Source organism: Humulus lupulus, chromosome 3 (assembly GCF_963169125.1).
Source record: "Humulus lupulus chromosome 3, drHumLupu1.1, whole genome shotgun sequence".
NCBI classification, from domain to species: domain Eukaryota; kingdom Viridiplantae; phylum Streptophyta; class Magnoliopsida; order Rosales; family Cannabaceae; genus Humulus; species Humulus lupulus.
Window position 1 is genome coordinate 102,165,507 of NC_084795.1, and position 72,089 is coordinate 102,237,595.

Genomic DNA, 72,089 nt, shown 5'->3' on the forward strand with positions numbered 1-72,089 from the left:
AATCAATAAATGGCCCATTCCAACAAATTAATACAGTGAAATTCCATATCTGCCCTTCCCTCTTTAACCTAGGGTAAGCCCTAACTTTCATCATTCATCTTGTCTCCTACCTACGCTCACGGTTGAATCTCTGCTCCAACCACCATCATCGCCGAAAACGAAGCTAGGCTCTCACGTAGCCATTGTCGGAGACTGAAGCTAAACCACTCACCTCCACCTTTGCTGAATTATCTAAGCTCTCTGTAAGTTCTCTCTCTCAATGTCTCTTTATCTCTTCATTTATCATTTTCTTCAGATTTTCTTCGTTGACCATTAGTTGAGCTATTTGGCATGTTCTTTATCTTTTCATTGGTATGTATGAGTCATTGGCATGGCCATGGCTGGGGCTAAGGGGTACCAAATCATGACTCTAACCCTTTTTACTATTTCTCTTATTCTTCAAAAACAATCAAAACTAAACTATACCACTCATAAATGACCTATATTGACTATAAATATGATGAAGTAAAATAAACTTGATCAGTGAAGCTCTTTACTGGTATGCATTGGCTTGTAATTCCCTTGCTTTATAAGGTGGTAAAATGTGTGACATCAAAGTGATATGAGAGATTAATTAAAACAAAGTTGATATGCTTAGAAAGTTATCTTCATGAAGTACGATTTAAAAGCTTAATAGTATGCCTAGACATACTATAATTTCAGATACCAGTAAAACTTGCCTGCAAAATAAATAGATGAATTATAATGGAGAAAGAGAACAAGGAAAAAGTGATTAGTTTTATCATATAGAATAATGGGATTGATTGAGGCTGATAGTCCATAAAATCACTTGTTAAATAATCAGTGATAAATAGCCCTGCATTGGCATAGCCCAATACTACCATGCATATGAAGAAACCCTAGTCATTGGCATGGCCATGGCTGGGGCTAAGGGGTACCAAATCATGACTCTAACCCTTTTTACTATTTCTCTTATTCTTCAAAAATAATCAAAACTAAACTATACCACTCATAATTTTGTCAGATATGGTTTAACTCAATACCCTTTCTATTCTTTTCTGTTATTAGTATAGACTTTTTATGTAAAGTCATAAACACACACCAATATGCATTTATTTCAGTCAAATCTTATTCACACAACAAAGTTGTGCAGTAATGAGTCTACACCAAATTGAAACTATGTGCCTATGGGGGTGTGACCAATTTGACACAAAGTCCAACATTTTATCAAAAAGAGGGATCTCTCTCTATAAAGCAAGACAAATTTATAATTATATATTTAAATGTATGGTTTAGGTACATTTTCCAAATGAGAAAAATAAGTTTAGAATTGAGTTGGCAGACAACATATAACACTGGTTGTCCTTCTGCCATTACCATTTCCCTCTGTTTTGGTATGTTTCCATAGCCAAATACTAGTGACCAATCTTCTTCACTAACTCAGATTCAAATTCATGTTCATCAAAAAGTAAAACCAAGAAAACAATAATTGGTTGTGAATTTAATATTTGTTTGTATAAAGTAAGATTATTATTATGGATGGATATGGTTGGTGAGTGAGGGTTGGATCACAGGGAAATGATAGCATAGTTTTTTGTGATAAGGAAAACATGAGAGAAAGAGGTCCCATTTGGTAAAACAAAAAGTCAACTAATATATGCTCATCCAACAGTTTTAAATTGAGTACATCTTAATTCTTAGATTATTAAATGAGTGCCCTATACTATACTATATTACTATTACTATTGCTACATCATTTTATTTTCATTTTCTCACCTTTTTGCCTTATCTTTTTTCCCACAACTAAGTCTACTACTACTACTACTAACTCTAATTGATTAAAACTTCTCATTGGCAAAAGAATTTGCCAATAAAAATCTACTATGACATTATCAAAGAGAAGAGAAGAGAAGAAAAGAAAGGACAAGAAAGAACAAAAATGTAGAAGGGCCTTAAAGGCATGATAATTTTTTTTATTATTATATTTGTTAAAAAAAGTTAGTGTAACATATCCACCCTTGACAAATATAAAATATATGGACAGTTAGGAAATGAATAAGGAGAAGATATTTTATTGATTGATATAGATTACTTCTGTGGTATACATAAAGTTTTGTAATGTCATGTTGATTTATAATTTGTTAGGTATTATGTTGTTTGGTATATTTAATTTGACATGTGGTATATATGAGTTTTCTCAATATTATCATTTTTTTTTTTAATGAATGAATGAATTTCAGATTTGTTAGAATGATAGGTGTGTATGAATTAATGAATCAATATCTTTTTTAAATTATGGTATATCACTTTTGTTTATACATGTATATGCATTGTGATTTGATATATGTCTTTTTTACAATTTGGTATATTACTTTTGTTCATGTGTATATATATTTTGTTGGTTGTTTGGTTTTTTTTAGTTTCACCTACTTGTTGTTGAAACTTGAATCTATTTTGTCACCAGACGCATAGCTGCTCTTAAGTATACCTATTTTCTACTCTTCTTGCTTTTTCTCTTTGGTTTGATTTACATGCCATTTCTTGTGTTTTACTGGTTTTTTTTATTTTATTAACTTACGGTATGACATATGTGTTTTATACAGGAGTACAAGAAAATGGAATATATTACATCTGTAAATCAATGGAACAAAAAGAAGCTTTAGTTTCTAGGAAAGTTGGGAGTTATAGAATCAATAAAAACAAAATTAGGTGCTAGGTTGATGAGTATTTTTAAGAAATGCTCTCTAGGACATTTATTAGACTTAAAGATTACACCCATGAATGCACTAGTACACCATATGGTGCTTAGGACTCTAGAGAGTGGAGATAATGAATTAAAATACATGGTGAATGACCATGTATATAGTTTTGGTTTGAAAGAGTTTAGTATTATCATGAGATTGAAAAAAAAAATAGATCCTTCTATAGAAAGCATGACATTTAAGTGGGGTTCTATTTGGACAAACTTATTTCCTGAAAATAAATCATTCACAAAAAAACAATTAGAAGATACTTTTATAAATTATGATGGATGTGATGAGGATTTGTTGTTGAAGCTTGCTAGGTTACATTTAGTAGAAAATTTTCTTCTTGGGAGCCAACCAACAAAAGTTATTGAAAAAAAACACATAGATATGGTGGATAGTTATTTTGTTTTTGATAATTATCATTGGGGGAGAGTATCATTTGATCTCACCTTTAAATGGCTCAAAAAGGCACCACATAGGACGAGTGATGGGGGGAATTATCCTGTTGATGGATGTGCAATTGCCTTACAAATTTTTGCATTTGAGATCATAGGAACTGCCCATATCTATACAAACAAAATAGGAGACCAAATCCCTAGATTAACAAATTGGTCTTCTACTGAGCAACCGACTTTTGAGAACATTTCCACCAAGGTGTTTCAGGCTCCCAATGTAAGTAATCCAAACTTAACATTCTTATGATGTTTCAAATAAATATGTGTATATTTAGTAGATTATGCTATTTCTATTTTGGTATATAAAACTTCAACTTTGGTATATAGTTCGGTTTACTATGTTGTGTGACTAATTGAAATATAATTTGTCATTTTCAGGTTTCTTTATTTCAAATGATACCAAGTGATGAAGAGATGAGGAAAAGCTACATGGTTGAATTCAGAGATGCTGAATTCAATGTGAAAATTCAAGAAGAAGCTGAACAATCTTGTAAACCTGAGTACAATTTCGACACCAGTGAACTTCTCAAGCAAAATGAGAAGCTTCTCAGACAAAATGAGAAGCTTCTCAAACAAAATGAGAAGATTTTGAGACAAAATGATCACTTGGAATCCGAAATAAATGACATGAAGAGGATCATTTATGCCATCCACAAGAAATTTTTTGAAGACAACTTGGAAAAAAACAAAGGCAATACAAATGTGTCATTAGCAAGGAGAACAATAGAGGCACAAACATATGATCAAGAAGAACCAATGGAGGTATATGAAGTATATATATATATATAACATGCAATATTGAATATTTAAAGATTTTTTTTTATCCTTGACAGATATTTATAATTGTGTTAGGTATATATGTTTTTACCTTAGGTATATCTAGTTTGGGTTAAGGTATATGTGTTTATATACTAATATAAATTTTCTTCTAAAATACTAAAAATGAAAATCATTTTGTAGGATGAATCACCAATAATGACCAGCCCATCACCACTGCAACAAGAACCTGCTGAAGTACAAATTGAAGTTGAAATTGAGGTAATTGATTCATAGTTTGCCTTTAATATATATATATATATATATAATTTGATGTTATACCTAGTTTTATAACAAACAAAAGTGTTTCAAGGGAAAATTTCAATTCAGGTATATTTGATATATACCTTTTTAATGGGGCATATTTATTTTCATTTAGTTTAATTATCTTTTTTGCTCTTATATTAATTGTAGCCTATGATATATATATTTATATACTTTCTTCTAAAATACTAAATTTTATCATTGTTTCTAGGAACAAGCAACAACTGTTGAAGGAAAAGAACAATAAAATATTGAACAACAAATTGAAATTGAGGTATATGTTATACAATTATTTGGTTATTTATCTATCGTTTCTCATTTGTTTTTGGTTATATATATATGCATAAATTTATATTTATATTTGTTGTGATATATCTGTTTTTCCTCTTGTATATCTATTATAGCTTGTGGTATATATATTTATATACATGCATTATTTTTTTAAAAATAATATTTAAACTTATCAATTGTTATTTAGGAACAATCAGCTGCAATTGTAGAACAAGAATATCAACAAGAGCAAGAAAATATAGAAACAAAATTTCAAATTCTAGTATATATCAGTATATATTATATAATTATTTGATTTTTGAAATATTTCAATGATATATTTAATTTTTCCTTTGCAATATTAATACATATCTCTCTATTATATTAGTGCAAAAATAAGTTTTTTTTTCTTTTTGTTAATTTTGCAGAAAAAAATTAAAAGAAGCAAGGAGTGTACACAAGAAAAAAGAAAGTAGAAGAAAAAAAGGCAGGTCCCTTGAAGAAGAATAGGAAGAGGAAGACTAATAATTGAATACTTTAATAATATCTGTTGTTATGTCAATAGATATTGTTGTTTAATTTTAGAAAAACTTCAGATCATTTGTTGTTTAACTTCAGTAGCTGCACTACACTTTTTATAACATTATGTAAATCTATAAACTTCATTTCATATTTATAATATATGAAATATGATGATTATTAAAATATTCTAATGTCTTAAGCTATCAATATATATACATGATATTTTTATGATGTAAATATAAGATTGGTATATCAAATGATATACTATCTAATATGAAAATATGTATATTGATTTTCTTTTATTGCTATAGGTTTTTGAAGAACCCAAGGAGCTTGGATAAAGGACAATAAAACCTGGAATTGCTCAAAAGTCACCATACACTACGAAGTTTGGGTCAGCTGAAGGAGAGAGTACACGAATAAAGAGAGCAAAGCCAGACACTCCCACAACACCAAAACACTCTCAACCTTCTTTTGATTTAGGGATATCACCTTTGGATGCTCCATTGCTTGTCTCCCCACTTCAAGCAGTCCAACAACTTGAAGAAATCTCACCATTTCAGCAAGTTCCATTGCTTGTCTCCCCATTTCAAGCAATTCCACCACTGAAACAAACCTCACCATTTCAGCAAGCCTCAACTTTAGAAGATGAACAAAACATAATAAATCACCCATTTACAGATGAGATCGACAAACCACCAGCACTAACATTATGTAAGGATTTTGCAAAAAGGCTGAAAGAAGGTTTCGATGAACGAAAAGGGTAAAATTATTCACTATTTTAATTTAAGAAATATTAAAAATTTAATTACATATAATGATCACTTTATCTGTTCTTTTATAGGACATATGTAGAAAAGGAAGCGATTGATCCACCATTTAACTTTGTGGAAGATGTTGTGAAACACAAAATGTGGTTCTATGATATGTGGTTCTGTGTTTTGCCTCATATAATGTATATTTTTATTTGCAAAACTTATCCTTTGGACTAGAGTATTTGTTATTACTGCTGCATTAGTTTATTTATTTTATTTGCTGGTATATGTATTTTGAATAATAGTATATTTGTCTTGTGCTCTTTTTTATTTTATGGTATATGTACTTTGAATAATGGTATATTTGTCTTGCTCTTTTGTATTTTTTGGTATATGTATTTTCAATAATGATATATTTATCTTATTCTCTTTTTTATTGTTTGGTGTATGTATTTTGAAGGATGATATATTTTTCTTGTGCTCTTTTTATTTTCTGGTATATGTATTTTGAATAATGGTATATATATTTTGAATAATGGTATATGTATTTTCTAGTATATGAATGTTGAAGGATGGTATATTTGTCTTGTGATCTTTTTATTTTCTGGTATATGTATTTTGAATAATGGTATATATATTTTGAATGTATATGTATTTTCTAGTATATGAATTTTGAAGGATGATATATTTGTCTTGTGATCTTTTTATTTTCTGGTATATGTACTTTGAATAATGGTATATATATTTTGAATAATGGTATATGTATTTTGTAGGATGGTATATTTGTCTTGTGATCTTTTTATTTTCTGGTATATGTATTTTGAATAATAGTATATTTTACTTGTGCTCTTTTATTTTGTATGTCTTTTGATGAATAATATATTTGTCTTGCTCCTTTTTATTTTCTTGTATATGTTTTTTGAAGAATGGTATATTTGTCATGTTTTCTTCCATGCATCTGTCTTAATAGATGCATTTAATAATATTAATTTATTGTTCTTTCAGCATATGGATGTTGTGTTCTATTATTTGCGTAAAAAATTTAGACATAATAACACAAGGTGCACAACAATGGATGCCATATGTGATCGCTACATCAACAAAGCTTGGGAGACATATATCAACAATCCAAGCGAACAATTTTCTTGGGAAAAAAAGTCTTATGCTTACCTACTGAATTGTGCAAATGGGAAGAAAATGAGAATTCCTACACCATGGATTAATGTGGACTTTATCTACAGCCCTGTTTACATACGCGATATGTACCATTGGGTGCTTGTTGAAATCGTCTTGAAGAGCAAAAAGATTAAAATATATAATAGCATGGCTGGGAAAGGGCACAAGAAGAATGTCATGACAGATGTAACTACATACTCAATGATGATACCCATTCTTCTACAATCTATAAATTTTTACAAGGAAAGGAAAAATATTGAAGAAGGAGATTTTGATATGGAATTCGCGGAAGACTTGGATGTTCAACAAAATGGGCAAGTTTAAATATTTTTTTGCAAACTTTGAATAAAAATGAATCTTATTGGATGTATGCCAAACTTTTTAGTATATATCTTTACATTTTAGCTTTGTTAAAATGATGGGGATGTTTGTCTCTAGTACAAAAGCTCTGGTATATCACTTTTGTTTGTTGTATATATGCTTTGTCATCTGGTATATCTTGTTTTTTTAGAAAAAAAATATGACTTTTTTTATGTCTATTATCTAATGCATATTTGATTGTGGAATGTTTGTCATCAAGAGAGCTGAAGCTTTGATGTCGAACAATAGTTTAGAAGATATCACAAACCAAAAAATGCGATTCTTTCGTGAAAAGTTAGTTGTGGAGCTTTATGCTTGGGGAAAGGAAAAACAGAGGAGAAATACTGATAGCGATACAGAAATTGTTTTGTAAACTTACCACATACGAACAACTTTTTTTTTAATATTTCTGTACAAAAGTTGGATATCCATATGGAATTAAAATATATCTTAGTTAAAAGATGTTATTCAATTATACTAATATACTGGTGTTCACTATAAATATACTATTTTTAATAAACTCGTATAACAACATATATAGACAAACCACAAATATACTAAAGTTGTAAACTTATATATCATTAGACAAACCAAAGATATACCAAAGTTGTAAACTTATATACTATAATATATGCAAAGACAAGCTATTGATAATTATGATATACTGTCATATCAATTATATATATGCTATACTATTAAACATATATGCCAAAAGCTTTTACTTTTTATTTTTTATCATATGGTATAACATAAAACAAATAATAAATAAAACATGGTATAAATAATAGATATAAATGTATTTTTTTATTTTTAACAAAATTAATTAATATGGATACTTGAATATGGTATACTACAAGTCAAATAACATATATACCATGCAAATAAAACCATAGTTAAAAAAAATGTTTCTCCATAACATAAAGAAATTACCATTCATTAGTTCTAATATTCCATAGAAAAAAACATTCTTATAATCATTTTAAAACTATATACCAATGAAATTATTTAACTTATATTTGGCATAAGCTAATTTTTTTAATTTACGAGAAACAATAGAGACAATGATATACCGTTATACAAAAAACATATATACTATACTTTTAAACTTATATACCCCAAATATATATACCATATTTTTATTTTTATAGCTAAATAAAATTAACCTAAACTAATATACCAGTTTTCAAAACAAATATACTATAATTTTAAACTCATATACCACAACATATATATACAAAGTGATATACTTTAAGAAATAAATAATAGTGTTATTATTATTGGAAGTTACCAGAAACAAGTTTCCTTTCTGAACTTTTATTTTAACATAAAGTAATTTTAATTCTAATATACAATAAAACAAACAATTAATAAGTAATAGAGGCAGTGATATACCATTATAAAAATATCAGAAATACTATACTTTTAAACTTATATACCACAAATAAATATACCATTTTTTTTCTCTCTATATAACATAGCTAATTAAAATTAGCCTAAATTAATATACCGGTGTTCACTATAGATATACTATTTTAATAAACTCCTATACCACAACATACATATATAGAGGTATTGTAAGAAAACAATAACAGTGGTATACTGTAAAGCAAACAATAGATATACTGATCTTGTAAACTTATGTGTCATACCAGATTTTTTTCTATTGCAAGTTATACATACAAAATACATATACCGTAATACAAATAGAAGATAGACCATGCTAATGAAATTATGTAAAAAAAAAAAATTCTCTTCAGATATTTCTATATCTGATATACTGTAACACAAATAACATATATACCGTTATGATAAACTTATATACCATAATTTTTTTTATATGTAAACAAAAGCAACAGGTGTTGTGATATACTACAATAAATAATAATATATGTACCCTAATAAACCATAAGCAATAGCCACTGTCATATACCATAGTTCAAATAACAAATATACTTTTAAACTTACATACCATTTTAAATTTGATTACAGAAGATACCATAATGTATTTGAAACATAAAATCTAATTAAGATATAACACTTTCAAAGATAAATGTTATCAATTAATTGAACACACTCATATTTCTAACATGACCTATAACCAATTGAATGTAGCCAAATTATTAGTGGAAAACATCTTGATGTTCCAAATCCAACAAATAGTAAACTAAAAGTGGTAAAACTAAAGTGAATGTTTAATGAGGATGAACACAAGATTTCAGCCTCTTCATAGATTTCATCTTCACATGAATAGAATTTCTACATCTTTTACGATTGTATCCATTTTCATTGCACCTACTACACTTGATTTGCCTCCTTTTTTCACCAGCTGAAGGAATCCTCTTCTTTTTTGGTCTGCCAGCTCTTCTCTTTACAATGGGTGGCAGCACAATATGATCTTTGACAATATCAGGAATATCCCAAAACTTTTGACTTCCCACTGGATGGATTATTCCATTATATGTGCTCACAAAAACATCCTTCATGTAAAAGTCAGAGACATAAGTATAATGGCACAAGTTTGCTTTTCTTATGGCAGCTGTAACACCCCAATTTGCTAATAAGGTTTAGGACCTTGATTAGCATGTCTGGAGGGCAATAAGTGAATTAACATGTTAATATATGAATTTGAATGAATATGTGATTAGAATGCATGTTTAGGTGGTATAAATATGCATGTGGGCCCCGTTTGTATGTTAGGGGTAAATTGGTAATCTTAGCCCGTTGAGGTTAAATGTAATAATTGTGTAATATGATTAGTACCACGTGTGAGTGGTGATATTACTGTGATGCACGTGCCGAGATGGTCCTAGGGAGCTAATTAGTTTAAATGTCACAACGGGATTAAATACCCGGCTCGGGAGGAGTCTTGGGGTATTTTGGGAATCTTACACTTTGAGTTTGTGAGTTAATGGTTAATGGTGACTGAGTAACTTGAGTGACCATTAGTAACCATTAAGAGTAACAGAATTTATATAAGGAAAATGGTAGAATTGTAGAAAAAGTGAAATGGAAAAAATGCCCTTGAGGTGTAGTTAGGAAAGGATTTTGAGAGAGGGGTAAAATGGTCTTTTGGCAAAGGTTCGATAGCTTCAGCTGAGGGAAAGGATGAATCACGTTTTACACTTAGTCATATTTGGTTTATGCTGGAATTTGAAAGAGAAAACTAGAAGGAAAGGGAAACAAGAAGGAAGTTGAAAATTGGAACCTAGGAGGAGAATCAAGAAGCTTGAGGCAACTAAAGTCAAGTATAGGCTAAGATTGTTCAGAGGTAAAAGTTTACCCTCTGTTTTTGTTTAAGTTTAAGCTTGATTTTCAGAGAGTAAGTGTGGAAATTTAAAGATAGTATGACTAGTTTTGCATGGAAATTCAGTTTGGTAATCAAAGGGAGAGTGGCTTGAAGCTGGGATTGGAGAGAGTTCAAGCTTAATTCTTGATTGAGGTAAGAGTTTTTAACATCTTTGAATTTTCGTATCTGATGTGGTTTAAGAATTTAGAAGCCTAGTTTACATTCTTCAAGCTCTGGTTTAAGTTTTAAAAGCTATGGTTTAAGTTTCTGAAATCTGAAGCCAAAGTATGAATTTTGGGTGTGATTGTGTGTTTGAGCTTGTAGTTGGTGTTTATAGGTTATGAAATGGTTCATTTGGGGTTTTAAATTGGTTTTGGGGTTTAGGTATGTGTTTGGGTTGAATTGGAGGTGTTTTGGCTCGGGAAAAGCGCAGGGGAAAACCTAGAATTCTGGGTTTGCGAAGGGGTGCCGCGGCCCTGTTCTTTGGTGCCACGGCGTGTCACGGGCCACCATCTTCGATACTCAAATTGACAGAACGAGCGGCACTTGTTAGCACTCTCAACTAGCAAGTCAGCCTAGAATTCACACCTGCGGCAAGCAAACTCAATGGTTAGCCGCGTTACAAGTCTCACACAAGTAAGGGCAATTATGAAGTGGGAGCAAGCACGAGGCAAGCAATCCAGAGACAACATCCCACACAACAATCAGAGCATACAACACATTCAAGTGGCACGCAATGTCCCAACGAAGGCAACAAACAAGCAACACATAGACCGTAAAGAAAGCATACACAAAGGGACATGGCAAAGTATTGTTTTATTCATATAAGGCCTTGATAGGGCAAGGGAGTACACAGCTTGAGCCCCTATCTGCTGGTGGCCATGGTGCTTCCTTAAGTCACCAGGTCACCCCCCCCCCCCCCCTAAGGAGCATTCTAAGCAAATGAAGTCTTCCCAGGAACATATATGACTTTTGTTTGGGAGACATATGCATAATTACAAAAGTGTCATTCCCTACCCCTGAGGTTACTTAGTGCAAGACTTGACTAATGATCAAGCACCAAGGCATGCTCATACATACAAAATGGCCCCCTGGAGATGTGCCATGACGCAGCACCTCACACTCTCCCCCACTTAAATCTTCGGTGTCCTCGACGAACCTGCCCCTTGCTGATCTTCAATCTTCTGCGTATGCTTGTGCAAGTCCTCTGCCCTTTCCCAGCAAATTTCTTCATTTCCGAGCCCTTTCCACTTCACCATAAACTCTTTCTTCTTCTTTCTGTCCACGACCACTGTAACGACCCAAATTCACTAATAAGGCTTAAGGGCCTTGATTAGTGTGCCAGGAGGGCATTACTGGAATAATTGTGATTTATTGAGTAATTATATGTTTAATGAAGCTTACATGATAATTGATTATATTATATGATGATGTGATATAAATGTTTGAGATATATGCGAGAACCACATTATGATGTGGATAAATCTGCAGCCGGCGACTCAAGGCGATCCTAGGGCTAGATAGCGGGAAAAGGCACAACGGGGTATTATAATTGATTTTGGGCAAGTCAGGGGTATTTTAGGTGTCAGATAGTGATTTAGACTATCGGGTGATGAAAATAAATAATTGGAGATATATTTGAGGTTAGGATGTCTAGGCGGGAATATTGGGGGATTTTACCATTTTGGCCTCGGGGACGGTTCCGGTACCCCGAGCCTTGGGATTAACTTAATGGATAAGTTAGACTTAAGGAAGTCTTTAGAAGAAAACACAAACCGACTAAGTATACCTCTCTCAGCTCACTTACACGCTCAAAGGAAACCAAAGGAAGGAAAAACACAGAAAAACAAAGGAAAAACTACTGAGTTTGAGAGGGAACTGCTGGGATTGAGCTGTGTCTTTGGGAATTGAAGGAAGTAATCTGGAGGATTAGCTCAGGAACTGATCAAGGTCTGAGATAGAGTTAAGGTAAGTTTTGAATTTTCGTTTTTGGGGTTAGGAACTTAAAGAAATGACTGAGTTTTAAATGGTTATGGTTTTGACATTCAAGGTGGAAATTGAGGTTAGGGACTTTGAAGATAGGTCAGGGGACTCTTGGAGAATCGATTCTACAACTGAGGTAAGGTTTAAATTATAGTTTGATGGTTGAATTTGGGGGTTATCATGGCTGGTTTTAAGTTCTTTGGGTTTGGATTTCAGAAGTTGGAAGGAAGAGATTGAAGTGTGTTGGGCTGTGTTTTCTGGGGAATTATGTTGCTTAGATCATGTTAAAAAGGTTGGGAGTTAATTGGTTTTGGTTTGGGGGCTTTGGGATAGCTTTAGGTGAGGTTTGAAGGTTGGAAATGGAGTTTTTTCTGGGTTTGAAGGGTCGGGCCGCAGCATGGTTCTTGGAGAGCCGCGGCCCTTCAAGGGGTGTTGCATGCTGAGGAAGAAGGGCGGACCGCGGCATGGTCCAAACAATGCCGCGGCCCTTACCTGTTTTTGTGTCTTGGTTGGCTCTGTTTGGGGGCCATGCCGCGGCATGGGTGGCCTATGCCGCGGCGCTTAGGGGATTTTGGGATTTTGAGATTTTAGGCTTGGGAATTTAACCTAGGATGCTCGGGGTTGAGTCTTTTACCATATTTGGTGAAGTTCAATGTTCCGAGTACTAGAAATTGGCTTGGAAGCTCATTTAAGGTTGTTGATGGTGTCTTTCTTCATGGTTGTGACTAGGTGCTAAGCTAGGGCTCGAGGATCGGATCGCGCTCACGGAGTATCGCCCGTAACTAACTCATATAAAAGCTAAAGGTAAGAAAACTGCACTCGAATGTATGGTTGTGAATGGGACTAAGTGCTCCCGAGAGTTGTATTGTGTCATCGTTGGTATTATGCCAAGGGACACGTATAGGCGGTCTAAGAGTACCGTTCATGAATTTAGCGCACGGGGCGCGAATTGGCCACTGGGAGCCAGAAACAATAGGATAACAGAGGGAGCAGCCTGTGAGCGCTAGCCCTGGTTATCGTCTGTGCATTGTGTATTATGAGCTGAGATGCTTAGTATATGAAATACTTGACTATTGATATGCTTGAGTGTATGAGATGCCATATGTGTAATTGACTTGACAGCTTGATGTGCATGCTCTATTGTTGTTGTGTTTTCTTGCTGGGCCTTGGCTCACGGGTGCTACGTGGTGCAGGTAAAGGCAAGAGCAAGCTGGACCAGGCCTGAGGTGGAGAGCTCCGAGGTGAAATGTGCATAGCCAGCCGTTCGATCACCATGGTCGAGGAGTGTGTCAGGACGGAGATTACCTAACTGCTCGTTTTTGCCTTAGTATGGCCAGTTAATGTACTTAAACTTTGTAACTTTTGTAAATGGCTTTTACACTATCATTTTTGGGATCCCATGTACATAAACAATGTTTAGTAATGAGAACATAACTTTTGAGACCAAAACGATTTTAACCCTAGTACCTCTACTGTTTCAGAACACGTTTTTTACTTTTTTGACTTGATTAGCAAGTCCGGCACTTTATAAACACACAGTGTAGCGGTCTTGGCTATCCAGGGCGTTACAACCACGGTCCTCTCTGCTAGGATTTCTTCAGGTTGTCTGCTGCTTCGTGGCTTGACGCTGACTCCTTCTCTGGTAGACTGGTTGCGCACTGGATCTTTTGGATCTTCGTGATGCGGTTTGAGGGCTCTGACGTGCAAGACTGGGTGTGTCTTCATCCATTCTGGTAAGCTGACTTTGTAGGAGGTCAGGCCCACTTTCGAGATGACTGGAACAGGACCCTCATATTTGTGGACGAGTCTGATGTCCTTATTCCCTCAGAATCTCAGTTGTTCGGGCCTCAGCTTGATCATCACTAAGTCACCTGCTTTGAATTCTAGCGGTCGTCTCTTCTGATCTGTCCACTTCTTCTGTAACGACCCGAATTTGCTAATCAGGCTTAGGGCCTTGATTAGTGTGCCTGGAGGGCAATAAGTGGTTTGATATGTTAATATGTGAATTTATGTGTATATATGACTATGATGCATGTTTAAATTGAGTTAAATGTGCATGTGGGCCCTGTCTGGATATTAGGGGCATAAATGTGATAAATGAGATATATGTTGTATATGTGTGATATGTATGTACAGCACGATCCGAGACAGTCCTGGGGAGCGGTTAGCCGAAGAGTCACAACGGGTTTGAGATTTGGACTCGGGGTGAGTCGAGGGGTAATTTGGGTATTAGATGAGTTATGGGGTTATTGGGACATGAAAATAAATATCTGGAGATATATTTGAGGATAGAATGTCTAGGCGGGAATATTTGGGGAATTTGCCATTTTGCCCTCGAGGACGTTTTGGTACCCCGAGCCTTGAGGTAACCCTTTAGACTTAAGTTAAATAAAACATAAAAAGGAGAATTGTTTAGAAACTTAGGGAACCGACACATATTTTCTTGAACTGAGGAATAGCTCTTGTCCTTCTCTCTTTCACTCTCTAAGGCTAAACTTGAGGGGAATTCAAGGGAATTTGCTGGGAATTAGGAGGATTTCAGCTGGGATACTCTAGGGACTTGAAGCTTGTGGATTGAGGATCTAACTCAGGGATTAAGCTCTGCAAGGTAAGCTTTAATTACTAAGGTTTGGTTTTTAAATTTCAGCTGGTTATGGGAGATTGCATGTTAGCTAAGCTTGATTTGTCTTTGGGGGTTCTAGCAGAGTTTTGGTGCATATTTTAATGGGGTCTTGGTGTTGTTTCTGAGTTGGATTAACTGTGCTGGATATCTGGGAATATTAGTCAAGTTTTAGGATGAATTGGCTTGGAGAAAGGCTTAGGAAAATGGTGAAAAATCTGGGTTCGGTGTCGAGCGCCGCGGCTCGCGTGCGCGTGCGGCCATGGGAGGCCGAGAGAGTCATGCGCGCCGCGGCCCGTGTGGGGGTCAGTGGGGAGCTAGCCTCTGCTTCGAGGCTAGCCACGGCTCTTGTGGGTGGGGCCGCGGCCCTTAGTGTCAGTTTGGGTTTTAATGGTATTTTAGGCTTGGGAACTCAAAGGGTAAGGCTCGGGATGGATTTTATCATCCGGATTGATAGAATTCAAGGTCCCGGAGGTTAGGGATTATGTCTCGGAGTTATTTATTGGGTTAGAATTTGATGGACGGATATTGTTAATGTGTTGTGACTAGGGTTTCAGCGAGGCTCACGTTAGAGGACTGTGCTCGGGGCATCGGTGCTCAGGAAGCTCATAATTTAGGTAAGAAAACCCCTGTTTCCATAGAGCTTGTGTGCAGGGCTGAGCCCAATGTGTTGAATGGAAATGATATGCAGGGCCGAGCCCTATATGCTAGAATTGCAGAGCGTAGCTCTTTATCTGTTTATGCTTGAATTATGTATTTGCTATTATATCGTGTATGATATTAAGTGTGTGATCGGCAAGAGCCAGGAATGGTGTAGACTGAGAACAGCGTGGGGCCGGGAACGGCGTCAGGCACGTTGAGTGTAAGGCCGAGAATGGCAAGGGGCCAGGAGCAGCGTTGAGCACGTGGGGTGCAAGTTGCCAGGGCGAGTCCCTAGAACGATACCTGGGATATCCTCATGTTGTGGTCCGCAAACCCAGGGCTTGGTAAACGCCTAGGACGGCTAGGCTGTATGTGTTTAGCCGTTGGTGGCCTATTTATACGCTTGACTTGTGTATTGCATATGTTATTTGTTTGTGGGTTTTCTTGCTGGGCTTCGGCTCACAGATGCTCTGTGGTGCAGGTAAGGGTAAGGAGAAGATCAACCAACCATGAGTACAGCAGGCGTGAGGCGGCGTGTACATGTTTGGCCAGCCTGGCTGCCACAGTCAGGGGATTTTGGGTGATGCTTGTAAATGAACTTAGATTTTTTCGTTTAGTCGACTCGGAACAGTTTTGTGTTGTAAATATTTTCTAAACTGTATTTTGGGATCCCAAGTGTAAACTTTTATGATTTGCTATGAAAAAAACTACTATCTCTAACGTTTTCTTTTAATTATGGCTTAGTTACACGGTTTGACATAAAAGCTCGATTAGCGAGTTGAAAGCACGATTTTAAACTCACTTAGTAACGGCTCTAAGGAAGTAGCGCGTTACATCTTCATTCTCTTTGATGCCTTCTCCAGGTAGGCTTGGGCAATCTCGGTGGTTTTCTTCCAGTCTTTCGTGAAATTAAAGGCTCTCAGATTTCTTCCGCGATACTCATCCACTGTGTGGGGTAACAGCGGTTGCTGACCGTTAACAACTTCAAAAGTGCTCTTGTTTGATGAAGAACTCTTCTGAGATTTGAAACAAAACTGAGCTACGTCTAGTAGTTGCGGCCAATTCTTTTGGTTGGCACTGATGAAATGCCGCAAGTACTCTTCCAGCATCCCATTGAATCTTTCAGTTTGTCCGTCTGTTTAAGGATGGTAGCTCGAGGAAATATTTAGTTGTGACACCAAAAGGTTGAATAACTCCGACCAAAAGGTCCCTGTGAATCTTCCATCACGGTCACTAACTATATTTTGGGGTACTCCCCAATACTTAACTACATAGTTGAAGAAAAGTCTCGCTGTCTCTTCTGCCGAGCAATATTTCGACACCGGTATGAAGGTTGCATACTTTGAAAATCTGTCCACGATCACTAAGATCGCACTCAAGTCTCCCGTCTTCGGTAAACTAGTAATGAAGTCAAGCGACACACTCTCCCATGGTCGGCTTGGGACTAACAAAGGTTCCAACAACCGTGGCGTCTTGTGTCTCTCCACTTTGTCTTGCTGGCAGGTGAGACAGGTTTTGGTATACTCCACGATATCGTTGTGCATTTGTGTCCAGTAGTACCCCTGCTTCAATAGTGCATGAGTTCTCTGCCACCCTGGATGACCCGCCCACAAGGTGTCGTGACACTCACTCATTAGTGTCCTCCGCAAATCTCCCGTCTTGGGAACATATAAGCAGCCACCCTTGGCCCACAAATGATCGTCTTCTACCCAAAATTGGCGAGTCTTCCTCTCTTTTGCAAGATTCATGATGGTCTTCACCATCGGGTCTTTCACCAGGTTCTCCTTAATGCGCTCTCGGAGTGGAGTGGTCACCATGCTAGCTGACATATTTGCCAGCAATTTTAGAGCCGCTAACTCAGCTTTGCAACTCAGGGCATCAGCTGCCTGGTTTAGACAGCCCGCCTTATGTTCGAAATGAAAGTTGAATTCTGCTATGAACTCCTGCCAACGTGCTTGTTTAGGGATAAGCTTTGGCTAGGTGAGGAAATGACTCACCGTGGCATTATTTGTCTTCACCATAAACTTCAACCCCAACAAGTAATGCCTCCACACTCGTAGACAATGAATTACTGCGAGAAGCTCCTTCTCTTGTGCAGTGTACCGCCTCTCTACCTCCGTGAGTTTGTCGCTTTCGTAAGCTACGGGGTGGCCCTCTTGTACAAGCACTCCTCCCAAGGAAAAATCAGACGCGTCTGTCTACACTCAAAGGGCCTACCAACATCTAGTAAGGCTACGATAGGATCTCGCATCATGGCTTCCTTCAGACTCTTGAATGCTTTGACACACCTATCGGTCCACGTCCAAGTTACACCCTTCTTCAACAACTCAGTTAAGGGTGTCGCCCTTCTTGAATAGCCCTCCACAAATCTTCGATAATAGTTGGCTAAACCAAGGAAAGAGCGTAATTCCTTCAAATTAGTGGGGGCCTTCTAGTCTTGAATGACCCGCACCTTCTCTAGATCCATGCGGATCCAACCACGTTCTACTATGTGGCCTAGGAACTTGATTCTCTCTTGTGCGAAGGAGCACTTTTCTCGCTTCACATAGAGTTGGTTTTCTCTCAATTTCTGAAATACTTGCGATAAGTGCCGTTTATGTTCTTCTATTGTGGAGCTATAGACCACAATGTCATCCAAGTAGACTACCACGAACTTGTCTAGGTATTCTTGGAAAACTTGGTTCATCAATGTACAGAATGTGGCTAGTGCGTTTGTCAACCCAAACGGCATGACTCGGAACTCGTATGCTCCATATCGTGTCACACACGTTGTCTTCGGCTCATCCCCTTCTACTATCCGCACTTGATAGTAGCCTGTTCTCAAGTCCAGTTTTGTAAAGAATTTCGCTCCACTCAACTGGTCGAATAAGTCAGCGATCAAGGGGATGGGGTACGTATTACGCACTGTCACCTTATTGAGAGCCTGATAATCAATACATAGTCTCAAGCTCCCGTCGTGCTTTTTTTGAAATAGCACGGGTGCACCATATGGTGCCTTCGATGGTCTGATGAAGCCTGCCTCTAGTAAATCCTTCAACTGCTTCCTCAGTTCTGCTAGTTCGGGGGGTGCCATTCTATAGGCCGCCTTTGCAGGTGGTTTGGCTCCAGGCACCAGCTTAATCTGGTGATCAATCCCTCTTCTAGGTGGTAAGGCTCTGGGGAGTTGGTCCGGCATAACATCTCCATACTTCTTCAAGACCATTCGAATTTCTGATGGGATGACTTCATCCACCGTATCCTCGTATATTGTGGGTAGGATAATATACGTGGGCTCTTGTCTTTTCACGCCCTTCTTCAACTGCAAGGCTGACAGCAGCTTGGTTTCTGGGGACTGCTCTACTTTAGCAGGCACCACTGCAGGTGTCTCCCCCATTATGAGTAAGCTTCCCGTAGCTGGGATGGGAATGGCTCCCTTTTCCGTAAGGAAGTCCATACCCAATATCACATCAAAGTTGTCCATCCGCACGACCACCAAGTCAGTCTGCCCCTCCCACGAGCCGATCTTCATGTTCACCTTTTTAGCCACGCCAGTTGTGGCCAAGGCTTCTGAGTTAACCGCTTTCATGCAGCCATGGTCCTTCTCCCATTTCAGTCCCAGACGTTTAGCTTCAATCTCCGAAATGAAGTTGTGAGTGGCGCCCGTGTCAATCATCGTACTTCCAGCCATCTTACCGTTTAGAGCGGCGTCCACATACATTAGTCCCTTTCTGGGGGTCTTCTTCACTTTTGCACCGTGTTTCTTGAGAGCATTCATCATCCGGAGGGCACCCATGTGCGTATACTCCTCCTCCTCCTCTTCGTTGGTTTGTTCTCCTTGAGAAAATGTCGCCTAAAGGGCACTCATCTTGGATTTGTGAGGACACTCTGTCGACTTATGAGGTCCGGTACAGATCCAACATGCAAGAGGCTTCTTGAACGGGGGGTTACTACCTTTGCTAGGAGAGTTAGACTCCACACTCCTTTTCTCTCCTCCCCCACTCTTGCTTTGCCAAGACTTCCCAAACTTTTTACTCCCAACATTACTTCCACTAGTCGACAGATTGGTCTTCTTGGATTGAATGTTCCCTGAAGAGTAATCAGTTAATCGTTCAGCAGCAGCTTGAGCAGTGGCTAGGTTAGCCACTCATTGTCTCTCGAGCTCTTGCTTTGCCCAAGGCTTCAGACCTTCTAAGAACGCAAAGAGTTTGTCCACTTCAGACATGTCTTGGTTATCCAACATCAACCCAGAGAATTTCTTCACGTATTCTCGGATTGTTCTGGTGTGCTTCAGCTCTCTCAAATGGCGTCAAGCTATGTAGGCAACATTCTCAAGGAGAAACAGCATCTTCAACTCTCTCTTGAGATCTTCCCATGTTGTTATGGTGAATCTGCCATTCTGACTATCGTCGTACTTCATCCTCCACCACACTTTGGCATCTGCAGACAAGTACATCGTTGCCATGTCGACCTTGCTATCCTCTGATTCAGCTCTCACGGCTCTAAAGTAATGCTCCATATCAAAGAGGAAGCTCTCTAAGTCCTTCGTGTCTCTAGCCCCCCCATAGGGCCTCGGCTCAGGGACTTTTACTCTCCCATATTCCATGCCAATGGGTCCAGTTGCATGCTGACTCCCAACTGCCCTCATGGTGAGGTTCAGCTTGGTGTTCATCTCCAACATTTCATCCTTCATTGCCTCAACTGACTCCCTACAATTCTCTACGAGGTCATTTAATGCTTCTTGTAGGTCCTTCACCGCTCGTTCCACTGCCTCAATACGTTCCTCCCTCGGAGGAGTATTGGAGGTGCTTGAAATGTTTTCTCTCCGCTCGATTGCCGTTATGTAGGCTAGTAGATTGGTTGTATCCCGCTCCAATGCAGCCATGCGGTTTAGTGCATTAGTCGTCTCCAGTTCTAGCTTGAAAGAGCCAAGATCCCTGACTCTTTCGTCCAGGCCATCTAGCTCTCCAATGCGCCTCTCCAGCGCTTCAATCCATAGAGTGTTGCTCACCATCCTGCAGGGTCACCAAGCTTTCTCAAACTTGGCTCTGATACCAACTGTCACGGGCCGCCAACTTCGATACTCGAATTGACGGAACGTGCGGCACTTGTTAGCGCTCTCAACTAGCAAGTCAGCCTAGAATTCACACCTGCGGCAAGCAAACTCAATGGTTAGCCGCGTTACAAGTCTCACACAAGTAAGGGCAATTATGAAGCGGGAGCAAGCACGAGGCAAGCAATCCAGAGACAACATCCCACACAGCAATTAGAGCATACAACACATTCAAGTGGCACGCAATGGCCCAACGCAGGCAACAAATAAGCAACACATAGACCGTAAAGAAAGCATACATAAAGGGACATGGCAAAGCATTGTTTTATTCATATAAGGCCTTGATAGGGCAAGGGAGTACACAGCTTGAGCCCTTATCTGCTGGTGGCCATGGTGCTACCTTAAGTCACCAGGTCACCCCCCCCCCCCCCTAAGGAGCATTCCCAGGAACATATATGATTTTTTTCTGGGAGACATATGCATAATTACAAAAGTGCCATTCCCTACCCCTGAGGTTACTTGGTGCAAGACTTGACTAATGATCAAGCACCAAGGCATGCTCATACATACAAAATGGCCCCCAAGAGATGTGCCATGATGCAGCACGTCACATGGCGCAGGGCTGCATCAGGAGCAGGAAAGTTTCTGGGCGCCGCGGCCCTTAAAGGGGAGTGCCGCAGCCCTAGGCAATTTTCAGACAGTGAATTTTGCATTTTTTAGGGCTTTTGCCTGAGGGCTCGGGGGATGTTTTCGTTGCATTGTTTTAGGGAAATAGGGGTCCTGAGAGTACGGGAATGGTCCCGGGAAGCGGTTTTGGATTGGTTAGTATTAAAGAGTGTTTTATATGTGTTGTGACTAGGTTTTCGGAGAGGCTCGGGGTAGAGGACCGTGCTCGTGACTTTGGTGCATTGGAAAGCTCGGGATATAGGTAAGAAAACTATAGCACCTGTAGAGCAGGGCATGGGCCCATAGTATTGTTACAGGGCACGACCCTAGATTGTATTACATGTTAGGGTGTAGCCTTGATTAAATTGTTATATGATTGAATATTGTTTGAGTTAAGCTATATGTGGCTATAATTGAATGAACGACAAAGGAGCCGAGAACGACAAAGGAGCCGAGAACGGCAAAGGGCCGAGAGTAACATTTGGCACACGGAGTGTAGGTGAGACCCCAAAGGGTACATGGGATATCCTTACGGTGAGGACGGAGATACCAGACTTTGGTAACGCTTCTGGGACGACATGGTCGTGTATGTATTAAATCTGATGGACTATCTGTTTATCTGTGAATTGTCTGTTATAGTGGTTATATAATATGCATATGTTATGTGCTGTGTGAGTTTTCTTATTGGGCTTCGGCTCACGGGTGCTCTGTGTTGCAGGTAAGGGCAAGGAGAAAGTCAACCAGCCATGAGTACGGAGAGCGTGGGGTGGCGCGTACATGTTTGGCCTGCCCGACTGCTTTGGTTGGGGGCATTTTATGAAATGGCTATGTTAAACTCTGATTTTGATGGTTAATTACCTATAAACCTATTTTGGAATTGTAAATATTTAATAAACTGTACTTTGGGATCCCAAATATAAGCACTTGAAATTTTCAATGAATTAAGGTATTTTCAAAGATTACAGCCTTGATTTCTGTTTAATCACACTTTTGTTCTAAAAACTTCGTTTAGCGAGTTAATTGCACATTTTAAACTCACTTAGTAACAGCTCTAAGGTAGTAGGGCGTTACCACTTGGTATTAGAGCGAGCCAAGGTTTATTGGTTCTGGAGATTGACCGAACATGTACGCTCGCTGCCATTGAAAAACTCGACTCAGGGTTGATTGGTATGGTTGATTATTATGATTGAATATGTGCTTGAGTGCCCTGTTTGCCTGTTTAGTTTGAAAGAGCACGACGAATGAAATAACATATGTATGATGTCAGGGCATGGCCCGTTGTGTGTTATATGCTATTTGTATGTTATCTGGATTGTTGATCTTGATTTTGTTGTTGAGAATGGGAGGTGGAATTGGATTTTGTTATCATGCCTGATGAGCAGTGTCACTGATTGCAGGCATATAGTTGTAATGCCTCGACAATCATCTAGACTCTGCGGCAACAGAGCCGAGGATGACAATCAGGGTCAGGACCCTCCACCTGCCCCACAAAACTGGCAACATATATTAGCCGAAATGGAGGCTAGATTGCAGAGAACGGAGGGAGAACTTCGTCAGATGAGGCAGCAGGCCCCTTCACAGGTCACAGGGTTACCAATTCAGCAGAACGTAGCGCCAATGTCGGTTCAACCTGTGGTTGAGAACAGGTGGGAACCTTTGTATGAAAGATTCAGAAAGCAGCAACCTCCTACCTTTGAGGGTGGATCAGACCCACTGCGGGCCGAGCAGTGGATGAATATGATTTCCTTAATCTTAGATTTCATGAGGGTTGAAGGAAATGAAAGGTTGGCTTGTGCTAGCTATATGCTTAGAGAGGATGCCCGCATCTGGTGGGATGTAGTGAGTCAGCGGAGGAATGTTACATTTATGACTTGGGAAGAATTTAAGAGTATCTTTAATGAGAAATACTATAGTGTAGCAGTTCTAGCTGCGAAGGTTGATGAGTTTATCAACCTGACTCAGAACAGGTTATCAGTTACTGAGTATGCCCTGAGATTTGACAGACTAGCGAAGTTTGCGCCAGACCTAGTGCCGACGGATGCTGTGAGGAGTGTGTCTTAAAAGCATGTAAAGACATTTGTGTTTTTCTGTGAATAAATAAATACAATGGTTTATTATTATTGTTATATTTAAATTGTTAAATTATTGTTTGAATAATTTTGTAAATATCAGAAAAAGTCCATATTCATTATTGAGGATGTGATCTTGTACTAGTACGAGAAAATTAAGATCACATGAATGAATAAAAATAGTACACAAAAACAAATTAAAGTTATGGAATTCTTTAATTGGAGTTGTAAGTACGGTTTACTGAGTATCATAATGATACAAATAATCTAGATTCAAATTATTGATGTGGAAAGATATCTCAGTAAAGGTGCTTTATATAATATGATTATATTTGACATAGACCGATATGAATTAAAGTCATTATCCAAAAACTATTTAACAATAAAGACTTGTAATTCATATCATAACTGATGATCATTTATATATCAACCTAAATCCTGAGTGTTCATGAACTCCTGTTCATGTTTATTAAATCTTTTGATTCATTCGTTAAGGTCTCTTCAAAGAATGAGGCTAATGACTTTTGTTTTGGAGATTTAATATCATGGATGGCTGGGAACATGTATCAACAATACAGAATCTAATCATTCCTAACGGATCATATATTAGTTCCCTTAAGGGTTAATTCTGAAACTGAATGATTTTGAGCTCAAATCTATAATTAGATTATAGATTAATTATTCACTAGTGAATTAATGGTACTTAAGGAATAAGAAGTAAATTAGAAAGGTAAAATGGTAATTCTTCCATTCTAATTTATGAACTAATTAATTAGAGGGTTGAACTATTTTAAGATGGTTATATCAATGGATGACTTAAGAAAAGATTTATGTAAAAGTATATCTATAACATAAAGAGTGCAATTCTGAATTTATAGTGGAGTAATATCATAATTAATAAATTAACTATTATAATTAAAGAGTTTAATTATTTAGTTTCAATTTATTGGAGCTTAATGTTATAGGTCCATGGTCCCCGGAATGGCTCAAACAATCATTGACAAAGGTAAACACAAAAAATGGGCAAAAAGGACTTATGTGATAAGTAAAATATTTTTCTATATATCAAACATAATTATTATTTAATTATGTGTAATTAATTAATTATTTGATTTAACAAAAATATAATTAATTTTGAATTAATTTATTTTTGGGATTTTTAGTATTTAAATAATAATAAAAATTGGGAAAATCACATGCCATCACAGGCATGTGGTACACGTGTAGCACAGTGCACAGTCACTATGCTACACACATAAGAGAGTGTGTTCAGTCTCTTGATTCCACAATTTTAGTTATTTAAATATTAAATAAATAATGAGATATTTTAATATGATTAAAATATTATTATTTAAACAAAAATTTGATAACTGATTAGTTATTTTGAATTTGTTTAAAATAAAAAATATTTTAATATATTGGATATATTAAATATAGGATATCAGTTTTACAGAACGTAACTTTTCAGGGATAGAAAAATATCTAGAAATCTCTATCAGAGAAAGAGAACAGTGACATAAACAAAAGTCATTGTTCTTCACAAAACTTAGGTCCAAACTTTATCAGATCTCATGTGTTGAGAACATCTGATAAATAGTTTTTTGCCTATTGTTTGTATAGCGAGCCCAAACTCGTTCTTTGTGTGCTGAGAACATTTTGGAAGATCTTGGTATGAGATCTCAAGGATATAGCCATACAAAAAGATAGCAACAAGGAAGGACCTGAGGTATTTTTTCTATTCTTGTCTTTGATTCAATATATATATGCATGTGAAGAAGTAGATCTAGAAATCTTTTGGAATTAAACTGACAATTTGATTGTTGTTCCGCTGCGTATAATCTCTGATTTGATCAATAAAAACCAACAGATGCGACCAGGAGAGATAGATTCATACGGGGGTTGAATGTGATGATAGCTCGTGATGTGAATATTACCTTGAATTCAGAGACTACCTATGCTCAAGCGGTGGATAAGGCCCTTACCGCAGAGAGGGTCGAGGACCAGATATGGAAGGATAGCGCTATTAGGCGCGGTGCCAGGAGGACGGTGCCTCCTTTTATTGGGTCTAGTCGGGACAGTGGCCCCAATGAGGAGAAAAGAAGAGTTCCAGATTCATTTGTTCCTCCTAGTTCTAATAGGAGGGTACGAGGTTCTGTTGGTGGCCGTCAGGGCGAAGGTGACAACTAGAGGAGTTTTCTAGTGTGTCCTCGATGCAGACGACGACATCAGGGTGAGTGCCGGATTAGGGCATGTTTTATTTGTGGGAGTGCCAACCATCTGAAGAAAGACTTCCCACAAGCTAAGAAAGAGGAGCCAAAGCAAGGAGACAGTCTTGCTTCTGCCAGAGTATTCGCTTTGACTCAGACTGAGGCGGAGGCTAGTCCCTCAGTTGTGACAGGTCAGATCACTAGCGTTAGTTCTTTGTATACTGCATTGATTGATTCAGGGGCTACCCATTCATTTGTATCTGCTAGAGTGATAGACCAGCTTTGTAGACTTAGTATTGTGTATGCTAGGGGTTTCCAGACTTTGTTGCCAACAGGGGAACTGGTAGTCTCTAGGAGATGGATTAGAGCGTTACCAGTAGAGATAGATGGTAGGGAATTCTTTGTTGATCTGGTTGAATTGGACATGGATGATTTTGATATGATATTAGGGATGGATTGGTTAATGAGATATGGAGCAATGATTAATTACAAGCGACGAATGGTAACTTTTAACCAAAAGGCGAGGTACCTTTTGTATTTGTGGGGACAGTGAATGGACCGCAAGTGCCTATGATCTCAGCACTGAAGGCTAGAGACCTGATGTAGGAAGGTTGCATAGGATTCCTAGCAAGTGTTGTAAATACCTCTAGAGTGGTATCAGTGGGACCGAATGAAACCAGATTGGTCTGTGAATTCCCAGACTTATTTCCAGCAGATTTGCCAGGATTGCCGCCACAGCAGGAGATCGAGTTCATCATAGAGTTAGCACTAGGAGCGAAGCCAGTGTCTAGGGCACCTTATAGAATGGCTCCGGCAGAGTTAAAGGAGTTGAAGATTCAGTTACAGGAGCTACTGGATTTGGGGTTTATTAGACCAAGTTTCTCGCCATGGGGTGCTCCAGTGTTATTTGTTAAGAAAAAGGATGGATCGCTTAGGATGTGCATTGACTACAGGGAGTTGAACAAGTTGACTATTAAGGATAAGTATCCACTACCTAGGATCGATGGTTTATTTGATCAGTTACAGGGGAGTACGGTGTTCTCAAAGATTGATCTCCGGTCAGGCTATCATCAGTTGAGGATTAAAGAGGAGGACATACCAAAGACTGCTTTTCGAACAAGGTACGGGCATTATGAATTTCTTGTTATGTCCTTTGGATTAACCAATGCCCTAGCAGCTTTTATGGATATGATGAACATGATTTTCAAAGATTATCTGGATAAGTTTGTTATTGTGTTTATCGATGATATCCTAGTGTACTCCTAATCAGAGACAGAGCATAAGCATCATCTGCGCCTGGTATTGCAGCGATTGAGAGAGCATAAGTTATATGCCAAGTTTAGTGAGTGCGAGTTCTGGTTACCACAGGTTACATTCTTGGGTCATATTTTCAGTAAGGAGGGGATACTGGTTGACCCAAGTAAGATAGAGGCAGTGAGAGATTGGCCTAGACCGAGCAGCGTTCCTGAGGTCAGAAGTTTTCTTGGGTTGGCAGGGTACTACCGGCGGTTTGTAGAGGGGTTCTCCAAGATTGCTACTCCATTAATAGAGTTGACAAGAAAGAAGACCAAGTATGTGTTGACAGATCAGTGTGAGAATAGCTTCAAGTAATTGAAGTGGTGATTGATTACTGCACTAGTGTTGAGCCTGCCGACAGACAATGAGAAGTTCGTGGTTTACTGTGACGCTTCTAGACAGGGTTTGGGATGTGTGTTAATGCAAGCTGGGAAGGTAATAGCTTATGCATCAAGGCAATTAAAGGAGTACGAGCAGAGATATCCCACGCATGATCTGGAGTTGGTTGCAGTGGTATTCGCACTTAAGGTTTGGAGGCATTACCTGTATGGTGAAAGGTGCGAGATATACACTAATCATAAGAGTTTAAAGTATTTCTTTACCCAGAAATATTCGAATATGCGCCAAAGGTGGTGGCTAGAGTTGGTAAAGGATTATGATTGTGATATCCTATATCATCCTGGGAAGGCTAATGTAGTGGCTGATGCATTGAGCTGGAAGGGCCCAGGACAGTTGTTTAGTTCGAGGCAGGTATCGAACATATTAGTTGAGGAGATGACCAGAGCAGGTATAGAGTTAGTGGTTGGTAGGTTGGCCAACATTACTCTTCAGTCAACGCTCCTTGAGATGATTAAGGAAGCACAGGGAAGGGATCCCCAGTTAGTTGAACGTAGAGAGAATGTCCTAACTGGAACGACTAAGGACTTCTCTATCTCAGAGATGGGTTTATTGTAGTACAAAGGACGAATTTGTGTTTCGATCGATTCAGATATTCGGCGAGAGATTCTAGATGAGTCTCATACCACTCCCTACTCTTTACACCCAGGTACTACGAAGATGTACCAAGATTTAAGAGTCTTGTATTGGTGGACATGCATGAAGAGGGATGTGGTATACTATGTGGCTAGGTGCTTAACTTGCCAACAGATAAAAGCTGAACACCAGAGGCCGGCAGGGTTATTGCAGCCTCTAGGGATTCCCGAGTGGAAATGGGAGGATATTACTATGGACTTTGTGGTTGGATTGCCGAAGACCGTGGGTCAGCATGACTCAGTGTGGGTGATTGTGGACAGGTATACTAAGTCTACCCACTTTTTACCTGTGAGGACAACTTATACTGTGGAATAGTATGTTGAGCTATATGTAAAGGAAATTGTTCGACTTCATGGGGCTCCGAGGTCGATAGTGTCCGACAGGAACCCCACCTTCAACTCCAAGTTCTGGGAGAGCCTGCAGAAGGCAATGGGCACACAGTTACGATTTAGTACCGCTTATCATCCTCAGACAGATGGGCAATCTGAGAGGACGATTCAGATACTGGAGGATATGTTACGAGCTTGTGTGTTGGATTTTGGGGGATCTTGGAGTAGGTATCTCCCTTTGATTGAGTTCTCATACAATAATAGTTATCAGGCGACTATCGGAGTGGCTCCGTATGAGATGCTGTATGGGAGAAAGTGTAGATCACCGATACACTGGGATGAGACAGGTGAGAGAAGATATCTAGGTCCAGAGATGGTTCAGAGGACCAATGAGGCAATTGAAAAGATTAGAGCTCATATGCTCGCCTCCCAGAGTCGCCAGAAGAGTTATTCAGACCTGAGACGCAGGAGCGTGGAATTTCAGGTCAGTGATCATGTGTTCCTCAAGGTTTCGCCCTTGAGGGGAGTGAAACGATTCGGTGCTCGGGGCAAGCTGAGCCCCAGGTTTGTTGGCCCCTTCGAGGTTCTAGAACGAGTTGGAGAGGTGGCTTACAGGTTAGCGATGCCTCTAGCTCTATCAGGGGTTCATAATGTGTTTTACGTATCCATGCTCCGAAAATATGTATCAGATACTACTCATGTGTTGAGCTATGAGAATTTGGAGCTGGATCAGGATTTATCATACGAAGAGAAGCCTATTCAGATTCTTGATAGAAAGGACAAAGTCTTCCGGAGCAAGACCATTGCCTTGGTTAAAGTGTTGTGGAGGAACATCAAGATTGAAGAAGCGACGTGGGAACTTGAGTCTGATATGCGGGAGCGGCATCCCGAGTTATTTAGGTGATTTCGAGGACGAAATTCTTGTAAGGAGGGGATAGTTGTAACACCCCAATTTGCTAATAAGGTTTAGGAACTTGATTAGCGTGCCTGGAGGGCAATAAGTGAATTAACATGTGTAATATATGAATTTGAATGAATATGTGATCAGAATGCATGTTTAGGTATAAATATGCATGTGGGCCCCGTTTGTATGTTAGGGGTAAATTAGTAATCTTAGCTCGTTGAGGGCATAAATGTAATAATTGTGTAATATGATCAGTACCAAGTGTGAGTGGTGATATTACTGTGATGCACGTGCTGAGACGGTCCTAGGGAGCTAATTAGTTTAAAAGTCACAACGGGATTAAATACCCGGCTCGGGAGGAGTCTAGGGGTATTTTGGGAATCTTACACTTTGAGTTTGTGAGTTAATGGTTAATGGTGACTGAGTAACTTGAGTGACCATTAGTAACCATTAAGAGTAACAAAATTTAGATAAGGAAAATGGTAGAATTGTAGAAAAAGTGAAATGGCAAAAATGCCCTTGAGGTGTAGTTAGGAAAGGATTTTGAGAGAGGGGTAAAATGGTCTTTTGGCAAAGGTTCGATAGCTTCAGCTGAGGGAAAGGATGAATCACGTTTTACACTTAGTCATATTTGGTTTATGCTGGAATTTGAAAGAGAAAACTAGAAGGAAAGGGAAACAAGAAGGAAGTTGAAATTTAGAACCTAGGAGGAGAATCAAGAAGCTTGAGGCAACTAAAGTCAAGTATAGGCTAAGATTGTTCAGAGGTAAGAGTTTACCCTCTGTTTTTGTTTAAGCTTAAGCTTGATTTTCAGAGAGTAAGTGTGGAAATTTAAAGATAGTATGGCTGGTTTTGCATGGAAACTCAGTTTGGTAATCAAAGGGAGAGTGGCTTGAAGCTGGGATTGGAGAGAGTTCAAGCTTAATTCTTGATTGAGGTAAGAGTTTTTAACATCTTTGAATTTTCGTATCTGATGTGATTTAAGAATTTGGAAGCCTGGTTTACATTCTTCAAGCTCTGGTTTAAGTTTTAAAAGCTATGGTTTAAGTTTTTGAAATCTGAAACCAAAGTATGAATTTTGGGTGTGATTGTGTGTTTGAGCTTGTTGTTGGTGTTTATAGGTTATGAAATGGTTCATTTGGGGTTTTAAATTGGTTTTGGGGTTTAGGTATGTGTTTGGGTTGAATTGGAGGTGTTTTGGCTCGGGAAAAACGCAGGGGAAAACCCAGAATTCTAGGTTCACGAAGGGGCGCCGCAGCCCTGTTCTTTGGTGCCGTGGCGAAGGGCTGCATCAGGAACAGGAAAGTTTCTAGGTGCCGCGGCCCTAGGCAATTTTCAGACAGTGAATTTTGCATTTTTTAGGGCTTTTGCCCGAGGGCTCGGGGGATGTTTCTATTGCATTGTTTTAGGGAAATAGGGGTCCTAAGAGTACGTGATGGTCCCGGGAAGTGGTTTTGGATTGGTTAGTATTAAAGAGTGTTTTATATGTGTTGTGACTAGGTTTTCGGAGAGGCTCGGGGTAGAGGACCGTGCTCGTGACTTTGGTGCATTGGAAATCTCGAGATATAGGTAAGAAAACTGTAGCACCCGTAGAGCAGGGCATGGGCCCATAGTATTGTTGCAGGGCACGACCCTAGATTGTATTACATGTTAGGGTGTAGCCTTGATTGAAGTGTTATATGATTGCATGTTGTTTGAGTTAAGCTATATGTGGTTATAGTTGAATGAACGGCAAAGGAGCCGAGAACGGCAAGGAGCCGGGAACGGCAAAGGGTCGAGCACGGCGAAGGCCGAGAACGGCAATGGGGCCGAGAGTAACATTTGGCACGCGGAGTGTATATCACCAGGGTGAGACCCCAAAGGGTACATGGGATATCCTTACGGTGAGGACCGAGATCCCAGACTTTCGTAACGCTTCTGGGACGGCATGGCCGTGTATGTGTTAAATCTGATGGACTATCTGTTTATCTGTGAATTGTCTGTTATATTGGTTATATAATATGCATATGTTATGTGATGTGTGAGTTTTGTTGTTGGGCTTCGGCTCACAGGTGCTCTGTGTTGCAGGTAAGGGCAAGGAGAAAGTCAATCAACCATGAGTACGGAGAGCGTGGGGCGGCGCGTACATGTTTGGCCTGCCCGACTTCTTTGGTTGGGGGCATTTTGAGAAATGGCTGTGTTAAACTCTGATTTTGATGGTTAATTACCTGTAAACCTATTTTGGAATTGTAAATATTTTATAAACTGTACTTTGGGATCCCAAATATAAGACACTTGAAATTTTCAATGAATTAAGGTATTTTCAAAGATTACAGCCTTGATTTCTGTTTAATCACACTTTTATTCTAAAAATCTCGTTTAACGAGTTAATTGTACATTTTAAACTCACTTAGTAATGACTCTAAGGTAGTAGGGCATTACAAACATGCATGCGAGCAAGGGATTTCATCTAAGTCCCACTTGCGACAAGTGCAACTGCGCTTGAGAATTTCAACAACAAATTCTAAGTTACCATCAACAACTTGGTAAATTTGATGACCAACAGAGTATACCTGAGTATGAAAAACATTAATCAATATTGAAACATGTGCACAAAGGGTACTATATATATATACTGTCATTGGTAAAAAAAATATACACATAGGTAAATAAAATATATAGCTAAAGCTGACTTACATTCATAGTTCTACCTAGACGATTTTGCTCAACAAGCTGGTCTTCTGCCCATTTTGACAACCTTGTAAATGTGCTTGCTGCTTCCAAACGACATGTATCAAACCAATTTTGAACATTTTGCCTTAAATTTTCCAATAAAGCTACAACTGATAGTTAAGAAACAACATTAGATCAATATGTAAAAACAATATATATATATATATATTACATACATATACATGCTACTGGAAATCATATACCATAAACTTTATAATTTTTTTTTCTAGTTTAACAAATAAAATAAGCAATACTCTTTGCTGCATCTTGTATATTTCTCAATATACCAGTTACAAAATACAATATACCATAATAGAAAATGAATATACCAAATAATAGATAACAAACAAAAAATGAAAACCAGAAAAAAAAAATCTGAATCAAACATATACCAGGAAAGTCTCTAGCTTCTTTCCAAACAGAATTTAAGCTTTCAGATATATTTGAGGTCATAATGTTGTATCTTCTTCTAATAGAATATGATCTAGCCCATTTCTCGTATCCAACTTGAAGAAGATATTCATGAATTCTTGGTTTGATTGACCCCATTTGGCGCATATAAAACTCAAAGTCAATCTTTAAATAAGCTCTTGAACAATTCTCAAATAGCACATCATGGCCCTTGAACTTCAATGCAGATTTTAGGTTGTTCAACAAATGATAGGTGCATAGAACATGTTCTGCATCTGGATACACAATAGATATTGCATTCTCAATACTCCCATGTCTGTCTGAAACAATAACCAAATTATCTCTAGTTCCTAATGCACCTCTTAATCTTTGGAAAAACCAAATCCAAGAAGAATCATTCTCAGAATCTCCGATGCCAAAACCTATTGGGAATTTATGATTATTGGCATCCATGGCACATGCCATGAACAATGTTCCTACAAATTTAGCTGTTAAAAATGTTCCAACAACTGATATGACTGGCCTACAATACTTCCATCCTTCAAGGGAAGCTCCAAATGCCATGAACATATACAAGTGTGGATGCCAAAAATCCACCAAATAAAAACTCTTTAGTCCCGGGTTGGAACATAGGGACAAAGGTCACTTATTCATGCTATTGGGCTCGAGCCTGTAGGCCTCGTTGAATACAAGAGATCATCTCCTGAGAAACAACACATTATGAGCCACAAGGTTTGGCCCTGCTAAGCTAAGGGGCCACATTGAATACTGCAAGAGGATAGGTGCACAAGGCCCTCACATAATGAGGTTCGACGTGCCTGCGCAAGGCTGACATGCTCACGGGTCAAGATGCACTCATACGCGTAAACGCTGCCAAAGACGCTCGGGACATACACCCGTGGATGCTCAATATTCCATGCTTATAAAAGACCCAAAGAACGCACTTAGACCCCCATACGCCTACACTCTCACTGGGTCCTCGGGCCATCAGGCATGCACCTCCTAGCAAGGCCATCAGGCACGCGCCACCAGCGAGGCCCTCCATGACCCCAAGGTGGCCTCACCCCTTAGGCTCAAAGTGGCCTCGCCCATGGCCCCAAGGTGGCCTCGCCACTTAGGCTCAAAGTGGCCTCGCCCATGGCCCCAAGGTGGCCTCGCCACTTAGGCTCAAAGTGGCCTCGCCCATGGCCCCAAGGTGGCCTCGCCACTTAGGCTCAAAGTGGCCTCGCCCATGGCCCCAAGGTGGCCTCGTCACTTAGGCTCCAAATGGCCTCGCCCATGGCCCCAAGGTGGCCTCGCCACTTAGGCCCAAGGTGGCCTCGCCCATGGCCCCAAGGTGGCCTCGCCACTTAGGCTCAAAATGGCCTCGCCCATGGCCCCAAGGTGGCCTCGCCATTTAGGCTCAAAGTGGCCTTGCCCATGGCCCCAAGGTGGCCTCGCCGAATAGGCCCCATGGTGGCCTCGCCAAATAGGCCCCATGGTGGCGGCCTCGCACATAGCCTCATGGGGGTCAAATCCGCAACACATTTGGCCCCGGGAACCGCCAAGAGAGCCGCGCCATCAATAAGCCTTCTGAGGGGGCCTCGCAAAGGAATGAGAGCTACGTCACCTAGTGGCCACATGAGTAGAGCCATGCACCAAGGGTCCCATTCCTTACACCTTGAGACCCCTATGCTTAGAGGCTCTAATACGAGTCGAATGGGACGTACTTGTACGACCTAGTACTGAGTACGGACACCAGTACCAGTGGGACTGCTGGGGTAAGAGTTATGGCCCGTACGTCTACGGCCAAGGGTCAGAGTCGACACCACTACCACCTGCGCCACTACGCCTGCCGCCACTCATCAGACATGGGTACAGACTAATAGTGGAGACATCCTCCTGACACCTGCTCCTGTACTGATGTACGACCACAACCTCTGAAGCCACTCCCCTGACATAGTACTTATGTACCATTTGGTCCCCTGGACCACCATGTATCTAAGGCCATTAGAGCCTACTATAAAATGGACTGGAACACCACCTGAAGGGGGGTTGGAAAATTCATTGTATGCAGAGGCTATTAAGCAATATACATTTCTCACTCCATTGTTCACCTGTGTTTATCCTTTCATAAGTTAATTCTAAGTTCTTATCTAAACATCGTTGCATTTACCTTTGGGTTTTCCGACCTAATTTCGTTGACGAGATTTCACAGTCAACAACAAGAATCTGCCTTCATCATCAGTTTGATAATCAACCACTGAGCCTACAAATGGAAATGATTGTACAAATCATAAACACAATTTATATAAAAAGATGGCTTGTTTTTCCCACTCAGTACAGGAAACACATATACTATAGGTAAAAAAATATATATACTGATGACAAAAACTGATATACTAAACATGATAAACAATAAATAACGAAAAAACTATATAGAAATATGTGTTATTTATTGAAATATGTGCTGAGTACATCATAAACATATTTTATTAAAGAAAAATATATAGATATATCAATAAAAAAAAACTACACCATAAAGACATACACAACAACAAAACAAAAAATTACAAACCAAACAACCACATACCAGGATTAGAAGACTTTAGAGCATGGAGATATGATGCAATAGAGCATATGACTCATTAGCAGATCCTTGTAATGCCTCCAATGCTTTTTCCTTTGCCATACGAGCTTTGAAGTAACTAATATGGACCCCATATTCTCTCAACATATGAGCTACTATCTGTTTAGGACATGTTGTTGCATCATCTCTTAGCAAGTTAGTTACACAATCACTCACTAATTTGCTAGTAGCTTGACGATGATCATTTAACACAACATCAACTGGACAAGTATGATCATTGACATACTTCCTTACCATAAAAAAATCTCTATTTCCATACTTTGAAGCCCTCATGTACCATTCACAATTTGGAACTACACATCTGACAACCAATCTAGTTTGGTTAGACTTAATAGTCACAAATTCAAAAAAAATCTTAATTAAGATCAACCCTAATGCAGTCTTCAACTTTTCTTTAATTTCAAATAAGTATTTGACTTTCAGATCTTCCAATCCAATGGGATCTACAAATATAGAGTCTACGTTTTCTGAAGTTGGAGAATTGTTCATGTTGGAACTTAGAACAGTTGAACTACCACTTCTCCCACCATGAGAATTTGACGATGAACCTACTTCAAAGTTTGGCACAAACTTTGAAGACAAATCTGATTCCATTATAGAGGAGTGATCAGTAACAGACTCCGACAACAAACGATTATTCTCAATGGACTTTTGAATTAGTTCAACCATTGGACGCTCCTCAAAACTTACAATGAGTGGGTATTTCATTTCTTTATCAGATTTTGCCATATGTAGGTACCTGTAATGACCCACTAATCTAGACTATTTGGACCATTAACGAAACTATACATAAAACTTACATTTTTACGAAAATGCCATAATTTATTATAAACTTGTAGAAACAAAGGTTACTTTCATAAATATAAGTAGGATATGGGTACCCATTGTCTTTAAAACAAAAATAAGTTAAAGTAAAAAGGGTTACATAGAAAATGCGGAAAATACATCTAAAACCATAAAAAAACATAAAACAAGACTGCATCCTCGAATCGAATAACGCTCGGCCCCTTGACTCCATTGACCATCGATACACATCCTCTAAGCGTCACGAATCTTTCCGCCTCTAAAGCTTATTTCCTGCACATAAACAGAAAGGAATGAGCCTAATGCCCAGCAAGGAAAATCTAACACATAGTCATAAACATAAACTTCATAATAAACGTAAAGACATATCATAACACATAATACACTTATTATAATGGCCATTATTACTTGGGGTCCCATAGACTAAACAAGCATATGCCCATGGGATTAGTGGGGTCCTACTAGCTAAGTAGGTCATATGCCCATAACCCATTTGGGGTCTTGTTAGTCATATGGGTCATATGCCCAAGCCTACAAACATACATGCATACATATCATAACACATTTAACAACATAAAACATAAGATAACATAAGCATATAACATATTGATTCTAGCCTATTTTCCTTACCAAAGTTACCGGGATATAATGGACTGAGTTGGGACTTTTGGAACACTCCTAAAACCATAAGAAAGAGTGAGTCTAAAGAAAGGAGATGAAATGAAAGAGATGGAACGACTAAACCATTAAAAGTCACACTTACCAAACTTATGTGCTTAAGAACTTAGATTCCCTAACCAAAATGAAGATTGAGGTTAGAGATTAAGTAGAAGACTATGAGAAAGAAAATAACATAATACAGAAATGAACTAGAGTTTTGGTTACCTCAAAGACTTGAAAGACCAATCTACACCTCCACCGAAATACTATAGAACTCACTTCCCAAAGTGTTTGATAAGCTTATGATGTTTAAGCTTATGATTTCCCAAACCCAGGTGTTTAACTCTCACACTCTCCTAGCACTTGCAGCTTCTGAACTTAGAGCAAATGGTGAATAATGGCTGGGTACTAGGTCCTATTTATAGAGTTTTGGAATGAAAGTATCTTGATTTTACTTGAATAAAAATAATGGCTTTTTAAGTGAAAATCATTTGAATAATCGTTCAGCAGAGGCTGAAGACTCGTTCAAAAGATGCTGGACTTATGAAGAAGTTTGAATGGCTGAAAGGAAAAGAATTCAAAAACAATTGAACATATGCTGAAGGAGGCGATATATCGCCCCCTGTAGGCGATATATCGCCTGGGCCAGTATGCCCGAGGCGACCGTGCATCGTTTCGTGTTTTCCGTATCTGCGTGCTGCGACATATCGCCCCCTATAGCTGCGATATATCGGCACTCGCTGAATATTTAAACACGAAATTACACATTTTTAGCTAAGTTTGAATGGAGTAAACAGCCTTGACTAAGCCCTCAACGTATCCAAAGCTGTTGACTGACCCTATAACATTCAAACTTTACTCCTTATTAATTTTAATCCTCAAAAATACTTAATCCTTAATCACCATTCATAACATGTGCTTAAAATCCTATTGGTTGATGTCTAAACCTTATAATATAATAAATATAATCCTTAATATCAGTTACATTAATCAAACCTTTGGTTATACTTAATATTCTTAAACTATAGATTAAACTTAGAAAATCTATAAGTACTACTATGAGTGTCCAAATAATTCCCGGTCTGAACCAAAAATCCACAGTAACAAAGATAATGCTATAAATACTATCATACTATTATCTATCTTAGCTAAGTAAAGTTCTTGGACTCTACAATTCTCCCCTACTAAAAAGAATTTCGTCCTCGAAATTTACTTATCTCATAACTCCGGATACCGGCCTTGCATGTCCTCCTCCAACTCCCACGTTGCCTTGCATTCAGAACTATTGCTCCATAGGACTTTGACTATAGGAAAGCTCTTGGACCGTAACTACTTCATCCCTCTATCTAGGATGCTAACCGGTCGTTCCTCGTAACTTAAGTCTTTCTGGAGCGCTATCGTATCGTTCTTGAGGACGTGAGATGGGTCTGACACATATTTGCGTAACATCGAGATGTGGAAGACGTTGTGACTATCGGCTAGTGCTGGCGGTAGGGCTAGTCTATACGCAACTGTTCCCACTTTTTCCAATATCTAAAAGGACCTATGAATCGGGGACTAAGCTTGCCTTTCTTCCCGAACCGCTTGACACCTTCCATAGGAGATATCTTCAAGAAGACTTGATCTCCAACTTGGAACTCCACATCACGTCGTTTGGTATCCGCATAGCTTTTCTGATGGCTTTGAGCAGCAAGCATACGTTTTCTAATAAGCGTTACTGCTTCTTGAGCTTGCCTAACAGCTTCGGGCCCTAGAAGCTGCCTTTCTCCTACCTCGTCCCAGTGCAACGGTGATCGGCACCTTCTTCCATATAGCAACTCATAAGGTGCCATTCCGATCGTCGACTGGTAGCTGTTGTTGTACGAGAACTCGATCAGTGGTAAGTACTTGTTCCACGATCCTCCGAAATCAAGTATACACGCGCGTAGCATATCCTCTAAGATCTGAATCGTACGCTCAGACTGCCCATCTGTCTGAGGATGGAAAGCTGTACTAAGGCTTAACTTAGTACCCATAGCTCGCTGTAAGTTTCTCCAAAATCTTGACGTAAATACTGATCCTCTATCTGACACTATCGTCTTGGGAATTCCATGCAATCGTACAATCTCTTGGATGTAGATGTCTGCACATTGGTCTGCCGTGCATGAAGTCTTAACAGGCAGAAAATAAGCCGACTTGGTTAGTCTATCTATGACTATCCAAGCGAAATCATGCTGCTTGTTCATCTTTGGCAGACCCGTCACGAAGTCCATGGCTATATCGTCCCACTTCCACTTCGGTATGCTAAGCGGTTGCAATAATCCTGCAGGCCGCTGATGCTCCGCTTTCCCTTGCTGGCATACCAGACACTTAGATACATACTCCGATATCTCCTTCTTCATCCCTGGCCACCAATAGACTGCCTTGATGTCATGAGTCATCTTGGTAGACCCTGGATGAACTGAGTACGGGGTATTGTGCGCTTCTTCTAGAATCGTCTTCTTAATACTTTGATCGTCTGGCACGCATACCCGATCCTTATATCTCAATAAGCCTTGGCTAGATATTGAGAAATCTGTATTCTTGCCTTCTCTGACTGCTTCCATATGTGGTGCTAGCGATTCCTCATGTCTCTGACCAATCCGTATGTCCTCTAGCAGATTTGATTGGATAGACAAGTTAGCCAGCTTGCCTACAACCACTTCTATTCCGGCACTGATAAGCTCCTGCTGTAGCGACCTTTCCATTCCGGATAAGGCTACTAAATTCCCATAGCTTTTTCGGCTGAGCACATCGGCAAATACGTTCGCCTTCCCTGGGTGGTATAGGATTTCGCAGTCGTAATCCTTTACTAACTCTAACCACCTGTGCTTGCCTCATGTTGAGCTCCTTCTGCGTAAAGAAGTATTTTAAACTCTTGTGGTCCGTATAAATCTCGCACCGTTCTCTGTAAAGATAATGGCACCAGATTTGCAACGACCACCGCTGCCAACTCCATATCGTGAGTTGGATAGCGTTGTTCATACTCCTTCAACTGTCGTGAGGCGTAGGCTATCACCTTGTCGTTTTTGCATCAACACGCATCCCAATCCTAGCTTTGATGCATCACAGTAGACAATGAACTTGTCATTGGGTGTCGGTATACTAAGTACTGGTGTTGAGCAAAGCTTATCTTTAAGCAACTGGAAACTTTCTTCCCACTTATCGTTCCAGTTAAACTTTTGTTGCTTCCGGGTCAGGTTGGTGAGTGGAGTGGCTATCTTCGAAAAGCCCTCTACAAACTTCCTATAATAACCTGCTAGCCCTAAGAAGCTTCTTACTTTTGATGCATTCTTTGATCTAGGCCAATCCTTCACGGCCTCTACCTTTGATGGATCTACTGCAACTCTGTCTTTCGATATGATGTGCCCGAGGAACGCCACTTGCGAAAGCCAAAATTCGCATTTCTTGAACTTGGCGTAGAGTTGATGCTCCTTCAATCGCGTCAAATCCATCCTCAATGTGCTCTACTTCATCCTTGGAGTATACTAAGATATCGTCGATGAACACAACGACGAATTTATCCAAGTAGTCCTTGAAGACCCTATTCATTAAATCCATAAACGCGGCTGGTGCGTTAGTAAGACCAAAAGACATAACCAAGAACTCGTAGTGTCCATAACGAGTCCTAAAGGCTGTCTTAGGAATATCTTCTCCCTTTACCTTGAGCTGATGATACCCGGACCGTAAATCAATCTTAGAGAATACAGTCGCGCCTCGGAGTTGATCAAACAAATCATCAATCCGAGGTAGCGGGTATTTGTTCTTAATTGTTACTTTATTCAGCTCACGGTAGTCTATGCACATGCGCATACTTCCGTCCTTCTTCTTCACGAATAGTACCGGAGCTCCCCATGGTGAATGGCTTGACCTAATGAACCCAAGTCTAGGAGTTCTTGTAGCTGCGTCTTTAACTCCTTGAGTTCCATAGGTGCCATCCGGTATGGTGCCTTAGAGATAGGCTCGGTGCCCGGTAATAATTCTATTGTGAAGTCTATTCCTCGATTTGGCGGCAATCCTGGCAAGTCATCGGGAAATACCTCTGGAAATACTTGTATAACTCGAACATCTCCATCCTTAAGTGGCGTCTCCCTTTCCACGTTCGTGATGCTGGCTAAGAATGCTTGACATCCTTTCTCTATCCTTTGTTGAGCTTTGAGAGATGACACTAACGGGGTGCGTAATCCTGAAGCTTGTCCCATGAAACATAGTTTCTGGCCGTCAGGAGTATCGAATGTCACCTTCTTGCGTCTGCAGTCGATCGTTGCGCCATGCCGTGCTAGCCAATCCATGCCTAGTATTACGTCGAAGTCCTTGATCACTAGCTCTATCAGGTCTCCTTCTAGTTCTATGTCCTCAATCTTGATCGGTACGCCTCGTACTATTCGTGATGATAGAACTACTTTGCCCGAAGGCAACTCGGTTACAAACCTAGTTCTAAATCTTTCACTAGGTTTGTCTAGTTTTTCTATCATTCCTAACGAGATATACGAGTATACTGCTACCAATCAAGCGATACTAGAACATATACTATCGAGGATAGGATCTGACCTGTAAATCCTTGTTACTAGCATGGGTTCCTCCTTGGGTCAAGGCAAAGACTTTGGTCTGGAACCGTCGTTTAATCCCTCTTCTCCATACTAACATTCCTCTGAATCCTTTTTACTTCTATTGCCGTTTCTAGAACATTGGCATAGGTTGTAGTTCCCAGGTCTGCTAGCTTAACTCCTAATTCCATCTTTGGTCTAAATCCTCTAACGAACTTGGTCAACCTCGTAAAGTCGGTTGGGACCAACTCTAGTGCAAACTTGACTAATCTGTTGAACTGACGAGCATATTCTTCTACCATTAGCGATGACTGTCAAGGTGTAATACTTCTTGTGGGACGGCTCCACAAATCTATATCATGGTGGTGACATCGTTAGTCTGCTAGACTAAGTCCCACCATATTCTGGCATCCTTCCTTAGTAATGACAAGACGCAGGGATATGCGGTCCGCATTACTGAGGTTCATGTGCATAAGAATTTGCTCCACATTCCTTAGCTACTCTTCTGCCTCAAAGGGGTTTATAGTCCCTTCGAAGTTTGGAGCGTGTTGTTTGCGGAACCTTTCATATACTGACTCCATATTCGGTACTGGATGTGGCGCGTAGTTCGTCACTGGCCATCCCCCATATGGACCAACTTGTTGGGGTGCTAGGGCCATTTGTTGTAGCTGCGGCTGCGGTTGCGGCTGAGGCTGAGTCTGTGCTTGTTGACGTTGTTGCTGCAAGAGTTCCTCGACTTTTTTTTTTTTTTTGTCGCCGTCTAGCGATTTCCGTGGTGTTGTCAGCTGGCGGTGTCGGCGCGTTGCGGCTAGTAGTAGCACGCACTCCTCTTCTGTGAACTGGAGGGCATCATTGGTCGTTGGAACAATGTTGGAGGCATTTCCACTGGTGCGTACAGATCTTCGGAGCGACATCTTCACCAAAAGTTCTAACAGTCGAGAACTTGTTAGAACTTACCCTAATAGGCTCTAAGGCAAAAACTTATTCTAAAACAAACATATCTCAGACCTACTCATTATGACTTCTTATGAAAAAATTATATAGGTCTTTATTTATTATTAGTGTGGGTTTCTATACTTAGAAAAACAAGTCATCTTTATTTTCTAAGTGTGTTTCTAATCTTCCTATATGACTTAATTCTCAGGCTCGAAACTTATCTTTGTTCCAAAGTTAACCATATTGAGGGAGGGCTGGGATCAGTAAAATCGTTCCCACTACTAAGGCCCCCTAACTCTCAATAAGGAAACTTGGTTCATTGATTTGTATCCACCCTCACTGAACTTAGTCATTTTTCATTTTATTTATTACTTATTATGATTGCGAAAATAAAATCAAACTCATACATGATGATAAAATAACATGAAATTAATTTGGAAAAAAAAATTTCACTTATTACAATCATAAAGTAAAGAAATAAACAAAACAAACAATGAAAAACTAGCTATTTCTAAAAATCGGGATCTTCTACATTCGATCCTTCATCTAGCATATCATCATCTATCTCCTTATAATCATCGTTGTCTTGAGCCTCAAAATTTCCTCGGGGAAGATTCAAGAAGATCCTATGTTGTTGCTCATTAGTGAATTGAAACTCTAAGTCATAGGTGAACTTAAGTATGAGAGAATAATATCTTAGGGCTGCTTGTAAGTCATCATCATTATTTATATTCTCCCATATTTCTTCTAAAGTTAAAATTGCTGAAGGAAAATCGTTTAAAAGCCTAATTACTAGGACTAGGGGTGAGCATCTAAACCGACAAACTGCGGTGACCGACCACACCGCACCATACTACACCGCAAACCGCGGTGTCAAAAGTGTAATGGTTCGGTATGGTTTGTATTTTAGCTAAACCGCGCGGTGCAGTGCGGTGCGGTGCGCGGTTTGGCGGTGTGAAATTTTGGTTTGCACCGCACCGCACCGCATACTTACAAATATATTAAAAAAAATAAACTTTACATATATACCATTTTTTATAGTTACCCAATATGGGAGACTTGTATATTTTTTTTGTGTTTCACTGAACTTAATTGATAACTTGTGATGTTGTTTCGAACTTATTAAGGATTTGTTATGAACTAAGGATTTAGTATTTTTTTTTAAATTTAAATTTTGTTATGGCATATTTTTTAACACAAACCGTGGAAAACTGCCCAAACCACACCGCAAAAAATGGTTTGGTTTGGTCGGTTTGGTGCAACCAAATCACACCGCATGGTGTGTTCTAGTTACTAAACCGCACTTGTGGCGTGGTGTATTAAAAAGTGTTCAAACCGCCCAAACCACACCGTGCTCACCCCTAACTAGGACATATTGTTCTGCAGCTCTCATCATGATTTGCTTAGACTCTTGAAGGTGACCTATCTCTTTGTGGAACAAGATCAATCTTCGAGTGATCTTTTCTAGTGCTCCTATGGTGTTCCTTGGCTCCCTTATTCTTTTTAAAGCCTTAATGGCTCGGATATCCTCATTGCTTAAAGCTTCGTTCATTCTTAACTGAAAACATAAACACTAAAGGTGTTAGCTATACACATAAGTAACATAACTAGTAACTTAAACACTTACTTGGCGGTCCGATTCGGAGCTTTGAGCGTGTGTATCGAGGAGAACTTCATGCAAAAGAACCGTTGCTCTGATACCAACTGTAATGACCCACTAATCTAGACTATTTGGACCATTAACGAAACTATACATAAAACTTACATTTTTGCGGAAATGCCATAATTTATTATAAACTTGTAGAAACAAAGGTTACTTTCATAAATATAAGTAGGATATGGGTACCCATTGTCTTTAAAACAAAAATAAGTTAAAGTAAAAAGGGTTACATAGAAAATGCGGAAAATACATCTAAAACCATAAAAAAACATAAAACAAGACTACATCCTCGAATCGAATAACGCTCGGCCCCTTGACTCCATTCACCATCGATACACATCCTCTAAGCGTCACGAATCTTTCCGCCTCTAAAGCTTATTTCCTGCACATAAACAGAAAGGAATGAGCCTAATGCCCAGCAAGGAAAATCTAACACATAGTCATAAACATAAACTTCATAATAAATGTAAAGACATATCATAACACATAATACACTTATTATAATGGCCATTATTACTTGGGGTCCCATAGACTAAACAAGCATATGCCCATGGGATTAGTGGGGTCCTACTAGCTAAGTAGGTCATATGCCCATAACCCATTTGGGGTCTTGTTAGTCATATGGGTCATATGCCCAAGCCTACAAACATACATGCATACATATCATAACACATTTAACAACATAAAACATAAGATAACATAAGCATATAACATATTGATTCTAGCCTATTTTCCTTACCAAAGTTACCGGGATATAATGGACTGAGTTGGGACTTTTGGAACACTCCTAAAACCATAAGAAAGAGTGAGTCTAAAGAAAGGAGATGAAATGAAAGAGATGGAACGACTAAACCATTAAAAGTCACACTTACCAAACTTATGTGCTTAAGAACTTAGATTCCCTAACCAAAATGAAGATTGAGGTTAGAGATTGAGTAGAAGACTATGAGAAAGAAAATAACATAATACAGAAAGGAACTAGAGTTTTGGTTACCTCAAAGACTTGAAAGACCAATCTACACCTCCACCGAAATACTATAGAACTCACTTCCCAAAGTGTTTGATAAGCTTATGATGTTTAAGCTTATGATTTCCCAAACCCAGGTGTTTAACTCTCACACTCTCCTAGCACTTGCAGCTTCTGAACTTAGAGCAAATGGTGAATAATGGCTGGGTACTAGGTCCTATTTATAGAGTTTTGGAATGAAAGTATCTTGATTTTACTTGAATAAAAATAATGGCTTTTTAAGTGAAAATCATTTGAATAATCGTTCAGCAGAGGCTGAAGACTCGTTCAAAAGATGTTGGACTTATGAAGAAGTTTGAATGGCTGAAAGGAAAAGAATTCAAAAACAATTGAACATATGCTGAAGGAGGCGATATATCGCCCCCTGTAGGCGATATATCGCCTGGGCCAGTATGCCCGAGGCGACCGTGCATCGTTTCGTGTTTTCCGTATCTGCGTGCTGCGACATATCGCCCCCTATAGCTGCGATATATCGGCACTCGCTGAATATTTAAACACGAAATTACACATTTTTAGCTAAGTTTGAATGGAGTAAACAGCCTTGACTAAGCCCTCAACGTATCCAAAGCTGCTGACTGGCCCTATACCATTCAAACTTTACTCCTTATTAATTTTAATCCTCAAAAATACTTAATCCTTAATCACCATTCATAACATGTGCTTAAAATCCTATTTGTTGATGTCTAAACCTTATAATATAATAAATATAATCCTTAATATCAGTTACATTAATCAAACCTTAGGTTATACTTAATATTCTTAAACTATAGATTAAACTTAGAAAATCTATAAGTACTACTATGAGTGTCCAAATAATTCCCGGTCTGAACCAAAAATCCACAGTAACAAAGATAATGCTATAAATACTATCATACTATTATCTATCTTAGCTAAGTAAAGTTCTTGGACTCTACAGTACCAACTCATACCACTGTCACCCAAAACCTCTAAAATATTATTTCCATTCTCCAAGGTTCATATCAACAAAAATCTTAATGTAGTGGCGATGACAATCCAACTTTAGAGGCAACTCTTTATACAATAGTTGTAAAGCATCTAAAGATGTGGCATTGTCATTAACCAACATAGCTGTCAACCTATAACCCACGAATTTTTTGTTGTCATTCCAATGTCCATCATACAATATTGTAATAGGAATATTTCCCATAACTGAAAAAAAAATTATAAGAAAGAAGGAAGATTAGAAAACACAACTTAGTATACCACAACATTATTACATATGCTAGAAAGTAAAATAACATAAGATATTAAAATAAATATACCAAAATTATGAAACCATATACAACATAAAAAGGAGAAAAAAATTGGAATAATATTGGCAAACCAAGTGTGGTATATGACACCACACAAAACAGATATACCAATCAAATACATTTCAACAAACCCATTTAATACATTTCAACAAGCACATTTAATAATTTATATTGCAACTAAACTTCAAGGGCACCTTCCAATGGTTAAATAGCCTATTTAATTCAGAATTTTGATCAAATATATGATGACAAAACCAACTTAAAAGAGACTTTCATTGATGGAAGAGATGAGTTGTGGAAAAGAAACTCAAATTGGCATGTCTTATTATATTTGCTTCAAAAAACTATTTGACCACTCTAGCATTTAGAACAACACCATGTATTTTTAAACTTTATGAACTCAGAAAGAAACCATATAAGCAAAGCAAAGATTCTCAAAAACAAATATACCCTTCCAAGGAAATCATTAAAATATAATCATAAACAATTGTGAGGCGAAATTAATAGTCTTGTATTTAGAAGCAAATCAGTAAAAAATGGACAGCTGGGAGTGCAAAAGACTTCAAGCCAAGTGACTTAAATTGCCAATTTGTAATGAAGACCCCATTAATATTTAACACAAAACTTTTAAAATTAATAAAAATAACAAAAAAGCTAATGGTGGCACAAGAAATCAACCTATTTGTATTAGATGCTAGGATATAAAATACATATGCTGACATAGATGCAGAGGGAACAAAAAAAATAACCAGAAAGCATTCATTAGTATATCTCAATACAGATTCCAAGAGAAAATTATAAGAATCCTAAATAGTAACTCCAAATGACAAAATATTAAAATTGCACATAAATTAAAGCCTTATTCATTTAGCTTTGAGATGCAAACTAAATGCTTGAAGAGCTATAAGAACTTCTTTTAAACTCTCCTTGGAGGGTTCATTGCAAACACATCTAAGTCTTTGGCTATAACAATAATACAAAGTTAAAACCAAATTTCTTGAACCTCATCAAAATTGCTATCCATAATGGGTTGTATGCTATCACTTATTGTCTACATACAGCATATGTAGAGATAAATTAAAAATATACAATTCTGAAAATGCATTTAGTTCTAGGCCACAATAGTTTCACAGAAACAATACCAAAGACAAAATCAATCAATGCTAGATTGATGGCCAGAATATATGGAAGAGAAATAATTGTTCATTTCAATTTATATAATATCGCATGAATGAGAAAAAGCAATTCAATATAATATCGCATGAATGTCATTAAGCAATTCAGTATATATAATATCACATGAATGGGAATAAGCAATTCAGTATATAAGGAAGAGAAAAAAATGTTTATTTCAATTTATATAATATCACTAATCAAGTTATATATATTTGAGCAATTAATTTAACAAGAACACTTCAGTTTATATAATATTGCAAATAGTCTCTAACCCATTTACACAGGAAAATGAGTATACTAATAAAAAAGAAAAACAAAAAATAATGAAAAGGAAGAGAAATACTTCTAGATTTGTGGAAAAATGGAAGAATGATTCGAAATATTGAATGATGGCCTAAAGAAAGCAAATATACTTTAATTTTTGTTTCAAAACACTGAAAAGAAAATGGAAAATGCTGTAAAGATGGAGAGGACAATATGAAACAAGTGAAAGTTAACCAAACATTCTTCTTTATCGGAAAAAATGGAGGAAAAAATGCTGTAAATCGACTTCTCCCTCTCCTTCTCGTTGTCTCCTTTTTTTTTTTTTTGCTAAGAATTTTGTTAGTAGTATCACTCTCATCATTCACGTGGTGTTGCTGAGAAACATGATATAAATGATACAGTAGGAGTAATTTAGTAAATTAATCATCTAAAATGCCATTTTTCTACTATTTTTAAAATGGGGACATTAGGCTTCAAATGCAATTAATTTGGGCCATTTGTTATAAATGATAAATGAAATGAAATATAAGCATATGAACAATTCTATATACATGCAGGCGGAATTAATATATAGAATGAACATATACAAAAAGAGGATCGAATATTGTATACCTCCAGCCATTGCAATTGATAACCTCGATCTAGCTTTAGATCTACAAAAGAAAAGAAACAAAAGTTAGAACGAGTACACGGGCTTCCAAGCTCTGACTAACTCTTTTAGATGGAGTTACTGAAAGTCAGAATGAGCAGTGAGCTTGGGGACCGGTACTCTATATTTATAGAGTGAGACATACCATCAGAGTCTCTGCCACAGATTGAGATATTTTCTCAATCAGTTGGGATATGAAAAATCGGGTAATAATAAAATCAGGTAACAAACAATGTTTGACCATTAATTAGAATATTTTGTCAATAAATTAAATATTGACTTTAATATATTAAATCAATTAGTTGTAACAAATTGATTTTATATACCAAATCTAAATAAATATTCTAACATTCTCCCACTTTGTCAGCATTTAAATTAATGTATTACTTAAGCCCGATGATCATCCCTGTTAGATAATAAACACATGAATCATGGCGATAGGTCCTCTTTTTATGACGAGTATTATCTTCCATGTATTACAATATATTTATTACATAACAATGTAATTTATGTGGCTATGTACTTAAACGAACAAACCTTATGTTTATTCAGGTCCTATGAAGATAAAATTTTCTCAAATAAAATTAAGATGCGCATAAATATGAGAAACACATCAAAATAAAAGTTTCATTGATAATAACTTCAGTTTGCACAATAAGTTTACATAAGGGAACCAAGTCCCATGTTCACTACATGATCCTTGAATTTATGAGGTGGCAAGCCTTTCGTCATGGGATCAACAATCATCAATTCAGTGCTAATGTGTTGAATGACCACTTTATTTTCTTTAACACGTTCTCTCACGACTAAGTACTTGATGTCGATGTGCTTGCTTTGACTACCACTCTTGTTGTTCTTAGCCATGAATATAGTAGCTGAATTGTCGCAGAGCATTCTCAATGGCCTAGATATAGAATCTACAACTCTAAGGCCTGAAATGAAACTCTTTAGCCATACACCATGTGATGTAGCCTCAAAACACGAAACAAACTCGACTTCCATAGTAGAAGTAGCAGTCAAGGTCTGTTTGTTACTCCTCCATGATATAGCTCCATCGGCAAACATAAAAACGTAACCAGAGGTTGATTTACGTGAATCAATACAACCAGCAAAGTCTGAATCTGAGTAGCCAACTACTTCTAGGTTGTCGGTTCGTCTGGACATGAGTTTGTAATCTTTAGTACCCTGAAGATACCTCATAACTTTCTTTGCAGCTTCCCAGTGGTCTAATCCCGGGTTACTCTAAAATCTTCCTAGTATTCTGACAGCAAAGGCAATGTCGGGTCGTGTGCACACCTGAGCATACATCAAGCTTCCAACAACAGAAGCATATGGGATGTTCTTCATTTCTTCCTTTTCAAAATCATTCTTTGGACACTGACTCAAATTTAATTTATCACCCTTAACGATAGGAGCCACACTTGGTGAACAATCTTTCATCCGAAATCTCTCTAAAACTTTGTTAATGTAGGTTTCTTGAGATAGACCTAAGATACATTTGAATCTATCTCGATGGATTTTAATGCCAATGACATAAGACACATCACCCATATCCTTCATCTCAAAGTTCTTTGAGAGAAATTGCTTCACCTCATGTAGCATGCCATTATCATTGGTTGCAAGAAGAATATCGTCCACATATAAAACAAGAAAACAAATCTTACTCCCACTGACCTTCTGGTATATACATTGATCCATGACATTTTCTTCAAATCCAAAAGAAGAGATGACATCATGGAATTTTAAATACCATTGACGGGACGCTAGTTTTAAACCATAGATGGACTTCTTAAGCTTGCACACCAAATGCTCACCATCACTAGAGGAGAATCCTTCTAGTTGTTTCATGTATACCTCATCCTCTAGGTCACCATTTAGGAAGGCAGTTTTCACATCCATTTGCTGCAGCTCTAAATCGAAATGAGCAACTAATGCCAGGATAACTCTAAGGGAATCTTTCTTAGATACCGGAGAAAAGGTCTCCGTGTAGTCAATTCCTTCTTTTTGAGTGAATCCCTTAGCAACGAGTCTCGCTTTGTGTCTCTCAATGTTGCCTAATGAGTCTTTCTTTGTTTTGAAGACCCATTTACACCCAATAGCCCTCACCCCATTAGGCAACTCAACAAGATCCCAGACTTCGTTGTTCTTCATAGAATTGATTTCTTCATTCATGGCATTGTACCACAGTTCCGATTCTTTGTTATTCATAGCTTGCGAAAACGCTTCTGGATCATTTTCGGCTCCAATATTGTAGTCAGATTCTTGCAAATACATAATGTAGTCACTAGGTATCGCCGATTTTGTCGTCCTAGTGGATCTTCTTAAGGCTACACCAGCAGGCTCTTGGGGAGCGGGTAGTTCAGCTTGTTGTTCAACAATTATAGGCAACTCTTGAACAACTTGATCCATTTGAACTTCATCATTGACTTGTGGATCTTCAACAATTGGTTGTGGTAGTTCAACATCCATTTGGACTTCAAGGGTGTTATGAACCACAATCAATCTTGCTCTTGAGGTAGAGGGTTCTGAAGGATCTTTCTCAAAACCTAAGTCCTTGGATTGATCACTCCCACTAATCAAGGAATGCAAAATTTTGCATTCCTTGATTCCACAATCCTAGTGTTATTAGATGGACAATAAAACTTGTAACCTTTAGACCTTTCAGCGTAACCAATAAAGTACCCACTTATGGTCCTTGGGTCTAGTTTCTTTTCTTGTGGATTGTATACCCTAACTTTAGATGGGCATCCCCAAATGCGTACATGTTGCAAACTCGGTTTCCAACCTTTCCATAATTCAAAAGGAGTTTTGGAGACTGCCTTGGTTGGAACTCGATTTAATATGTAAACGGATGTCTTTTGAGCTTCAGTCCACATGGATTTAGGAAGTTTAGGGTTGTTGCTAAGCATACTCCGCACCATGTCCATCAATGTTGGGTTTCTCCTTTCTTCAACACCATTTTGCTCAGGTGTACCGGGCATGGTATATTGGGCAACAATCCCATTTTCTTGAAGAAACTTTGCAAAAGGGCCAGGTGCTTGTCCATCTTCAGTATATCTACCATAATATTCTCCACTTCTATCTGATCTCACTATCTTAATTTGCTTATTGCATTATTTCTCTACTTCAGCTTTAAATATCTTAAAAACATCTAACGCTTCACTTTTGTTATGAAGTAAGTAGATATACATGTAGCGTGAGTAATCATCTATGAAAGTGATGAAGTATTTCTGACCATATGAGTCCATGTCTGGACTACATATATCAGTATGTATGATTTCTAATAGGTCAGAAATCCTATGGACACCACTTTTCTTAGACTTGGAGGTATGCTTTCCCTTAATGCAATCCACACAAGTATCAAAATCAGTAAAATCTAAGGTATTGAGTACCCTATCTTTTACTAACCTTCTAATTCTATCAATGGAGATATGTCTCAATCTCCAGTGCCATAATGTAGAGGAATTCTCATTCATAACACATCTTTTATTACCAGCGTGAACGTGCACAATATTACAAGCGGTATTGTTTTGGAAATTAAGGCAGTAAAGACCATCAGACAAAATACAATTTCCAACACATTCAGATTTATTATATAAATTAAAAGATTTGTTTGAAAATGTAAAGGAAAAACCAAAAGATACAAGTCTTGAAACGAAAATCAAGTTTATAGAGAAACTTGGTACATAAAATGTCTTTTCTAACTTTAAAACAAAACCGCTTCCTAAAACTAAATGGCACGTCCCAATAGCCTCCACATGTGAGCCCATCTTGTTTTCGGATAAGATGTTTTGCTCACTTCCCACTGGCTTCCTTAGGTTTTGTAAACCCTGCAAGGAATTTGAAATGTGAATTGTTGATCCAGAATCAATCTACCATGTGTTAATATTAACATTAACCATATTAGATTCATAACATACGAAGGAAATTGGATTACCTTTGTCATCCATCTATTTCTTGAACTTGGCGCATTCTTTTTTCTCATGTCCCTTCTTTTGCAGAAGAAACACTTGATGGAATCCTTCTTTATATCGCCTTGGGGAGGCACATTATTTTTCCCCTTGTCCTTCTTGGATGGTTTGCGTTTCTTACCTTGGGTGGCCATGTGAGCACTTTCACCTTGTTCCTGCAGGAGCCTTGCTTCTTCTTGAGCACACATGGTTATCAGTTCATTGATACTCCATTTGTCCTTATGTGTGTTGTAGGAAATTTTGAAAGGCCCGTATTGAGGTGGAAGATAGTTAAGGATGTAGTGGACTAGGAATGACTACATCAAGCTTCTTCAGTTGAGCAGAAATGTCCCTCATCTTTGAAATATGTTCTCTAACTCCTTTAACACCAGTGAGTTTTGTGGATGAGAACTGGTGGATGAGGTTGTTGTAAAGTGGTTTGTCCGAAGTGTCGAACTGCTCATCGATCAGTTTGATCAAGTCTTTGATTTTCTCAGGTTGCTCCACCGATCCACGCATTCCCAGAGAGATCTTTGACATGATGAACACGATGCTGAGGCGATTGGACCGCTCCCATTTTTCATATAGTGCGATCTGAGCAGCAGTGCTAGTCAAAGTGATTGCAGCAGGTTCGTCCTTCCTCATTGCGTAGTCCATGTCGGCACAGCCTAAATGAAGAAGAACTCGTTCCTTCCAGATTTTGAAATTATCACCCCTAAACTCAAGAATTTCGGTAAGGATTTCAGCGAAACTAAAGGATGATGAAGAAGCTGCAGGAATAGGATTACAAACTTAGATTTTGAAGATTGAGGCTTAATGAAGTCATGTTTTACCAATGTATAGCATGCTAAAGAATGAAATTTTATTAAACAAAAATTGCATGTGGGCTAAATTTTTAATTTAATAAAATTGGATGTAAAGGATAATAGATTACACAAATGAATTATTTAGGCTAAATTAATGTTTGATACTTCTATCTTTATTAAACTTTATGATAAAACTATTAAATTAATTTTCATAACTCATGTGGGTAAATTAAGAAAATTAATTTAATATATTATCCTAATTAATTATATAAATATAATAAAATCCATGTGAGGTAAAATTATTATATCTATATAATTAATCACAATTTATGTCCATTGTGTGATCCTTTTAAATTAATATATAATTAAAGATGTTGTGGCTACTCCCTAATTATGTAAAATTATATGGTTCACTAGACATTATGTTTCAGGGTTTAAGGAAAGATAAGAACAATTTCGTTATAACATAATAGACAATCACAGAGAGTAGTGCTCCTAGTGTGGTCGCCTGAAGATCATTAAAAACCGTTCTAGATTGAGCATTTGTCTCAGTTTCATGCGTTTTTATGTCAACCACAAAATTGTTTATGAATTATTCATAATTTTATTCACCCTAAATGTTTTATGAATATTTTATGAATAAATTATGAATATTAATGTGCTAAATATTATTCAACCTATCTTAATGTATGAATATAATCTAAATATATCTAGCATAATTATTGAATATACAACGTATTTAAAATTATAAAGTCATACATATAAAATTAAAGATATTTATACTATGAATAAATTTTGCATGAAGAATAACAGAATAATCATACAAATTAGTATAATTAAATATATGTACGAAAATAAATACAATAATTTCATATATATACTTAATGGCAGAAAAAATCATGCTAAATAAGACAATAACATCATTTACTGATTTTCTGAATTAATAAAATAATTGCACAAACTTAATTGTAAAAAGTAATTACATTCTTAAAAGACAATTATTTAATATTGCATGAATAATGAAAATATATCATTCAATAAATGTACCAAAATCAAGTAATTGCACATTTTAATTAATTTCCAAATATATAATATACCAAAATTATATGTTTTAATTAAATTGGCAAAAGAATTAAAAAATAAAATTTATTGTCTAAATAAACATTAAAATGAAGATAATAATAAAATTCCAAAATAAATCAAAAATGGAATTTTCTTCAATTTTTCTTCAATTTTTTTTGTTGTCGTGTGACCCGTCAAACAACGGCTCGTTTTTCTGCAGCAAGGGGGAAACGACACGTCGTTTCTCCTGTCTTCTTCCTCCAGCCGAGTCGAAATCGACCCGGTTTCTGCATGTGGGTCGTACGAACCCGATTCAAAACCCGACTTTATAACCCCATTTTAACGTCGATTTTCAAGATTTTAAAGCCCAGAATTCATGGAAATGAATAGATAAAGAAATTCATGGCTTTATATTTATTAAACAACAACTAAAAATCAATCATTAATATCAAAATTAAATTTCGGCCATAACCGATTCTGAAGGTAAAAAAAAAAATTCAAATGTTGTTTTTATGAGTTTAAATCTCATTTTTTCATGCAAAGATTAATTTGAGATTGTTAACTTGAAGATTTCTTAAATTTATTTGCAAAAACAACAATTAAAATATCCACTTTAAGTATCCAAAACTTTAGGCCAAAAAACTCAAAACTTTTAACTTGAGGCCATGAACGTGTATGCATATAGTCATTGCTTTATTTTTAAACTAGTTTCTCAAATAACAAATTATTAGAAACACTTACCAAAAGATTTCTAATGCAACTAAAATTGAGAAACAAATTTGAATTAACAATCTCCAATTTTCAACAATATATGAAACTATATACACGAATATATAATATATGTGTATAGACGAAGACATAGGCTCATCTATAAATCATAAAAAAAAATGTGTATATATGCATACAAAATTAACAAGACAGAGATTAAACTGGCGACTGATACCAAATGATAGATGAAATGAAATATAGGCATATGAACAATCCTATATACATGTAAACGGAATTAATATATAGAATGAATATATACAAAAAAAGGATCGAATATTGTATACCTCCAGTCATTGCAATTGATAACCTCGATCTAGCTTTAGATCTACAAAAGAAAAAGAAAAACAGAAGTTAGAACGAATACACGGACTTCCAAGCTCTCACTAACTCTTTTAGATGGAGTTACTGAAAGTAAGAATGAGCAGTGAGCTTGGAGACCGGTACTTTATATTTATAGAAGTCTCTGCCACAAATTAAGATATTTTCTCAATCAGTTGGGATATGAAAAATTGAATAACAACAAAATCAGTTAACAAACAATATAGACCATTAATTATAATATTTTTTCAATAAATTAAATATTGACTTTAATATATTAAACCAATTCCGTGTAACAAATTGATTTTATATACTAAATCTAAATAAATATTCTAACAATAAATTCTCAAACTTCAAAACCATTTCATCCCAAGAACTCAGGAACCCGATCACCCAAAGAACCTAGAAACTCAATGCCCAAAGAAAAATAACACTCAAAGAAAAATCAAAACTCACCCTAAGAAAAATTTAGATCAGACCAGAGTAATAAACTCTAACACAAACTTTTCAAATTACCCATGAGCAATGGGAAGTTCTCAAATCACAATAGGCGACAGACAAAGTTGCAGGTTCTGGGCATACCCGAACGAAGCTTCGGAGCTAGGCATCGTCCTCGGCGGGGCTAAACATTGTCGGAGTTGAGAGGGAAAGGGTGAGATCTAGGTTGGATCGGCATCAAAGCTGGGCTGGATCTTGGGACAACGCCGAAGCTGCGAAACAACGCCAGAGCCAGGGAAGACGCGATGCAAGGTTGAGATCGATGTGGAAGCCGGGTTTGTGATTTTTTTGGGCAGATCTAGGTTCATCGTTAAACCCCCACCGAGGACGAAGTCCCGCTATCACCTTAAGCGCCTCCTCCCGTCACCTTGAGCGTTGTCCTCGCTGAGCTTGCCTGAAACTTAGATAAATCAGAAAATGGGTTTAGTGATGGAGATGATCGGAGAAGATGGGGAAGACATGGAGATGGGTAGATCTGGCATTTTTTTTTCTTTTCTGAATTTCATTTAGTTAATAAAAATCCTTAATTAATTTTTCATTTTTTAAATTTATTTTTCATTTTTTCTTAAATTAATTAAATTTAATTTTTAATGTTACCTAATAAAGTATTGTTATGTGTGTCCTAATTGGCACTTAACCGGTCTAGTTGGCATTTAACAAGCAAAAAACATGATTGCAAAAAAAAAAATACTAACAAAAGGTATTAGTGCTCTAAAGATTTTTGTTTGGGGGCATATGTACAACAATGGCAGAAAAATATGGAGTTTTGTTCCAAATATCTCAAATAATAAACATTGTATTTGTCAACCTTAACATATATATTTATATTTTTTACACTATTATAAGTCTCTCTATATAAATTTTATAAGTGTCAATCTTAGCCAAAAAGTAGTGCAAATAATGGAAAAAGTGGCTATGATAATTAGGTAAGTGGGGCAATTAGAGATAATTGAGTTTTGGTCTATGTATTGTGCAACCATGGGCATGTGGTGTTGGGGGAGAGTGAGATTACACCACCATAATATTATGAATCTACACAAAACTATCATTGACAGAGACCAAAGAAAGATTGAGTTAGACGATGCAAACCCTAGTTGTAGAATAATATTCTTCAACCTTGATGAAGCTTTAAAACCCTTGTTGAACCACCATATTGAACTTCTTCTTCAATGTAAAACACAACTAAAGGCTTATACACGAGATGTATCGCTGTCCTAATTCTCTATTTCCTTGCTCTCTAATGATGCTTGAGGCCTTTCTTTAGAGCAAATGAGAATTGAGATTGAACAAGTATTAAACTTACAAAGTCAAGCACTTTCTTTATGAGTTTCTTGGAAAAAAAACTTGAGATCTTGAAAGCTAGATAGAGAGGTTTGAGAGAGTGATCAAGTCTTCCAAAACTTTATAAGAACCCTTTTATAGAGTAGGCACCGTCACTAGGTCTAACTAATAGGACTAGAGACTTTTGACACATCATTATGAGCTTAAAACATGTGTCTCTTGAGATTGGTTAAATACACAGTGGAATTGTTTAAGCACGAAGAGGAGCTAAAACAATTTCATAAAAGTCAACATATGAAAGTTGACTTTAAGTATAAGAATTTTAAAATCAAACTTTTTGGTCCAAAATGTTTATTTGGAGTATTTACGAGTACCCAAGACGTTTGGGAGCATTTGGAGGTGTTTTGATACACTTCATGGAGTCGTATTACAGGGGCATCGACGATACGTTGCCTCCTAGGAGGCGACGCGTTGCCTGGGCTCTCAAAACCCTAGAGAGAAAAGTACCAGGAGACGACGTATCGCCTGGTGCCAGGCACGCACCTGGTGCATTATGGAATGTTCGTACGATTGCGTGTTTTAGCTCCAAAACTTAAATTTAAATGCTCTTGTTGATGCTCAAAATCTCATCAAGGGAAAACACGCGGTTTACAAGGTGTGGATGCTAAGATGTCATGGCCTCGCATGGCCTCGCACGGCCCCGCTCAGACGCCTAGGCCGCGCCACCCAAAGGGCCTCGCGAAATGCCTGGGCCATGCCACCCAAAGGGTCTCGCGAGATGCCTAGACCACACCTCCCAAGTGGCCTCGCGAGATGCCTAGGCCACGCCACCCAAGTGGCCTCGCGAGACGCCTAGGCCGCGCCTCCCAAAGGGCCTCGTGAGATGCCTAGACCACACCTCCCAAGTGGCCTCGCGAGAAGGTCTCGGCCACGCCACCAAAGTGGCCTCGCGAGATGCCTAGGCCACGCCACCCAAAGGGCCTCGCGAGATGCCTAGACCACACCTCCCAAGTGGCCTCGCGAGATGCCTAGGCCACGCCACCCAAGTGGCCTCGCGAGACGCCTAGGCCGCGCCACCCAAAGGGCCTCGCGAGATGCCTAGACCACACCTCCCAAGTGGCCTCGCGAGAAGGTCTCAGCCACGCCACCAAAGTGGCCTTGCGAGATGCCTAGGCCACGCCACCCAAAGGGCCTCGCGAGATGCCTAGACCACACCTCCCAAGTGGCCTCGCGAGATGCCTAGGCCACGCCACCCAAGTGGCCTCGCGAGACGCCTAGGCCGCGCCTCCCAAAGGGCCTCGCGAGATGCCTAGGCCACACCTCCCAAGTGGCCTCGCGAGATGCGTCCATGGTTTCGCCCATGGCCTCGCCCCTGGCCTCTCCCATGGCCTCGCCCATGGCCTCGCCCACGGCCTCGCCCACGGCCTCGCCCACGGCCTCGCCCACGGCCTCGCCCACGGCCTCGCCCACGGCCTCGCCCACGGCCTCTCCCACGGCCTCGCCCACGGCCTCGCCCACGGCCTCGCCCACGGCCTCGCCCACGGCCTCGCCCACGGCCTCGCCCACGGCCTCGCCCACGGCCTCGTCCCTGGCCTCGCCCATGGTCCCATGCCCATGGCCTTGGAGGCGAGAATACTCACAAGGGGCAAGGTACATGCATGAATATGGAATGTGCCTACAAACCAAAAGAAGTCAGAGTACGGATATAGTACCCCTACCAGACAAGTAGTGGGAACGCCAGGAGTGGGTATGCAAGGATAGGAGTTATGGTCCGTACATCTACATCCATAGGTCAGAGCCGACACCACCACCTCCTGCGCCACTACGCCTGCCACCACGCATTAGACATGGGTACCGACAAGTAGTGGAGACATCCTCCTGACACCTGCTTCTGTACGGGATGTACGACCACAACCTCTGAAGCCACTCCTCTGACACAGTACGTATGTACCACTTGGTCCCCTGGACCACTATGTATCTAAGGCCATTAGAGCCTACTATAAAATGAACCCTAAGACCACCTGAAAGGGGGTTGGAAATTTGACTATAGCAGAACCTTAAGTGTGAATGAAAGATTAATTTCTCCATTATTGTGCCATCATTGTTCTCGAGTTTTTGTTCAAGTTTTTACTGTTTTCTAATCAGCAATCTTGATTTGATAATTGTTTCCAACTTAACTTCGTTGACGAGTTCTCACCGTCAACAGTTTGGCGCCGTCTGTGGGAACGTAAGCACCAAGCTACTGTTCTGCCATTACTTCCGGCAAGGAGAAATGCCAAGACATTCGAAGCGACTCAGGGAGCCTCAAGAGGTGGAGGTCCACCTTACCGGAGTCCAGCTGAAGGCCTCCATGAAGGATCCACCTCCACCCCGGGACGTAGAGCCCCCAAGGGACCCTGAGGTTCACGAGAATGACAAGGAGGCCTCGTCACCGGCCATCCCACACAGTGAAAGTCCTCCAAGGACAACTACTGCACCACCCGGGAATGCCAACGATTTCCCTCCTCCCAAACCACCACAAGTACCGAACTCCGGCCGGTAAAACCCGGGCCCCTCGACACGTAGACACGATAAGCAACCCCGGGTCCATTCCGTGAGCTCGAGTTCCAAATCTCGTTTCTATGAAGAGGAGATTCATGAACTGCACCGTAAAAACCAAAGACTAGAGACTACCCTAGAGAACATGCAAGAGGTGCTGAATGGCCTGTTGCAAGGTAAGTCGAACATGACCCTGCCCAAGAGGAAAGAGAAGGGTCGGGAAACCACTGTCCCAGTAGACGACGGGAGGACCAGACACTCCACCAGCAACACCCCTAGGGAGAAGCCGCAGGAGCGTCCCGGACCGTCGAGGCCACCCCAGGGGCCAAGGCAAGGGAACAATGGTGGCTCTCGCAACGACATCGAGGTCACCTCAAGGAGGACGCCCGCGGATCTACGAGAGGAGCTCAACAAGAAGAGGGCGGATAAGAGGACTACCCCTCCTACTGTCCCTCGGGACGGCGAAGGAAAGGAAGGTGTCGACCCGTCCATGTTAAGAGACTCCCTGAGGAAGAAGAGGCAAGACCTCGATACAGAGATGAAGAGCCTGCGGAGTAAGATTGTTACCGCGTCTGGAGGGCAAAGCCTTGAGGAGGAGTTTGACTATGAATCACCCTTCACCAAAGAGATCCAAGCCATCCGACTCCCAGCCAACTTCAAGGAGCCTCATATGACCCCGTATGAAGGAAGCATCGACCCCAAGTACCACCTAGACGCATTCAATGACTTGATGAAATTAAGAGGGATAAGTAGCGGGGCTAGATGCCACTGTTTCGCAGTCACGCTGAAAGGACCCGCATAAAAATGGTTTAAGAGACTTCGGCCGGGATCCGTCAGGTCTTGGCAACAGTTTTCAGATGAGTTTCTCCAACAACATCATGCCATGCGTGATTATACTATGCCGGGCACCAGCCTCGCCAATGTAAAACAGGGCGAAAATGAGAGTCTAAAAAGCTACATTCACAGGTTCAACATGGAAGCAGCCAAAGTGGGGAGCTTGACCCGCAGAGAGTTAAAAATGGCCATTACCGCTGGAGTGCTCCCAGGAAGCAAGTTGTGGGACAACATGTTGAAGAGGGAAGTCGCCGACTTAGACGACTTCTATGAGAGAGCGCAGAAGTACATCCACGTGGAGGATGGCCATGCAAACCTGAAGGCAGGAAAGGAGGAGCCCCCCGCGAAGCCCCCAGCTAACGACGGGTCGAATGTAGCAAAGAAGAAAAGGGCATACGATGGATCAAGAGATGACCACCAGAGGAAAACCCAACATGGGAATGATCTCAGGCAAGCGGCTTACACTTACTACACAGACCTCACAGACACCAGGGAGCACATTTACCTCACCAATGAAGATCGAGTTCCTTTCAAAAGACCCCCACCAATGAGAAAGGACCGGTCCAAGAGAGACCCTGGTAAATACTGTCAGTACCACAAGGATACCGGTCACACCACGGCAGAGTGTATCCATTTGAAGGAAGAAATTGAGGAACTCATCCGCAGGGGACATTTGGACAAGTATGTGCGCAAGGATAACCAGAGGCCGGAAGGAGGAGTGCCCCCCCCCCCCCCCCCCCACGGGCACGTGAGATGGCCCCGGAAGTGCAGGGGGAGGTTAGGACCATCTTTGGAGGACCAGGATTCGGAGGCGATTCTAGGAAAGGGCGAGACAGGTATGCCAGGGAGGCCCGGCAAAGTCCACCACATTGCGTTTTAAGTTTGGAGCAACGCCCCCCGAAGAGCTTCAAGGGCGAGAATGACTCAATAACTTTCACTGAAGAAGATGCGCAGGGGGTGCACTTTCCTCATAATGACCCCCTGGTGCTAACCGCCCAGCTAGCTAATATGAGGGTACATCGGGTCATGGTGGATAATGGGAGCTCTGTGGACATCTTGTGTCGACAGGCGCTGGAAAGGATGGGGTTGAGCCTCCGTCACCTAAAGCCTTGCACCACGACTTTGTATGGGTTTACGGGAGATTCGATGCGACCCCTGGGGACGATCGAATTAACCCTCACCATGGGGGAGCAACCCAGGCAAGCCACCGTAATGGCCAACTTCATCGTGGTAGAATGCACCTCAGCCTTCAATGTGGTGTTAGGGAGACCCTCTCTGAGAGAATTGAAGGCAATAACTTCTGTATATCACCTGGCCATGAAATTCCCCACCCCTGGGGGAGTAGCATGTGTGAGAGGGGAGCAGAAGGAAGCGAGGGAATGCTATAACATGTCCCTCCGCGCAGCCACCAAACTGTCCGTGCCAATGGCGATGGCTGTGCATGAAGGAGCGACCTGCACAAGTTAGACCCGCACAAGATTGGACCCGCAGGTTACGAAGCCTCTCGAGAAGTGCAACCAGCAAGACTTCGGCTCTTAGTGCCAAAAGAACCTATGTTTAGCTTGTTCTTCGTTATTTTAGCTTAAGTAAGAATCAAAGAGACTACCCTAGGTAGCCTCCTAGTTATATGTAACCTTTTTCTTTTTTATTTACAAAGTTATATGTAAATCGCGTGCTATAAATGAAACCGTTTGCTACTTCCCGTGTTTACTTTCTTCGCTGCACAAGCATCAGCCAAAGTGCCTGCCGAAATAAATTTCACCAAGCGCTTGGGGGGCAGGATAGGAGGCAATATCATGCAGCTAGCAAGGGGAACCTAAAAAGGGCCCTCTAACGGAGGATCTTAGAAAGGACCCCTCGCCCTCCTAAAAAGGAGACTTCTAAAAAAGAGGCTCCTAAAAAAGACCCTTTAATAAGGGATCTTAAAAAGGGCCCTCAATTAGGAGTAACCTAAAAACGACCCCCTATCAGGAGGATCCTAAAAAGGGCCCTCCATCAAGAGGAAGTGGCCCATGGAGACGAAGCAAGCAACAAGCAGGAGAATCCAAAGAAGGACCCCTTGCACCAAGATCCTAAAAAGGATCCTATGCACCAGGAGGATCCTAAAAAGTGCCCTCCATCAGGAGGACCCGAGAGGGACCATGGCCATAAAAAGGACCGTTTAATGGGAGGTCCTAGAAGGACCCCTTATATTGGGGCCCTAGGCGAAGTCCCTAAACACAGGAAACAGTAAAAAGACCTTGCAAGGCGTCCCCTGGGTTTACAAGGATTAGCTACCCTTGTGAACATCAAGGAGGCCAAAAGGCCTTACAAAAAAAAAATTATATATATATAGTGACAACACTAATAAGTCTAGAGCGGCCACCAAGCCGTCTAGCCAAAAAGGGTCCTAAAAGAGACCCTTGCAGAAATAGTACTATGCATAATGACGAGAGGGACGCTTCTCGCAAAGAAATAATAAGCGTGCGCAAGAAAAACATAAAAGGATAACTAAGACCCAAGGGGTCAAAATATCCTTATGAAAGCAACCAAGAGGCACCAAAAGAGGTCCCAGTGAACCCTTTCACATGGGCTCCAAAGGACCTCTAGCCTGATAGATAAAAGGGGGGAACCAACTAAACCCCTTCACACAGGCTTAAAAGGGCCTCAAATGCAATAGAACAAGAAATAAACAAGCAACATATGTATTTATACATTAAAAGAAAAAGGGAGTTCTTGAGACAATACAAGAGTTACCAAAAGAGAAGTAATACTAATAATGAAGTAAGGTGCAAATATTAAGCCATGCATGAAGGCCTATGTATAAGAACCAAGATGAATAATCTACAAGAGCACCTAAAGGTCCTCTCCTAGACTAGGGGGCAAGTGTTGATGCTCAAAATCTCATCAAGGGAAAACACGCGGTTTACAAGGTGTGGATGCTAAGATGTCATGGCCTCGCACGGCCCCGCTCAGATGCCTAGGCCGCACCACCCAAAGGGCCTCGCGAAATGCCTGGGCCACACCTCCAAAGTGGCCTCGCGAGATGCCTAGGCCACGCCACCCAAAGGGCCTCGCGAGATGCCTAGGCCACACCTCCCAAGTGGCCTCGTGAGATGCCTAGGCCACGCCACCCAAGTGGCCTCGCGAGACGCCTAGGCTGCGCCCCCCAAAGGGCCTCGCGAGATGCCTAGACCACACCTCCCAAGTGGCCTCGCGAGAAGGTCTCGGCCACGCCACCCAAGTGGCCTCGCGAGACGCCTAGGCCGCGCCACCCAAAGGGCCTCGCGAGATGCCTAGACCACACCTCCCAAGTGGCCTCGCGAGATGCCTAGGCCACGCCACCCAAGTGGCCTCGCGAGACGCCTAGGCCGCGCCACCCAAAGGGCCTCGCGAGATGCCTAGGCCACACCTCCCAAGTGGCCTCGCGAGATGCCTAGGCCACGCCCCCCAAGTGGCCTCGCGAGACGCCTAGGCCGCGCCACCCAAAGGGCCTCGCGAGATGCCTAGACCACACCTCCCAAGTGGCCTCGCGAGAAGGTCTCGGCCACACCACCAAAGTGGCCTCGCGAGATGCCTAGGCCACGCCACCCAAAGGGCCTCGCGAGATGCCTAGACCACACCTCCCAAGTGGCCTCGCGAGATGCCTAGGCCACGCCACCCAAGTGGCCTCGCAAGACGCCTAGGCCGCGCCACCCAAAGGGCCTCGCGAGATGCCTAGGCCCCACCTCCCAAGTGGCCTCGCGAGATGCGTCCATGGTTTCGCCCATGGCCTCGCCCCTGGCCTCTCCCATGGCCTCGCCCCTGGCCTTTCCCATGGCCTCGCCCATGGCCTCGCCCATGGCCTCGTCCATGGCCTCGCCCATGGCCTCGCCCATGGCCTCGCCCATGGCCTCGCCCAGGCCTCGCCCACGGCCTCGCCCAAGGCCTTGCCCACGGCCTCGCCCAGGGCCTCGCCCATGGCCTCGCCCATGGCCTCGCCCAGGCCTCGCCCACGGCCTCGCCCAAGGCCTTGCCCACGGCCTCGCCCACGGCCTCGTCCATGGCCTCGCCCATGGTCCCATGCCCATGGCCTTGGAGGCGAGAATACTCACAAGGGGCAAGGTACATGCATGAATATGGAATGTGCCTACAAACCTAAAGAAGTCAGAGTACGGATATAGTACCCCTACCAGACAAGTAGTGGGAATGCCAGGAGTGGGTATGTAAGGATAGAAGTTATGGTCCGTACGTCTACAGCCATAGGTCAGAGCCGACACCACTACCTCCTGCGCCACTACGCCTGCCACCACGCATTAGACATGGGTACCGACAAGTAGTGGAGACATCCTCCTGACACCTGCTTCTGTACGGGATGTACGACCACAACCTCTGAAGCCACTCCTCTGACACAGTACGTATGTACCACTTGGTCCCCTGGACCACTATGTATCTAAGGCCATTAGAGCCTACTATAAAATGAACCCTAAGACCACCTGAAAGGGGGTTGGAAATTTGACTGTAGCAGAACTTTAAGTGTGAATGAAAGATTGATTTCTCCATTATTGTGCCATCATTGTTCTCGAGTTTTTGTTCAAGTTTTTACTGTTTTCTAATCAACAATCTTGATTTGATAATTGTTTCCAACTTAACTTCGTTGACGAGTTCTCACCGTCAACAGCTCTAATCTCATTAGTTGAGTCTAATGAGGATCCTATACTATTTAAGGTGTTCAAAATGAGTTAATTGGTGACTTGGTCACTCACCTCTTTCTCTCACTAAAAAAGAACTCTCTCTCTCTCTAGCTCCAAGATTACTAGTTTTCTCCAAGATCTTCATCAAGAAAGCTTGAATTGCGTGGAGATCCAAGGCTTTTGAATCCCAATCTCATTCCACTTGTTATAGCTTCAAGTATCTTCAAAGGGAAGGCTAGGAATAGAGATTTTTGGACAACAAATCTTCATTTGTGTCAAGCCTTGTCACTTTTGTATCTCACATAAAATCATAGTTTGTGATTTTATGTCCCCAGGGTTTTGTTCTTCATGGAAGGTCTACTCTAAACTTTTATCCATTGTGTTTATGTAATTTGTGTTTAAAAATTCTATGAGATTGATTTATTTGTATGATTTTGTCATTGAGTTGTAATACAAACAAATGTTTATACAGCCTAATCTCAACAATAAAAATTTTCTATCTCTAAATCTTTGTTTTGTGTCAAAGTTCTTGTGTTTCTAAATATTTTTGTGCTAGATAAAGTCATGGAAGAAAGCTCTTCAATCTCGGCCCTAAAGTTCATGTCTCAAGATCTAGTTAGACTAGATAGATTTGATGGTTCTAACTTTGTTAGATGGCAAGATAAGATGAAGTTTCTCCTCACAACTTTGAAAGTTCACTACATCCTTGACAAAGATTTGAAGACTTGGAGGCTCCAAAGGATGATGACTCTCAAGAAGTGATCAAAGAAAGGAAGAAAATGAAAGAAGATGAACTCGTTTGTAGAGGTCACATTCTCAATGCATTGTCGGGTCGTCTATATGATATCTACACAAATACAATATCGGCTAAGGGGATATGGGAAGCTCTTGAGAAGAAATACAAAACCGAAGAAGAAGGTACAAAGAAATTTCTCATCACTCAGTACATGAAATTTAAAATCTTTGATGCTAAACCCTTACTTCCCCAAATTCATGAGTTTCAAATTATTGTGAATAAGTAGTCCACCCTCAAGATAACATTGCAGAAACCCTTCATTGTGGGAGGGATTATAGCTAAATTACCTCTATCTTTGAGAAGCTACAGGAAGAAGATTCTCCATAGGAATGAAGAGATATCCTTGGAAGAGATCTTAAAACACCTAAGGACTGAAGAAGAGTCTCATTCTAGAGATAAGAATATGGAAGAGTCCAATGAGGGAAAATCCAAGGCTAATGCCATAGAGAAGCCCTCTCAATCCAAAGGAAAAACTTATAAGAAACCCTAATGAAAAAAAGATACTCATCTAGCTCCACGAAAGAATAAAGGGCAATTCAAGGGTGTGAGAGGACCTTGTTTGTTTGTGGCAAGAGTGATCACTTGGCTAGAGAATGTAAGTATCGAAAGCCCAATAACAATGAATCTAAAGTTAACACAACTCAAGATGAGTTGGTTGCCACTATAAGTGAGGTACATGCTATCCAAGGAAATGTGCAAGGGTGGTGGTATGATACTTGTGCCACCATTCATGTAATCTATGATAGATAGGTCTTTAAGACTTTTGAGGAGTCAAAAGGTGTTGGTAACAGATTTACCATGTGCGCAGCGGAAAGCACGGGGCGTTGGGCCCAAAGATTTCATTTTTTATTTATTTAAACAAACTTTAAATAATCTGATCCATTAACATGCAATATATTAATCATAGAGAAATGAAAGATGATAATTTACTAGTTGAAAAACTATCAAGAATCCTCGCTATCTTTTTGTATCTCCAACGAATATCCAATCCAAAATAGTTCTTCAAATACTCCAGACCATGATATTCCAAGATATATCTCTACACCTCATGACGTGTGTGGGCAAGTAGAGTAATGGTAGGGAAAAAATTATGATTCACAAGATATTTTCAGCGCATGAGATCTTGTAATATTAGGTATGAGACAATTTTAAGGGATAGAGAAAAATTATACGATCTATGTTTCTCTTTGTGTGGAAAGCTTATTATGACGTATTATTATTATGAAACTATTTTCATATGATAGATTTATAAAAGAATTTTTTGACCTGTGAAATTGGCCAACGGTCGTATGTATAGTATACGACACATTTTGAACGAAATAAATAGAATAAACGACAGAGTACGATTATCATAAATAAACACACATGAATTTTATAGTGGTTCAGCCTTGTTCTGATGAATAGTAATAACCTAATCCACTTAGTGTTCTGTATTGAATTACTCGACAATTACAAGTACGAATTGATGAGTTCACTCCTCAGAAATATTTTTCTCCCAAAATTCCAGAAAAAGAGATCCCTTGAAATGAAGCCCTGGGTCCTTTATTTATAGTACCCAGGGGCTGTTACATGACCAGGAGTACTGGGATCATGGTTTGGTACATGATTATCAGGTAGTGGAGATACGTGTCCACCTCCCCATGATTATGAGATCGTGGGTTTTCTCGTTGTTTCTCTAGATCGTGGTGGATAATGCACGATAGAAACCTTTGGGAAGATGTTAAGTCTTAGTTGGTATATGAGACTTAGGTGCTAGGCCCGACGACCCGAGCTTGGGTGCTAGGCCTGTTGATCTCAGTTTGAAATAGAGTGAGTATTTCTCAGTGAAGTGTACTTGGGGGTTTGAGTCGACCACCCTATGAAGAATAGGGTGGGTCGACCACCCAGGTGGTTCTTGAGCATGTCAGGCCGACCACCCTAAGGGTTGGGGTCAAGCCGACCACCCCTAGGGATCCTTGGGCATACTGGGGCCGACCACCCCTAGGGCTCTTGTGCCTGCTTAGGTCGACCACCCCTAGGGTAGGGGTTAGGTTGACCACCCATAGGGGGTTTAGGCTTGGTCGACTTCCCCATAGGTCCTGGACCTATCTTTTTTTTTCCCTTCAGTCTTTTCTCAATAATTTGTCATTTTTTCCTCGATTTGTGATGTCACGTGTCGCATTCTCATTCGCCACATCATCCTCGTATGTTTGAGGGATAACAAATTTAATTAAAATTTTGAAATTCAAAATTCATAAATTCAAATTATAAATCAATTATTAAATAATTAAAAAAATAGAATAAATATCCAGGACACATTCTTGGACCTTGTTACATGCTAACTACAGTGCATGCACTGTAGTTGGTGTGTAGCACATCCTTGATTTCAGGCATGTGTTCTAACCATTTTCTTTTAATTATTATTTAATATCTATATATTCAAAAATATCTAAATCTGATAACTTATTTATCATATTAATTAAAGAATAAATATCATTTCAAATTCAAATCCAATTTGAATTATCATAAATATCATTTTTCACATTATTTAAATAAATAAAATTATCTTAATTCTTTAAATGTTATTTTCAAAAATACCAAAATAATTTTAGAAAAACATATAATTAATTAATTTGTCTCAATTACATATTTGACCCTAAAGAACAAATTTCTTTCAAATATGCAATTTTTCTGATTTTTCCCAATTTCAACTTTCAACTTTCACCTTGAATAATGTTGATAGAGCTATTTCGAGGACCTATAGTCCTATAATTTCAAGCTACAATAAATTTAGATTATTAATTAAAACTCTTTAATATAATAACCTTAATTTATTAATTTCAATATTATTTCACTAAAAAGATGAGATTGCACTCTTGTAATTATAGACATTTATTTATTGAGTAATTTTAAACATATAAAAAAGTATCCATTGATTTAATCACTACATACAATTCAATCCTCTATTAATGGTTCATAATTAAAGCAGGAATTAATCACCGTTTAACCTCTTTAATTATATCTTGTTTCCTTAAGTACCATTAACTTTACTAGTGAAGGTTAATTCAACTAATTTATGAATTTGAGCTCAATAACCTTTCAGTTCCAAAAGTCAACCCTTAAGAGAATCATTATTCAATTCTTCTCGAAAAGGCATAGATTCCATATCTGTATATTATGTCCCAATCCATTTACATCAATGAGTTTCCAAAATAAATTTTTTTAGCCTGATCATTATGACAAACCATAACGAGTGAGCCAAATAGCTCACATGACAGAAAGAAGAGTTCAGAATAACTTCAGGATTAATATCAATTTGTATATGATAATCTTATCGATATGTTTAACTAATATTGTAATGACCCAAATTTCCTAATAAGGCTTAGGGCCTTGATTAGGAGGCCGGGAGGGCCATAATTAATTTATTATGCAATTAAATGATTATCTGCATGTTTAGGTGTATTAAATCTGCATGTGAACCTATTTCTGATTAATTGGGTGATTTTCATATTTTGGCCATATCGGGTATATATATGTGGCATGTGTGTGGTGCTTCATTATTAATTGGTTATGGTAGGGTTACTCAGCATGAGACGATCCTAGGAGGTAAGCTAGTGGGAAAGTCACAACGGTATTCATTCTTGACTCGGAGTGAGTCAATGGGTATTTAGTACATTACCAGGATATTGGGTAATGGGAATAAATATTTGATGATAAATTGGGAATTAGTAAGATCAGGGGGAAATTCTGGGAGTTTTGACTATTTTACCCCTGGGGGCGTTCTCGGGACCCCGAGCATTAGGATTTGCTTGAGGTTACTTAAGCTTGAAGTAACCTGTTAAAAGAACGTTCAGAACGTTCTCTATTCCTCTTGTTCCCTTTTGAACACTTGATCACGTTTTCGAAGGAAACTTGAGTTCTAGGACTCAGATTCAAGCGGGGATTAAGGCATAGCGATTCTAGGAAAGATTAGAAGCTTATTAGTCAGAGGATTTAGTTGGGAAACGATATAATCAGAGGTAATCCAAGTTTTAAGTTCTAATTTTTTTTTAAAGTTTTTAAGCCTTGATTGGATTTTATGTTTTGATGAGTTTTTAGATGAATTGAAGCTTGGGTTTTATGAATTTTGGGAGATTAGAATGTTTGGGAACTTTAATTTTGAGATTTGGATAGGTTGGGGTTGGATTTGGAGCTTTGAAACTCAAAGAGCACGAAGTTAGAACCCATAAATCTGGTTTGCGCGCTGTAGCGCTAGGTTGGTAGTGCTACAACACTAGGTGCTCTGTTTTGGGGGAGTTGGGTCTGCTTGTAGTGCTGTAGCGCCCAAAGGTAGCGCTATAGCGCTACATAGTCTACAAAATGGGGTTTTTTTGGTACTTTTTGGGGTTTTGACCTGAGGGCTCGGGGGATGATTTCACCACCCTATTTGGTGGGATTGGAGGTCCCGAGAGCGCAGGATTGGTCTCGGGATTGGGTTTTAGAATTTGAAATCATTGAAACACCATTTATGTAACGCCCTACTTCCTTAGAGTCGTTACTAAGTGAGTTTTAAACATGCAATTAACTCACTAATAGAGGTTTTAAGACAGAAGTGTAGCTAAACCATAAACAAAGTCACATAATTTGAAAATATATCCATTCATTGAAAATTATAAAGCGTTTAACATTTGGGATCCCAAAATACTGTTTAGGAATATTTACAACTCAAAAATATAACTAAAGTCGGTTAAACGACAAAATTTAGGTTTAATACAAACATCTCCCAAAAATACCCCTGGCCGTGGCAGCCAGGCAGGCCAAACATATACACGTCGCTACACGCTCTCCGTACTCATGGTTGGTTGACTTTCCCCTTGCCCTTACCTGCACCATAGAGCACCCGTGAGCTGAAGCCCAGCAAGAAAACTCACACAAGAAAATAACATATGCATAACAATCATTCAACATATAATCAAGCCGCCAACAGGCTAAACACATACGACCATGTCATCCCAGGTGCTTTACCAGGCCCTGGGTTCGCGGTCTACACCATAAGGATATCCCATGAATCCTATAGGGTCTCACCCTGGCAACTCGCACTCCGCGTGCTAAACGTTGCTCTCGGCCCCCTTGCTGTTCCCGACCCTCGCTGTTCTCGGCCTTCGCCATTCCCGGTTCTTGCCATTCATTCACATATATGCACACATAACATAACTAAACAAATACTTAAACACGTATAACCGACATCAATGGGGCTATGCTCTGCAACATAATCATATAGGGACGTGCCCTGCAACACAAACAATAGGGCCTTGCCCTGCTCTACGGGTACAACAATTTTCTTACCTGTGTCCCGAGCTTTCCAAGCACTGATGTCCCGAGCACAGTCCCCTAGTCCGAGCCTCGCTGAAAACCTAGTCACAATCATCCATCCATCAAATTCTAATCCATTAAATAACTTTGGGTCATAATTCTAGTCTCCGTGACCTTGAATTTTATTAATCCAGGTGATAAAATCCATCCCGAGCCTTAACTTTTGGATTCCTGAGCCTAAAATCTCCTTGAAGCCCAAAAACGCACTAAGTGTCGTGGCCCCATGAACCCATGCCGCGGCCCGCCTCAATCAGAAAATCCCAACCCCAAAACTGTTGGAAATGTGCCCTGAAAGCATATGTAGTAGACGTTGTTTTTATGAAATAAATAAATTAATTAAATTTGTTATGCATATATTTTATGGACTATATTATTCTATGATAATATTATGTAAATATCAGGAAAATTCCTAAGTTCATATATGTGATCTCAAACATGTATTGGTACGGGAGGATTGCGTTTGAGATAAATGAACTTGAATAGTTCGCAGTAAAATAAAGTTATGGAATCTTTAGATTAATTACTGCAAGTACGGTCCACTAGTATTATGAATACATGTGATCTAGATCCGGATCACTAGTGTGGTAGGACACTTTAGTTGAGGTGCTTTATATATTAGAGAATATATAGAACTGGACCAGATATGTTTGTTAATACTTAGTTAAATACCATTTCGAAGTATTAATTAAATATATCAACTGATGATCATATACAAATAGATCTTAATCCTGAAGTTACTATGAACTCCTGTTTATGTTATATGAGTTCTTTGATTCACTTGTTAGGGTCTGTCAGAATGATCAGGCTAGAAACTTTTGTTTTGGGAACTCATTAATATAGATGGCTGGGGACATAGTATACAGATATGGAATCTATACCTTCTCGCAAGAGATTGAATGATGGTTCTCTTAAGGGTTGACTTTTGGGACTGAAAGGTTATTGAGCTCAAATTCATAATTTATTATGAATTAACCTTCACTAGTAGAGTCAATGGTACTTGAGGAAACAAGAGATAATTAAAAGGGTAAAACGGTAATTTTATTCTCGATTAATTATGAAC

General features: G+C 39.5%; 1 protein-coding gene and 1 long non-coding RNA gene across 2 annotated transcripts; both read right to left on the reverse strand.

Annotated features, from left to right (window-relative positions):
- Positions 1-31,694: 31,694 nt before the first annotated feature.
- LOC133821283 (uncharacterized) lies at positions 31,695-32,292 on the reverse strand. The gene is made up of 2 exons (XR_009887437.1): positions 32,105-32,292; positions 31,695-31,980 (listed from the first exon to the last, which is right to left on the reverse strand). It is a non-coding gene; the product is annotated as an uncharacterized LOC133821283 (long non-coding RNA).
- A 2,639-nt stretch (positions 32,293-34,931) lies between these two features.
- On the reverse strand, positions 34,932-45,981 carry LOC133821284 (uncharacterized). Its single transcript, XM_062253677.1, has 2 exons — positions 45,752-45,981; positions 34,932-35,919 (listed from the first exon to the last, which is right to left on the reverse strand). Exons 1-2 carry the CDS (start codon positions 45,757-45,759, stop codon positions 35,139-35,141), a joined length of 789 nt encoding a protein of 262 aa, XP_062109661.1. The 5' UTR covers positions 45,760-45,981; the 3' UTR covers positions 34,932-35,138.
- Positions 45,982-72,089: the final 26,108 nt, after the last annotated feature.